General features: G+C 41.4%; 1 protein-coding gene and 1 long non-coding RNA gene across 5 annotated transcripts; one reads left to right on the top strand and one right to left on the bottom strand.

Moving 5' to 3' along the window:
* Positions 1 to 21472: 21472 nt before the first annotated feature.
* On the top strand, positions 21473 to 45075 carry IL20RA (interleukin 20 receptor subunit alpha). 4 transcript variants are annotated; one of them, XM_048935005.1, is made up of 7 exons: positions 21473 to 21736; positions 34040 to 34169; positions 35897 to 36075; positions 36673 to 36845; positions 37958 to 38102; positions 38633 to 38772; positions 40902 to 45074. In XM_048935005.1, exons 1-7 carry the CDS (start codon positions 21649 to 21651, stop codon positions 41829 to 41831), a joined length of 1785 nt encoding a protein of 594 aa, XP_048790962.1. In that variant the 5' UTR covers positions 21473 to 21648; the 3' UTR covers positions 41832 to 45074. The 4 variants fall into 4 exon arrangements, with proteins under 4 accessions (XP_048790962.1, XP_048790965.1, XP_048790964.1 ...); XM_048935008.1 differs by having other exon boundaries at positions 21613 to 21736; positions 34071 to 34169; positions 40902 to 45075; XM_048935007.1 differs by lacking the exon at positions 21473 to 21736 and adding an exon at positions 22230 to 22319.
* LOC125688700 (uncharacterized) lies at positions 31878 to 56196 on the bottom strand. The gene is made up of 3 exons (XR_007374844.1): positions 56090 to 56196; positions 55482 to 55590; positions 31878 to 31987 (listed from the first exon to the last, which is right to left on the bottom strand). It is a non-coding gene; the product is annotated as an uncharacterized LOC125688700 (long non-coding RNA).
* Between the last annotated feature and the right edge of the window lie 4591 nt (positions 56197 to 60787).

Below are 60787 nucleotides of genomic sequence, written 5' to 3'. Positions count from 1 at the left end.
CTGGAGTGCAGAATACAATCATGAATGCAGGAAGAAAAAAAGAGGACACTGAACTGCACTGACTACTGTCCCAAGAGGGACACTCACATTGGAAGCTGAGATTGTTCTGATCATCCTCTGCTTTTTATTAGCGACATTCCTGTGATTTCAGTGACACAGACTGATACGCCACCTCAAGTCATGGCACCTCTCTGTTGCAGGAATTCCATTCCTTTCTTGCAAGTTCCACAAATACACCCTGAAATACCCCATTTCCCAAATTCCTGCTACACTGTCTAGAAAAGAATCACAGAATCACAGAATTGTAGGGGTTGGAAGGCACCTCCAGAGATCATCGAGTCCAACCCCCCTGCCAAAGCAGGTTCCCTACAGCAGGTCACACAGGTAGGCATCCAGGCAGGTCTTGAACATCTCCAGAGAAGGAGACTCCACCACCTCCCTGGGCAGCCTGTTCCAGTGCTCCATCACCTCACTGTAAAGAAGTTCCTTCGCATATTTGTGTGGAACTTCCTATGCTGCAGTTTCTGGCCATTTCACCTTGTCCTGTCTCCACACACTGCTGAAAACAGTCTGGCCTCAGCACTCTGCCCCCCACACCTTAGATATTTATAAACCTGGATCAGGTCCCCTCTCAGTCTTCTTTTCTCAAGGCTGAACAGACCCAGTTCACTCAGCCTTTCTTCATAGGAGAGATGCTCCAGGCCCTTCACCATCTTCGTGGCCCTCCGCTGGACTCTTTCCAAGAGATCCCTGTCTTTTTTGTACTGGGGAGCCCAGAACTGGACGCAGTACTCCAGATGAGGCCTCACCAGGGCAGAGTAGAGGGGGAGGATCACCTCCCTCGACCTGCTGGCCATGCTCTTTTTAATGCACCCCAGGATGCCATTGGCCTTTTTGGCCACGAGGGCACACTGCTGGCTCATGGCCAACCTGTCGTCCACCCAGGTCCCTGCAGAGCTCCTCTCCAGCAGCTCATCCCCCAACCTGTACTGGTGCATGGAATTATTCCTCCCCAGATGCAAGACTCTACACTTGCTTTTGTTAAATCTCATCCTGTTTCTTACTGCCCAGCTCTCCAGCCTGTCCAGGTCTTGCTGAATGGCAGCACAGCCTTCAGGCGTGTCAGCCAATCCTCCCAACTTCGTATCATCAGCAAACTTGCTGAGGGTGGCCATTATCCCCTCATCAAGGTCATTGATGAAGATGTTGAACAAGACCGGACCCAGCACAGACCCCTGAGGAACACCGCTAGTTACAGGCCTCCAACCGGACTCTGCACCACCACCAACAACCCTCTGCGCTCTGCCAGTCAGCCAGTTCTCAACCCACCTCACTGTCCACTCATCTATCCCACACTTCCTCAGCTTTGTTATAAGGATGTTGTGGGAGACAGTATCAAATGCCTTGCTGAAATCAAGGTAGACTACATCCACTGCTCTCCCCCACATCCACCCAGCCAGAGACAACATCGTAGAAGGCTACCAGGTTGATCAAGCATGACCTCCCCCTGATGAACCCATGATGACTACTCCTGATAACCTCCTTCTCTTCCAGCTGTCTGGAGATGGCATCCAGCACAAGCTGTTCCATCACCTTTCCAGGGACAGAGGTGAGGCTGACTGGCCTGTAATTACCTGGATCTTCTTTCTTGCCCTTTTTGAAGACCAGAGTGACATTGAAGAAAACAATCAAATCAAAGCCTAAAAATCTTCTGCTGTGTAATCACAGGTGTTTGGACAGCTTACTGAGGCTTATAAGTGGGGAACTAAGGATTAACTCCCCTTTCCATGTTTCATTTTAGCTGGTAAACAATGTAGAACATGATGTTCAGGTAAGGAGTTGGCTGGAGGGCCGGGCTCAGAGAGTGGTGGTGAATGGAGTCAAATCCAGCTGGCAACCGGTCGTGAGTGGTGTTCCGCAGGGGTCGGTGCTGGGGCCTGTCCTCTTCAATATCTTCATTGATGACCTGGATGAGGGCATTGAGTGCATCCTCACTAAGTTTGCAGATGACACCAAGTTGGCTGGAAGTGTGGATCTGCCTGGGGGTAGCGAGGCCATACAGAGGGATCTGGACAGGCTGGAGAGCTGGGCTGGAGCCAATGGGATGAGTTTCAACAAGGCCAAATGCCGGGTCCACTTTGGCAACCCCAGGCGATGCTACAGGCTTGGGGCGGTGTGGCTGGAGGACTGCATAGAGGAAATGGACCTGGGGGTATTGATTGATGCTCGGCTGAACATGAGCTGACAGTGTGCCCAGGTGGCCAAGAAGGCCAATGGCAGCCTGGCTTGCATCAGAAACAGTGCTGCCAGCAGGAGCAGAGAGGTGATTGTTCCCCTGTACTCAGCTCTGGTGAGGCCGCACCTCGAGTACTGTGTCCAGTTTTGGGCCCCTCACTGCAAGAAAGACATTGAGGCCCTGGAGTGGGTTCAAAGGAGGGCAACAAAGCTGGTGAAGGGTCTGGAACACAGGCCATATGAGGAGTGGCTGAAGGAGCTGGGAATGTTCAGCCTGGAGAAGAGGAGGCTCAGGGGAGACCTCATTGCTCTCTATAACTTCCTGAAGGGAGGTTGTAGTGAGCTGGGGGTCGGCCTCTTCTCTCGTGTCATTAGTGATAGGACCAGAGGGAATGGCTTCAAGCTACGGCAGAGGAGATTCAGGCTGGACATGAGGAAGTATTACTTTTCAGAAAGGGTGGTCAGGCACTGGAATGGACTGCCCAGGGAGGTGGTGGAATCACCGAGCCTGGGGGTGTTCAAGGAAAGGCTGGATGTTGTGTTGAGGGACATGGTTTAGTGGGAGCTATTGGGAATAGGTGAACTGTTGGACTGGATGATCTTTTAGGTCTTTTCCAACTTTGGTGATTCTATGATTCTATGATGCATTTCTACAATCACAATTAAAACCGTATGTTTAATGTTTACAATCCAAGTGCCACTGATAGTATTTTTAATGAATTTCATGACTCTAGTAAGCTGAAGGTTGATCAGACAGTGGGACAAAATATATACACATTTATATATCAGTATAAGAAAGGGAGAAAACAATCAGTGCTAAAAATGAGGTAGAAAAAATGTAGAATACCCTTGTGATGTGGAAAACAGAATTTCCCAGAGTTATTTGCACTTTCTTAGGGACCAAGGTAAACAAAAGAGTAAGAGATTCACTTTTTCCTTTTCTCAGTCTTGTGTTGGCTATCATTCGTCAGGGGCTGTTAACTTAAACCCGTGAAGAATTTACCCATGTAGTAAATAGAGCTTCCAGGTAAGGCCTGAGCAGGCACCAGCCAGTGTTACTGCATGTAATGAAGAAGACCATAGAAGACCATAAGTTTGGGCTGGTGTCACAGCTACTGCAGTGCCTGCAGAGTACAAGTAGAGCATTCTTCCTTTGCTTTAGGCTGTACCAAAGTCTGACTGGGTTTTCGCAGTGTGATGGCCAGCTTCATGCCATGAAGCACACCATCTGCATTCAGTTGCTTAGAGAAGCATCTTAGCCATGATCTATATAAAAATACCAGATGCAAATGTTTCATTGCCATAGAGAAATCCAAACTGCTTGGAAAAGAGAATTTCTATTTCTAAAACACAAGGAAAAAAAAAAAACCACACACACACAAAAAAAACAAAGCAAAAACAAACCTTAAATCACAGACATGTATAGTTTCTTTGTACTCTATGAGCTTGCATAGCTTGACATGAACTGTGCACGGAAAAGCACATTTCAGAACTCAGGCTTTAATAAATGTTTACACTTCTTCTTTTATTTGTTTAAAGGAAAACATAAAAAGAGAATGAATCAAATTCATGTAGGTTTTGTGGCTGTTCTTGAAACAAGTCTGTTCTTATATTCTTGGGAGAAGAACACAGCTATTCCTCCACAGACAGACAAACAAAGCTGAAAAGAACAGTGCAATCCTAAATTCCAAGGGAACATTTTCCAAGTAAACCAGGGGACTATAAAGAGGACAGTCTGTCTGAACCATACATGGGATTATACTGACATGCTGTGGCAAGACAGTAGCAATACAGTGCCTGAGTTACTTCCATAACCACAAGCTGCTCTGCTACTTTGATTACAGCTACTGTTCATGCTTCCAACCAAAATAAAAACAGTGGTGAAATATCAGATTTAGAAACTACATCAGCTAAGCAAATTCTGTACACCGTCCAGGTGCGATTTCTTTTTGGTCATGAGCATTGCTGTAAGGCTTCACTTTTGTTTTAGCCTCTCTGATTGAGAGACAGAGAAATCTGAGATCAGGAGCAGAAGAGAAGCCCAAGAAAATATACAAGCAAGAACGTGTGACTGGGTTCTTCCACGTTTCCAATGATGGTACCTGAAACAACTGAGGTATTTCCACATGTTCAGCATAGTGGAAAATATCATCTAGCTCAAAGACAGAGCTGACTTTGAACCTTGACCTGAAAACCCAACACCTCATACAGCTGCAGCTGTGTTCGGAGGCCTCTAAATTGCCAACTTTTAGACAGCAAGAAACCTCTTTGTTTTCAGAAAAAATTTTCCCTGAATGACTCAATTGAATAATTCTTCCCATATCTCTGCTGTTTAAGGGGAAGATGGTTCAGGCACAAGTTCAGTGCCATAAGATGAGGCATTTCCAGAGGACAAGCCAGCAGTGTTCCCAGAACAGGGCAATGACTAAGCTGTCTGAACTTTCTGCCTCTCGCTCACGGTGACAGACAGCACCACCACAGCCAGCAGGACTTCTAGTTTTAACTGTTTCAGCCTTTTCAAAGCAAAATAGTTAGAAAACACATTATAAATGTGAATGTTGTGTGCTTCTCTTTCCCAGAGTAAACTGGTCATCAGGTCCAGCATGGACTTAATCTGTGGAATTCCAAGAAACAGACTTAGTGCCAGAGAGCTTCACTGTTTGTCCTAACCAGAGAGCGAGCAGCTGTGGTAGGGGAGTGAAGGATGATAGAAATAGTGCGTATGTAACACAGACAGCTCTACTGCACCACCAACCTCTAAACTGTCAACAGGAAAACCTCTGCAGAGTTATTTGCTGTTTGAAACCTTTCTGGGCAGTGAGAAACGTGTCAAACATGGAGCCTCTCTGTGTGACCACGAAGATCACATGTCATTCGAACATTATGTTAGCTAACAAGGGTCACATTTCCTAGGTATGAGAAAATGTGCTCCGTGAGGTACACAGTATTCAGAGACCATTTACTTCAATGGAAATTAGGCAGCTGAACAACATCCCTAAGCTTTAGAGTGCCTTAGCACCTTTAGTGTATTTATCTTTGTATTTATCTCCCTGTGAAACAAGGAAGGGCTCTAATTCTGTCTATAAAAATGTGAACATATATGGAGAACTCCAAATACCTTTGAACAAAGTGATTTGCTATGATTGCACAATGAGATTTTGGAGCATAAGGCACTGAGCCTTTTTTTTCCTCTGGTCTGAGGACCTCAGATCCAAGATTGCTGTAACAGTGCTCATTGTTGTTACCTAAAAACACACAGTCTCCATTTAAATCCCCCTAAGTGAGACATGAAGGAGAAATCTGAATACATCTTCCTCTGAAATAAAGATAAATGACACCGTTTATATTACAATCAATGGCCTCAGTGGTTAAAGGTAGCCCAAATCTTAAATGTCATTTTAAGGTAAAACATCCATTCTGGACCTCTGGATCACAAAGGACACAGACCATTACAGAAGGGCTGACTCAGCAACAGAAGCCACAGTCCCTTCTCTGAGTCTCCCCTGAACATTAAAAGCACACACTTTTCTGCTGCAAGAAAGAAAGCACTAAACAAGCAGCAAAGTGTTTTCACTGAGGAAAAAAAGTGTGTTCTCCACTTCAGCAGAAGATGCCCTCCAATGTACTCCTCAGGCCAGTGAAAACACGCATCCCCAATCTACAACTGGGGAATGTTTGAATGCTATTATGTACTGACATTTTAGCCTCTGCTGTAATTAAAACCAGATTCCTATCAATGGCACTGTTGTGTAGGAAGTGAGCTGCACGAAGCAGCAACAGATCTGTTCTCCCTACTGAGGAAAAGTTTCCCAGAAGTGACCACAAATACACACACTCTGCTGAAATGACATTTTTTAACTCTTCCTCCCTTCCTCTATAATAAGCACGTCCAAACTAATGCACTTCTCTTTCTTTAAGCAGAAACACAATGTACTACATTACATGTTCCAGGGCTGCATATCTGAGCTCCTCCAGTTAATCATTTGCCTTCATAGGGCAGCAGGCTGATCTGCAAGTTTTGTCTGCAAAAAAAGTAACTAAAACTCTCATACCACAACATGATTCTTTTTCTATTCCATCCTGCAATTATTTTTAGTTAATATAGTTCAAGCACTAATATAAAAGGAATCGAGAAGTGTAACTTAACGCAAAAGAGCTTTTTCCAATAGATAAACAAATGTCACTGCAATATTTGTATCTACAGTGAAAGGAACAGTTCTTCAGTAGCTGACAGTCACTGCCTAGTGTATAATTCTTTCTGTCCTGACATATCAGTCATTATAAGAAGTATGGATACAAATACCAATTGGCTTGAAGTTTACTCACAAGAAAACTAAAAAGTAAAATAGTCAAAGAACAATTGAAATGGGAGGGTCAATACCTTTAGTACTTTAATATGATTAAAATTTCCTGTGCCAAAGAAAGGTTGAGAAACCAATTCTGCAGCCCAGTGCTTCCTTCTGGCACACCCCCAGAACTCTGCTCCCTGCACCGGTAATAATTTTGCAGAGACTGGAGAAAAGCACCCCATGCACTTACAGCTCTCTGGTTAGCACAGCCAACTTCCCCTCCTGTCACCTAAGAGCTAGCTGTTGCACTTGCTCCCAGAGCAGCACACACTGCAGCACCAGGAGCCCAATTTACGTGACATCTATCTTTACCTCCCAGTTTAATAAGAGAGGCAAAAATCCAGTGTGAGAGTATGGGAACGTGAAGGAGAAGGTAACAGCAGGGACAATCCTCCCCAGCAAGTTGGCTGCTTCTAAGACTGCACTGCACCAGGCATGATGCCTAGAAATTAAATATTACACAGTCACATGCTGCAACGCTGAATGTTGCAATGCACAGATCCCAATTGTCATCCTATCACTCTGAGCCCTGGCAAAAATGCAAGAGATGAGTTTAGATAAAGTCTTGCAAAAGTCCTGTGCTCACTAGCAACCCTATGCAGGGAGTGGGCAAGAGGAGGCAATGTGCACCCAGTGGGGACAGCCCACACCTCCCTCCACCAGCACCCTGAGATTTGCAAAGGCCACAGCACAGGAGCATCTGGTGGTTTGCGAGAGGGATACAGCTAAGTATGAGCTTGAAAACACTTGTGTGTTTGAGAATGAAAACCCTATGAGCATTTCCAATCTGGCTGTTAGTTGCAGTATCAACTACAGGCTTGCAGCAGAGTGGCTGGAAAGATGCACAGAGAAAAAAGAATCTGGAGATGATAGTTTACAGCCGGCCGAATGTGAACTAGCAGCATGCCCAGATAGCCAAGAAGGCCAACAGCATCCCAGCTTGTATCAGAAACAGGGCAGCCAGGAGGAACAGGGATTGTCCCCCTGTACTCAGCTCTGGTGACACCACACCTCAAGTGCTTATTCAGTTTTAGGCCCCTCGCTACAAGGACATCAAGGTCCAGGAGTATATCAAAAGAAGCCGTGAAGGGCCTGGAGCACAACCTTGTGGGAGGTGGCTGAGGGAACATGGATTGTTCAGTCTGAAGGAGACTCAGAGGAGACCTGATCACTCTTCACAACCGCCCACATTGTAGCAAGCAACTTTGAACCTAATGGATGGCTATGGTTGTTTTTTTTTTTCCTTTTTGTGAACACACAATCCTGGCTGCCAAATTGCTAAGACACTTGATCACCTCTGAAGTATGCAGTCTGAGCAACCCAGTCAGTCTCCAGCTTTGGTCCCTCTGTAAATTTGCCTGATGACTTTCTGACTGGAGACAAGTTTATGTCTGTTCCTGGTTCCTTTAAACAGCCTGTCTCTTCTCTCTGTTATGCTACTGCTGCTGTCAGAAATGCATGGTAAGAAAGGAAGAAGCAAACCCATCAAAACAATGAGATTTCTATTGTGAACATGAGACGGAAGTCAGCTCACATTTACACACTCACTAGCTTTACTGTTATTTGAAAAACCATTTCAGCATCAACCGAGCTAGAAACCGTCAGGTATTTTCTCATGTCTTAGAGTGATACAAGGACCCAACAGCATGATTCAATAGCACTGTAATTTATTTTGGTAGGCAGATGGCAAGAAAACATGCAAAGCATTCAAATAATCAGTGTGGGTGTTGCTAAGACATGAATTAAAGTTTACAGGCCATAAAATCTAGGATTTTATAGAGATGAACTGCATTATAGACACATGCTTTCGGTGTGGGCTCATCAAAGTTATGAAAACGAAGATCATGGGAAACTGATGGATGCTTCTGGGGTTGATCTAATTATGTGTCACCAATCCAGCTTTGCCTACGTCTAGCTGCTTCCTGCTGTGGGAAACCCTGTCAAGCTGAGCCCTCTGGAATGTTTTCAAGGACTGAAACCCATTCTATAAGGTACATTAAAAACAAATGAAGTTGTGCCCTTGCACAGATTCTTTCAGATCAAACGTCACATAGGAGACTAGGAGTTTCATTTAGTTCAGACATTTTACTCCAGTTTTACTAGAACTTCACTGAGAACATGTTTGGGGCAGGATGCAGTCACCTAAATCAGTGCTCTAAGTACATTCTAGGTGCTGAAGAATCCTGCCTGGACTCCAGCAGTAACTATAAAAGAGACTTTAGGCCTCCCTGTGAGATGTTGTATCTACCTGTTCTTGCAGATGCCTCGACACCAAAGGTCACATTTAGTACTTACAAATACCTGTACTTAGGCAACTACATCCTTCCTCAGCTGGCTAGCTATTGAAGATGTGCAGGATACAACTTCCATTGGGCCATTAGCTTGCAATGATCTGTGAACATCCACTGCCTGTGGTGGCAGGTCAGACACCTGGTGCTTATGTGGACACTTGCTGTTGTTCTCATACCAGTTCCTATAGAACAATAGGCAGCAGCAGCCAGCACTGGCAGCAAGATGATGTGAGGAACAGAAGTTTCACAGACCACGGGAACAGAATCACAGAAACTGTTCCTTAGTCTGGCTGCTGACAACAGAGAGGTGATACCTGTTAGTAGGATTGCACTGGGAGACTTCTGCTGTCCCTTCAAGGGATAAAGCGAATGTTTTAACATCAGCCCAATAATTACAGAAGGAGGCTATGGGCACCTATCAGCATCTCTGTACTGACCACCACTAGCAGGCTATAGATGTAGGGCTATGTAGGGTCTGTAGATAGCCACCTTTGGGAGCGCTACCATTAATGCCTCACCTGTTTCCTAGCTGAGCAGCATTATTACCAAAACACATGCTACCTATCAGCGAATGGCTTCTAGAGGCTGGCAAAGAGCACATGTGTTGTACAGCACAATGTCAGACAGTGGTGACAAGAGGAATGGAGTAGGTCTTACATATGACATGCACAGATGTCTGAAATCATTTCTCCTCTGAAGAATTTACAATATGGATGGAAGCATAAATAGAGCCATGGTTCAATACAAAATCAAAGTGTCTCTATTCTTCCCAGATCCTAAATGAATATGTTACAGAAAAAAAAGACTACTTAAGAGTTCAGCAGCAACAGCTTATGCCTACTGCAAAAGATTTAAAGACTAACATTTTGCGGTAATAAGAAATACCAACCATTGTGGTATTAAAGAGTTTAGTTTTCAAAATGATAGCGGTATCCCAGATTCCTTGAACATAGGTCCAGATGCTGCTGTGAGATGGCATAGCCTTGGACACAGTATGTGCATAGCTCTTGCCACACAACATGCAGTAATGTTCTGCAGAAAAGGCTTGTCTTGTGCACCTGGCTATGTTCCTGAGATCTGTGTACTTAATTTTGCTGTCACACTTTGGCTGCATTGCCACTCAGATTCACAGACAACCAACTCTCGTGACTTTGGTTCAGGAAATCCTTTCTCTTCTCTGCACGAACCATCACAGTTACACGTGGAGATGTTTGCTTACTTGAATCATCCATGGTAGGGCAGTGCTAAACCTAGGATACCAGACTTAAAAGGTTAATGATCTATCCATTATGCTAAATCCTCTGCAGCAGCACTAATTCCTCCTATTCAGTCACACTTTTCCCAAGAGCCTGCGACAATACCATAGACATGGAAGGGTAGCTGATGTATTGCTTACATGCAAAAGGTCAGATGAAGGAAGGCCAGACACTAGAGGCTGTTGCCCTATAAACTTAGTTTCTGACTGGTCTGTTTGCCTTAAAAGTATTCTTTGACACTGAGAAATTACTACAAAAATAACACAGAGCCTTTCAGTACTCCAATTATCTGTACTCCAATCAAATGTGAAAATAGGTTTTGTTATAATCTAGCATCACATACTCACTCTGCAATGAAAGATAAGACTTTCAGATTTACCATGCTAGCTACGCGTTCATGTTGGGGAAAATGATTAAAGTTATAACGGAAGATAACGCATAGTAAGGCTGTAGTTAAGAGTTGTGTTATTAATCTAGAATGATCAGTGTCAACAGAAACAAGGAGTAAACATTTTTCCTTTGAAATAAACAGGTATATGACACTTTTCAGCTCAGAACTGCAACTTATGTCTATGAACAAAGCATATATCATTATACATGCATGAGTACAGAAATGTGCTCGGATGTAGCATTTTTGTTTATGTATATACAAATATACACATAATATAAATGTATTAATTATATATAAGCATACATATTCTCTGTAAACAGAGGGGACACAAAAGACCTGAAGCCATCACTTCTGAGCTTCTCTCTGTAGGAGAGTTAATTTCTGACAGCAAGATAAATGAAGGGGCAGCTGTGTTCATTCTCCAGCGCTCATGTTTATTTAGTATCCTGATTAACGATGAGTGCTATACTTAGTCTAATTTATCTCTTACAAGCCTTTATACGCTGTTCAGAAGCCAATGTAAAGTTTATGTGCAGATGCACCCACACAATAAAACGATTCCATATTGAAAATGACCACAGTTTAATTTCCAAGTGAGTCCCCAAGGAACTTAATGCTAGGGAGGCAGTATCTCCGCCTGCCTTGTCTTAAAGCTCACATTGCAGATTCATTGGCAGCCCACAGGAGAGTTATAACATGCCATTAAAAAAAAGATGCAGTGGAAATTGTGAGAAAACTGTGACACCCAGTCACTTCTAAGATTAATTTTATAGATTATTTCGACTCTATAGAAAGAGATGGAAAGAAGGGAGGATACCGATCGAGAAAAAGCTTTATATACTAAAAGCCCAGCCTCAGAAGACATATCTGATTAAGCCAAGAGACTCCAACCTGTATCCAAGGACTCCCCCTTGCTTTGTGAAGTCATTCCATCCCAGAAAAATGTACACGGGATGAGTCTTCAATAGAAAAAGCAAATTAAGGAGATCTGTCGTGCCCTTATAAAAGCTTTTTAATGACATTTCCTTTTTCAACTGAAGAAATATTTTAAAGGATGAAAGTAATTGACAGAATGGCATAAGTGGGGATTTCAACTCCACTTCATGGACCAGTTTATCGGAAACCTTTGCAATGACAAAGAACTCTGTGAGCAAACTCTGCATGGTCTGAGCACCAAGAGCTTGAAGAAGCTTGGAAATGTCCTTTGGTGGGAAAGTGGGTAACAGGAAGAAGCCATTTCATAATAAGGCCAAATGCAGAAGATTAGCCAAACGCTAACTCAACAATATTACCCAGTTTTTAGAAAGTCCAACAGAAATTGGGAACGACTCCCAAACTGATATGTAAGCTCTTAAAAGCAGAATTAGTAGTCAAAAAACAAAGGACATCCTAAGTAAAAAAATTAGAAGTGAAAGAAAGTTCTTCACAGTAAAGAAAGAAAGAAAACAGCAAAGAAAAAAAGCCAATAGAGTACATATGTGTTCTTTACATTTAGGCAATTCTTGCTTTCTGATGGGATGAATGACACCATCTGTTTGGCAGGATACAACTGAGACCTGCTAAAGGCTTGACTTCTCTATTGATTGACCCACTGGACACTGAGCTTGAGTCTAATCTTAGAGCTGCATTTTCAACTTTGTGTATTTCCTCTTTGTTTAGTATTTCACTTTAAGTTTAAACTGACGCCTTTTGAGTGCAATTTCCCTAAATAACACTACTCTAGGATGATAGAATCATAAAAATCACAGAATAGCTTGGGTTGGAAGGGACCTCAAGGATCATCAAGTTCCAATCCCTCTGCCATAAGCAGGGTTGCCAGCCACTAGATCAAGTACTAGTTCAGATTGCCCAAGGCCCCATCTAACCAGGCATTAAACACCTCCAAGGACAGGGCATCCACAACCTCCCTTGGCAACTTGTTCCAGGACCTCACCACTTTCTCAGCAGATAATGGATATGGATATTCTTCTATTCAGATTTTAATAACAGTTGCTAAAATATGTAAACAAATCAAATTCATCTTTAAACTGTGAGATTTTGTGATAAATATAGCATTTATTCTAGTCAAGCAAATCTTCTCTGACATGTCTTGTAGGACATGGACACTGATAAATGTAATGCAGAAGCTGCAGTTTCCATGAGAGTAAATTGTTGACATTTTTAAAATCAGATTCAATTGAACTTACAATGACTCAAATATTCATCCTATCAAGCATTTGTGTGGCCATATTAATTTTTTTTTTAACATTGTAGGGAATTAGAATAACAATAATGCATATTCCCTCCAGATGTGTTTCATTTATAGCTAATGCTTTCAAAATTTTACCATTATGGCTTCTTCATAGGCTATTCTTTTATTATGTTTTTCCAGTTTTCTACTGCAACAAAATACTTGTAAAAACTTGATTGACAGATAGTCTACATGTGGGATACAGCACCTGCAGCAAATCCTTCAGCCCACCTCCCAGAGCCCCCTCTGGCTACTGTGAGCCTCAGCTTGGGCACTCACCAAGCTGCTTCTCAGAGAGGATGGAAGCATCCAGGAAAAAGAAAACAAATCTGAACTGCTTCCTGTGGTACCGCAGCTCTGAATGCTACAGTGTCAAAGATCTCCTGCTTCTTCTGAGTCTCAGAAACTCTGAAGTTTTTACCAAAAACCCACAACCCCCGCTGACGCTGACTCAAAGATGCTGTGCCAAGGCCATCATGGCACCTTGTAACAGAAATGCTGAGTCACGGCATGAAACAGTGACTGAGCACCTGGTGGGAAAGCAGGGCCAACCCAGGAGAGCTCAGATATATGCAATGCACCTGAGTAATCAGAAGGGGTGGAGCATCCACCTCTTCACAGACCTCATTTAAGTCTTGGCAGTGGAGGATATCTTGCTGGAGATCCCTGCATACTTGAGGCCTTTCAAGAGTGAGCAGTTTCTCCCTCCCCGCCTTTGTTTCTGTCTGCAGATGCTGCATTTGGGCATATCCTCATTTGCTGCAGCCTAGGATTTAGCTACCCCACCATCATTGCTGTGCTTTCCATTGCATTACAGTATTCCACATTTCCTCTACCAAAGAGCCTCAAGCTCTGTTTTAATGCCATCAGCTGCATTTTAGTTGGAAGCAGCAACTCAAAACAGCTGGTGGGAAGTATCATATCAGCTACGTGTATTCCTGCTCCTCCTGGACCATGTTTTCCCACCTTTATGACAAAACCCTGCCTTCAGGCACCTCTCCAGTGTTCTTCCATAATGAAACACTGCTACAGTAATACTGAACCTGTGAAATACATACCACCTCTTTCAGAAGTTCAATACAGGAGAATCAATTATTTATCCGGTTCTAAGCTTTCTCCATTTGATGTCTGTTTCAACAGCCTCTTATGATTTATTAAGTATTTGCAATGTTTTGCTTTGCTACACTATTATAGCACATCAGTATCACATTGAAAGGGATGGTTTCCACTGTTTCCAAGGGGATGCAACAGATCAAAATAATGTGTGATTACATTACGGTAATCCCCAGAGCAATACACTTTAAATACAATTCTTGCTGTTGGTCAGTGAGACAGATTCATTTAGGTGATTTAATGAATCATGATTTACTAACCCCTTTCCAAGAGACAGTGAAATAATATGCATTTAATGCTCCATTTGTTCAGGCTGATTTGCACCAAAAGACTACATGGGTACAACCTTCTGATATTGTCAGAGTTCTTTTCTGAGGACAGGATGAATTAGATCTCTTCAGGAGGAACTTCAGTTGCTTTCTTCTTGCAGGAGGCATTAACTGCTTCCCACCAGCAGTCCTACCTGAAGAGGCACATTTCACATTGCATTGTTGGGCCCAAATATTTCTCAGAGTTATTTGTGCCTCAGTGATGTGCAGTGCTACTATAATTAATATTTTTCCATCCAGGTTAGAATTTTCTGTTTCAGTGAACTCACCTTGGATTTGGTTTCACAAAACATGAGAAGTTCTCTGGGCTGTGGTCAGTACTTGGGCCTACTGTTTGAACTATGCAAATCAGGATTTGTAAATACACCCTTCAAAATAGCTCTGCAGCTGTGACTTTGGAGGATGGAAGAATGATTTTCACTTCCTTTACTGCAATAGTTTAACTTTATGGGTTTCGGTAGTATCGGCAGATGGAATGAAATTAAGACTGAACGCCATATCCTCCTACACATAATACCTGATGTAATCTGATGGTGAGTCATAATCTTCTCAGTTGAATTAGAGCCAAGGAAAGACTTTGGTAAAGGTGCTAACAAGTGTGGTCACTGGAAGGCTTGCTGTGCTTTCCTGCGCTATTTGTTCTTAGCTTATCTTCATAAGGATTACTGACAACCTTCAGTAGTCTCAAGTACCCTTCCAGGAAAAGATCATTTACCTTGTGATTTCCTCATTCACAGAATCACAGAATGGCCAGGGTTGGAAAGAACGCCAAGGATCACGAATCTCCAACCCCTCTGCCCCAGGCAGGGCCACCAACCTCCCCATTTAATACTAGACCAGGATGCCCAGGGCCCCATCCAATCTGGCCTTGAACATCTCTAGGGATGGGGCACCCACAACCTCTCTTCCAGCACCTCACCGCTCTCATAGTAAAGAACTTGATGAAATGCAGAGCAGCACGTGTGCACTGACTTCAGCCAGTCAGGAGAGCCTCTTGAGAGGGACTCACTTTAATTCAGCCACAATATGGAGGAGAGGAGGGTCAACCACACACAGGGCCATGGCATCGCATACCAGCAGGAATACCACTATAGCTGCTGTGCAAGGGAGCACAAATACACATCCTATTCACTTGAGGCTGTGCTTTATGGAGTGCTGTGTAAAGGGGCATTTCTAATTATAGCTATGTATAGCAATAACTTTAATTGATGATTTGTTTTACTTTAAGAATACTTTTGTTATGCCAATTAATGTACAAAGAGCAAAGGAAGTATTTCAGCTCACAATAGCCGGCCTTTCTGCAATTCTTCTTAAGTTCTCTTTTAAATATCTGTTAATCTCCTACTCAACTTCTTAGTGAAATGTAAACATCAGATCCTCTTCCTCAGCCCAAAAATAAATGCACCATATTTTTTATACCTTCAAAATAAGGAGATTAATATTTTATAGTAAATAACAAAAATTTCTTATGAAACAAAAATGAAGAACCTCCTTTGCAGGTGATATTTTATGGAGGAAGATGAGCAACCATTTTTAAATTGAAACTAATAGCATGTGAGGAATAACCTATAGGGTCTGTCTGGAAGAACCTGAGTCATCAAAACTCTTTACTAACATTCACAACAAATTTATTTTGCCCTCTTCAGCTTTCTATTTGTGGGATCAGTCAGATTCACACATTAGGAAATTAAAAGATGCTGTTTACCCTAAAATTGCATTTTACTGTCAAAATGTGACTGAATCTTATAATCAGAAAGGAATAATCACAAATGAATGACTGAGCTTGTACTGAGCACAACAGCAAGACTGTCACCTTGACATTGCACCAACAGAACCAAATAGCCTTCACCTCAGAACTGGCAGAATAAAAGTTCAACACAGAATTAGTGTATATGCAAAGCAGGCTGTAAACACAAAAGCCATAAAACTGCACATCACCACAACAAATTTGGTTCTAAATCAAATGGTTAAATAAAAAAAAAAAAAAAAAAGAAATAAAAGTGGTCCAGCAGACATTAAACTAGTGTGATGCCCTGGTTCTGAATCTGTTCAGGGACAGGAAAAAAGGACAACTTGTAAATTTGTTATCAGAAAGTGCCTACAGTGAGGGGAATACAAAAGATGTTATCACTGCTTACAGATGGCAGCCGCTGTTTCTCAGGACTGCAAGGAGACTGATGTTCAGGATATGCTGAGCACACAGGTGTGTTCCTAGAGTGAGCATGAGACACAGACACGACCTTTCTCAGTTCTGCATGGGGATTTCAAAAGATAAAACTGATAGCATCTTTTAACATTTTCAAGCACATTTTCTTCAAGTTCCCCTGAAGAATACTAAGCAATTACTATTGAATAAATGCAAAGAATTCCTGAAATGTTTTTTTGAGTAAGAGTGTAAGCTCTTCAATGTATAATTTTAAAAGTAGCCAGGGCAGCATCACCACCATGTTTAATTACAGCCACCTAAATACTTCCATAGAAAGACCAATTATGCCATATCTGACCTTTCAGGTTCTTCTCTTATTCTCAGGTTGTTCTTTATTATATTTAGTAATGCCTGATATTAGCTGCATTGAAATAAGCCTTTTATTTATGCTCCTAGGTTAAACTATTTTACAGACTAAAACATGGTCTCTCATTCTCTGAGTCGATCTCTCTTTTTTTGGGGTGGGAAGAAAAGTATCTGAAAAGTCATTGCCTTCACTCTTTAGCACAAAGAGATTCCGTAGGGAAGTCAGAGCTCTGAAATAAGACCCAATTCTGTTTTGTCCAAACAGTTTTTCTATTACTTTCAGAATGTAAGCACCCTCTGTAGTAATATCTGTGCAGTCCATCTACTTCATTGTTCATTCATTAACACATCCAATAATAGTCACCACCCAAGCATAGTCAATATATCAGCAGCATCTGGCACAAACACATGCCAGATACTGCATGCCCCATTCAGGCAAACTTCCAATAGAAATCAACAAACAACTTACATGGAGAAAGGAATGTAGGATTAAAGATAGCCTTAAAGCCAAGAGTTGCATGTATATATGCATATATATGTTATTCTATACAACAAATGTATTTCTTAGAAATACAAACAGTACTTAGAATGAGATAGAAAATGTTGGTGGTTCAACTACGACTTGATTTCAGCCAAATCTCACTTAATCAAGAAAAGATTAAAAAAAAGAACCACTGCCTTCCTAGTCAGACTGATGCACTGAAGTTGGTTAAAACCCTCAACCCTGTCATGTTCACCATCTCCTCCCTCCTGCTGGGCTGCTCAGCTGAGGAGGTCAGGAGAAGAAGCAAAGAAGCATCCTGAACCTGACAGCAGGTTCTTTGGGGAAGCAGGCTGCTCTATAATAACCACCACATGACATGACATTGGGAAAGATCGTGATCTCTTTCTCACACCTGTTTGACAAAGGCAGGAACTAATCCTTAGTTACCACACAGCCTGGTAACCAAGGAGTAAAAATCAATATGTCTGCAACTGGAGATGTTTTGCATAGGTACATAATCCTAAGTAGATTTCTGGCCTTTTCCACTGCATAAATAATTTCACTTCTTTAACTACTGTTCTACAATAAGGAACAAATTACTCAATCAGCTCAGTCTTTCACCCACTACAGACAGAAGTTAAATTCTGCTCTTAAGCACTCCCTCATACAATGAATCTAGAGTAAATCTGCAGAAGTTAAGGGCTAACGTCAACTTGCAGTGATGTAAATGCGGGAAACTGTCCCACTAGATTAGTTAAGATCTTCTACTATTAATTTGTTACATATACCCTCTGTTTTAGAAAAAAAAAAAAAAAAAAAAAGAGTTGAAGAGGAAGAAAATTAAAATAGAAACAAATCTTACTAGGGTTTTGGAACCTGAGTACTGTCAAAATCTTGAACAATCAGAGCAGCATTTTATTTGCAGGAAAGTAAAATAAAAATAAAAAATTAAATCTGTAAAAAAGGGGAGTAGAAATGTAAACAAAAATTCAAAAGTGGAGACGGCTAGATCTTTCATTTTTTTTCTGCTCCTTGAAAGATACAGAGGAAAAACAAAAGAACAGAATCACATAATCACAGAATCCTTTGATTTGGAAGGGACATTTAAAGATCACGTAGCCCAGCTCCCCTGCAATGAACAGGAACATCCACAGCTAGATCAGGTAGCTGAGGGCCTGATTCAGCCTTGCCTTGAAAGTCTCAAAGCCACCAATGTACTTGTTATAGACTATTGGGCATCTTTTCAGTAACTTCAGCGCAACTCACAGAATAAGAAATTCTTTCACATTGCCCTGGTATCCTACAACACTACCAACCAGCTGTTCAAGTCCCAGAGCACTGCTAAGCTGAGTACAGTCCAGACAGCCTCAGGAGCTATGCTGTATCCTGTGCCTGTTTGGTGGGCTTGGGTATCATCAGTTAGTCATATATCTGTGCTCTGTCTACATCAGGCCAGGTAAAATCAGGTAACATCAGGTCAGTGAAATAGGTTCAAGCTGTTACCTCTCATTGAGCTTAGACTCACAACTCACAATTACATCTCCACTCTCTAAACTGATTCCTGTCCTGGGATCCACTGTGGCCTCTAAATCTCCAGGTTAGGTTACTGCTGGCTGGACTACAAAAACAAAGAAACTGCATACAAGTTTCATACAATGCATACAAGTTTATGTCCTACTCTTGCCATCCTTACAATGAAAAGCATCTCTTCCAGTTACCAGCACAGCTCAGCAGCTAAGGGAGGAGGAGTTACTCAGTGTTGTGCTCTGCATGCATAACCATGTGGAATTAACTCATTTAATCTCCCTCTCTGCAGGACTGTTCCTGCAGACAACATCCCAAGGGAAGCTACAGTATCCTCGAGTTCCTTACTATTCTGAATACATGTCTTTATGAAATACCAGCTTGCAAACAACTGGAAAATATCTGTGTAGCAACTGGACAGATCAATACAATGGAAAGGGTGCTACAATAGAGGAGTGATGACAGGAGGACTGGTACAATAAAAAGTTGCTATAAAGGAAGGGATGAAGATTGCTCACCCATATCAGAAGATTCTAAGTTCACAAGAGAAAGCCTCACCAAGGAGGGATCTCCAGAAAGAGATCCTTCCTCAGTGGGGGGTCAGCCCTGAAATGAGGTCTAAGAAAGGTGCAGCCAGGCTCCACCCCTTCTGGTCACATAGCTGAATTACCTTCACCTGTGCTCCCAGGGCTGACTGGGTCTTTTCCCCAGATGATCGATCAGTGGTTCAGGCCATGATCAACAGTTCCTATACGGTCTAGGAGAATACTTCCCCAACTAACGTGTACACATTTCCCTTTCCAAGATGTTGATGGCATCCAGGTTGGGATACGTCCAAGCTAAATTACGTGCAAGTCCTATTTAATAGAAAAGGATTCAAGCAGGAAGCTGCCCTGCTTAATGCTTCCTTGATTATGCTGTGCTAAACTCTTAGAAGCCAAGGGCAAAAACACTCATGGCAGCTTCTGCTGTTAAGGACCGCATCATCCTTCTGTTCCATCATGCAACCCAAAGTCCCTGCCTTCATATTTCAAAACCCTCTATTGGACCGGTTCAGCTATCAGAGAATTCCCTCATCGGCCCACAGTCTGACCTAACAGCTGTGTTTCACAAGACCATACAGCAGGGATGGCCTGCGTGTACTGGAGACTGGGCTGATGCCTACTGGCTGCCAGCTGCAGGCCTCTGCCCCTCAGCAGGGCAGGCTGAGGGCAACAGCCTGATTTTCACAGCTGCAAGCACTTCCTGTCTCTTTGGCCTGCTTTTCTATCAGCACCTCTTCCCACTGACAACTCAATAATGCACTAATAGCATGGAAAAAAACCACAAGTATTGCTCTCAACTTCCTTGTTGCTTTGTGCAACTGCACCTCATATCCTTGCTTTACCACCGCCTTTCTCCATACCAAGCTGTGCTCTCTTTGGACTCTGTCTCCCTTTTAAGCATTTCTGTACCACTTTTATCCTTACACCTCCTCCCTTGTGCCTCTGGTGTTGCTCAACTTGTAGCTGTTACATCAATTTATTATCTAACTCTTCCATTTTCATGCAACTGAAAGCAATGCACCACAGCCATGTGTGCTAGAGGCAGCCTGAGGTGATGGCAGGGCTATGGGCAGTGCCACGCTCTATCTGGAAGGAAAGATAAAGAACATGTATTTGTGTAAAGTAAAAGAGAAGTGGAGACGGTGAATCTAAAGGGCTAGTTTCAGTCTGTATCATATTGACAGACTTTAGCCATCCTCAGGCTTAAGCCAAGTCATCTGGGACATTTCCAGGAATCAGGGCAGAGGAATAAGACCTCTTCTTCCCACTTCTGTTTTAAATGCCAACAACTTCTATCTGTAAAAATTCAAGGAATTTCAGTGGAATGTGGCAAAATTTCCAGTTAGAAAACAGAGTGTGATCTTTTATCAAAGTATATCTTTCTTTCAAAAAAAAAAAAAAAATCTGGCCAAAAATTCATTGACAGGAGAGACATTGAGCTTCAACTATCTGAACTTGCTACAGGTCTTATCACTACTGCACGTGTGCTTCAGTCTGAGAGCAAGCAGGATGACTAGCTGTGTGACCAAGGCTTTAGTCTATGGAACCAGCACTCAGACTTCTCTTTCTAACGTCACGCTCACATAGCGGGCCTATCTGCACAAGGGCACCAATGCCCATTTCTGAAGCAGATGGCAAACCCACAAGAGATGCTGGGACAAGATGTAGAACTGCAGAGACAGCCGATTGGACCTGGGAACCACTGCACACCACGTGGGAACAGCGTGAGTCCATAGAAGCTCTACTGCAGTAACAATCACTACAAGTTTACCACATGCACTTCATTTCTAATATTCTTCTACCAACTATTCACAGCTTCTGCTGTGATCACTGCCCAGACACCTGCACCCCAGATATTGCTGCATGCTGGAGCCCTGAAATGTTCAAAACTCATGAATCTGTTTACTGTCTGACTTGCACAAACTAAAGTCCATTCCCACACAGGTGAGACATCCACTTCTAGACGCTGTCTCTCCTTCTATGCAACACTACCCATGCTTGCCCCTACCCCAAGTCTTGGTAAGCAGCAGCCAGGCACTGCAGCGACACAAAGGTGCTGGCTCTACATCGGCTTACAAGTCTCGCAGACCTTACTTGCAAGATCTTTCTTTTAAGCAGAAAAGCCTGAGAGGAAGTGGCAGGGAGATAGAAGGCTAGAGTGAAAGACTCAGACACAGTGGCGTAGCAAAGCATAGCTGGGGCAAGCAGCCGGGCGCGAAAGGCGTCAGCTAATGAGCTGGAAGGATTCCTCGGAACCAGACCTCCCAGAGAAGCAACACGGCTCCCTTCAGCCCCGCCCCGGCCCTCGGCGCCCCGCCCGGCTCCTGCCCCAGCTCCTGCGCGGTGGCGGTGCGGGAGCTTTGTGCGCCCTGGCCGGGAGATGTGACCCATGGGCACCCGCCAGCCGCGGCGGGGGGCGGCTTGGCTGCCGCTGTTGCTGCCGCTGCTCCTGCTGCCCCCCCCCGCGGCGCACACAGGTGAGTTGGGGTGAGATGCGATGCAATGGATTCGGCGAATTTTGTTTTGTTTGTGGCTTTTTTGTTTGTTTGTTTGTTTTTTAAATCACTTTGCATCGGTTCAATTTCCATATTTCTGTCCTCTAATATTTAGGTGGGAGAAGAGTGCCGTGTGTTTCTTTAAGGCTCCTTCATCTTCTCTATGACTGTGCTGGAATTAGGTTTTACAACTCTGTGTGTTTTCTGAATGCTAATTTACTTTCAGTTATAATTTGACAGCATGCTCTTGGAGTATTTCTTGCTCTATACTTTGCATTAATTCCCTTAATACTTCTAGTATCTTCCTTTGTGCTTGACAGCCACCAGCCCTCAGGGTCCCACCTGAGCAGTAAGAGACAGGTTACAGCATGGGGCGTGCTGAGTTTTGGCTAAGTTCTGCTCTGCGAGCCAGTCCCGGCTGTGCCTCCCAACAGAGCAGAGCAGTGCCCCCATAGCAGCCTAGGTCAGGGCAGCACAGGGGGGAGCAGGAGAGGAGTGGTGGCTGGAACGAGTGAGCGAGCAGTCTGGTTAGCAAGGACTTCAGCAGAAGCAGAGATGTGACCAGGTGAGAATAAGCTCATACACCTAAGCTGCTGAATGTATGCCTGTGGTGGGGCACTGCTGCTGCCAGAAGCATCTCATGGGATTTCTTTGTTATATCCCTCCAGTATATACAGTGCAAGGCATTAAGGAGATTAGCAGAGCTTCTAAGGCTGTGGTCTTTGTGCTCTGGCTGTCTTCTGCAAATATTACTGCCCAAGCTAAGTATGTGAGGATGATCTTCCCATCTAAATTCACAGCAAAGCTTCCAGATCTGATGAGAGCTGGGCTGTATTAAGGGCATTCTTCGTCCCAGCTCTTGAGCATTGCTGAGAAAAGTTTCAATTAGCTTATTTGACAGACTATTCTGTTATGCATCAGTTGTCTCTCAGGGAGAGCCATGCGTTCCTCCCATAGGGCCAGTTTCCTTCCAGGCAGCCGACCATGCTGTGCTTATCTTGTCGGTGTCTGCTGAGCACTGGGTCAAGTATTTGGAAAATTTCTATAACTTCCAGAGAAGGTTTAGAAAAATGTCAAGGGGGATGAGTTGGCTTTGGGTAGTAGCTTTACAAGGCAGGAGGGAAATATCTTGCACAGTCCTGAGTTTTAGCTAGACCTCTTCTCTTGGTGTGCAAGACAGTAAAAGTTGTATTAACTCATTCTGTCAGGATTTTGCTAGTAACGGAGAAAAAAAACCAACACATGAGGTGCTGATCCATCGTAGCAGCTCTCCCACTCTCTTTCACCAGTGAGGTTATAGGTACATCAATCTCCTTTGAGTCTTTTCCTCCAATAGAACAAACCTGGGTTGCCAGTCACCAGCAGAGGCAATCCTGCAAATGCCACAGCTGTCCAAAGGCTGGGTCTGGTGCTGTTCCAGGAGCAGATCACGCAGGGGCCAGGTGCTGTGGCAAGCAGTCTGACAGCAGCACTTCACAGACCTGGGTTCCTGCATCTGGCAGGGTCTGTACTGTGCATGTTCTTTGGGAGTCTGCTATTTAGTTAATCTCCAAACAAGTTAACAAGCATAAAGCCTTTTATGGTGTGTTATTGGATACAGTCCTAGCCTTACTTGTGTATGTTAACTGTTCTCTGGGTCTCTGAAAGTTAGGTACTGCTGTCTGGGGCTGTGTGCCTACCTCACAGGTAACTTTGCAGTGCACACTTACTACTGTACTTCATTGGGTTTTTACAAATTAGTGCTTCATCCACTGCTAAAAATCTGTGCTGTAGTACTAATGCATAAGCATGGAAAATGGAAAATGAAGTTAAAAACAAAGGAAAATCCATTGTTTAATTAACAGGATCAGGAGATGCAGCAGTTTCTCTTTACACATCAGTTTAGCAATTTTTTTTCCAGCAGCTCACAAGGTTAGGGAAGGAAGGCTGGGATTCTTGAAAGCAATAGAATGTCAAGAATTTACCAAACTCTATCTTAAGTCCTTCCATATACTTCGAGATGAGGTTTCCTTAACCATGTTTTTCTGTAGTTAGAGAAACCATTATATCTATCTTAGTAGATATAAACTTATTCTGTACTGTAAAAACAAATATTGTGCTGAACTTCAGGCATGTTTGCTATTTCCATTCAGATGAGGCACGTGATTCTCTGGAAGCAGATCTCTCATTCCTTGCACTTACTCTACTTTTCTCCATGTTGGGAAGTGTTCTTAGCATTGGGTTTCTCTTGGATGAAGCCGACCTGGAAGGAGTGTTCCATGAGTCCATCTAATGCGAGTACAGCTAGTACAATCTTAAAAGGAAAAAATAATGGAATAAGTCTAGAAAAGATTCTTTTTTTTCAATATTGGTATTTCCATGTAAGAAATCTACTTGTACTGGCTTGTTTTATTCACCAATGTAGACATAGCTGTAGATGCAATTGAGTTGGTAGGTGGCTGTACCAATTATCTTATGGTAGGATATTGAAAGCTTCCCCCTTTTAATGTTCTCTAATCGTTGCATAAATTACTTGGTCTGCACTGAGACATCTAGTTTAATTTGCTTCTTTCTTCTTCCACTTTATCATGGCATGTATTTTATTTTTACTAAAAAATATGTCTGCATTTTGAGAAGCAGTCAGCCCTTTAAGCAGATTTGTTTTCTTTCACAGTCACTAGAATGCTGAAACATACAAAACATCTCTTTTTATAAAGGAATTATTCTGGGAAATACAAAATAAAAGGATTGGATCACAGTACGGGCCCTGCAGTTAAGCTATGGAGCTTGAGATTCGGAATCTTGCTTCTGTCCAAGCATTGTATTTTATCCTGTGAAAGCCATCCAAAAGGCGGGCAATGTTCAACACTAATAATCTGCTTCTTTTTCTCCTCACCTACACACAGTAAATCGCTGAGAAGGCGTGCACCAAATCTGAATTTTTGAAGGAAGGGCAGAAAAGAAAAGCCGATCTCAAAGTTCAACAGTGCAGAGATGTTTATGCACTGACACAGGTGATCTAAGGTGTATTTTGGATCTGAGAAAAGGCTGATCTGTTATGCATACACAGCCAGTAAGTATTAGCTGAGGTATTAAATAGCAGACTGAAGTGTCTGATATTTCATATTGAAGGCGTGCAGTATGTGTGTTATGCACAGGCTGATTGTCCTGTGGATGTGCTCTGTGATGTCTTTGTGCTGTGAAGCTTCACTACTAATAGTGGAATTGTATGGAAAGGCTGAGCTTTGTGTTCTGCAGAAAGAATTTTGGTGTCCTGTATTTTTGTGTTCTGTTAATTTCTGTCTCTCTGCAGCGTGAAGGAGAGAAGAACAAATACAACATAGCGATAATTAAAAGGATATGTTGGCTGAAAGCAGACTACAATATATGAAGGAGTATTGTGACCATACATTTGAAAAACTCACCCTTATTTTCTCACCTGTGACCTGCTGTCTCTGGTCAGGCTGTTTCAGATAATGCCAGTCTGTGCCCTATGTGTTGGCTCTGCTTACAATTTCCACAATTTCAAATTCTTATTGCCTGTTAATTAAGGGTGTAAATAGTGAGAGTAGGTAATTCATCCCATAGAGAAATTTGAATGCTGTTGGGAAACTGGGATTAAAGCCCAAAACTTATATATGTTTTGCAGTTCCCAGTGTTACCAGTGAGGTTCACCTCACTAGCTTATAATCTTATCCTTCCTTCACAGTTGTTCTCTAGCAGCTTTTGTATTTTTAATTCCAAGACGAGCAAGTGGTTAGTATTACTCAAGTCATTTGTATTTGTGTGGTGTGGTTTCTGTTTGTTTTTGTAGTTGTGGCTTGTACAAATTGATTTTTACTGATTGATTTCTCTCCAAGATTTGGTGTTGATTGTCTACAACTAGAAGATTAGTAGCTGAGGTCATCCTTTATAACCCAAACAAGATCTTTGTTTAAGAAGTTGAGATTTGTAGAAGCCTGAATTTTGGAAATCAAGTCTATCTGTAGATAAAAATGACTTTTCATTAGAAAGCTGTGTTTAAACAGCACATCTGTTTGTGCTTTGTTCTTTGTGTACTAGTAATTTACGGAGTTTTTATCCACTGCTCATCATATTTTGAAGTGTGCAATTAAATTAGATGGAGCAGAAAGACGTAGCAGTGGGATGTGGAACTGGAGATATAGGGCAGTTTACATATGAATAGATTAAATAAGCTCTGCCTCTTTCTCATGGAAAATAGATGACTGAAGGGCACTATGTTCATCTGTTTTTTTCCTGGCTAGCTGGCTAACTTAAAGAGTATTTTAAGGTACAGGAAGGGACAGGAGAAATACCATAGTTTCCCCTACTTCATTGCCCAGCATTTTGAGTTACATCTCAGATGGCAGCTGAGCTGTTATTCAGCCTCCCATTTTTCACTTCCTTTTCTGTGATGGAAATCCAAACATGTCCAAAAAAGAGTTATGAAAAGAATGTTGCTTTAGGAGAGGGAAAGAGGTTACCCAGGTTTATGTATTTGAGCTTAATCACACTCCATGCTCAGAAGCTCTGTGGTGAAAGGAGGTACTTTATGTCATAGTAGACTTGTAAGGGCTGGAGAGAGCAGTAAGGCTAATACTTATTATTTCATGTGGTTTGGTTTTTGGCTCTCCTTGTACTTTCTGGGGATATATCAATATCCTGCTGTTAGGGTGTACTGAATCAGAATAGTAATGTGCAGGATGTGGCTCAGAAACACTAAAACAGTGCCTATAGAGGGCTGAGACACATACAATTGCTGGCAGCTTTTTCACATTGTGAGAAGGTAGTGGACAGACAGAAGTAGAGCTGTGTGACTCCTCAGGTGTGAATCAACCTGTAGCAGTCAAACATGATCGACAGCAAACTTCTCCATCAGCACAGTCCATGGGCAGGAAAAACATACATGTGTATGCTCTTCCACTGAACTTCAGAAATGAAACACTGTCCCTTGGATTCAGGTGTGTGTTGCCACCTTGAATAGTATTTCTGAGGCTTTCCTAAGTTGTAAAAGAAGTAGATGATTACACTAAATGACTTCCTCTGTACAGCGAAGTCACTTTGGACCTGTAGACGGGGTAAATAAGGCAGAAAATCATGTCTGGTGTTTTTAACAGAAAATACTTGCGAAGTCCAGGAAAGACACTAAAAATAATCCCATACCTCTTATTAAATGACACTGTCTTGTTCACATCTGAACTTACCGTGGGAGCACTCTGAACAGTCATACAGTGCCTCGAAACACACCAGTGTGTACCTCAGAGATTAGCAGAAATGGGCAGATACCCCAGAAAACCTTCCGTTCTTGCGAGTTCCATACAAGCACTAGCTTCTAGGCACAAGAGATGAGGTAGTGCCAGCATGCTGGGTGCGTTAGCCCTGCCTCGCAGCTCTCTGATGCAGAAGGAAGTGCTTAGCCTTTTAGAGCTAGCTTTCCCTCAGAAGTGAGGGCTTTTCTTCCACTGACATTACGTTCAATCTCTTGTCTAGGAGAAAACGTAGATTCAGAAAATAACATTTCACTAATTCAGATTTCAAGAAAAACAAAACCCCTTGTCTAGACAAGCTGTTAGTAGGTTGGAGAGCAAGGAACAACAGCCTTTAGGAATAAATAAAATCTTAACCATTCTAAATGAACAGCCGCTATCTGATAGATATAAGCACTAAATAGTGGCTCAGTTTATGTAAATATATACTTTATGAAAGGGTACGTTAGGATTGCAACACGTTGTGTCAGAATTCAGCTGATAACTCTGACACAGCAGCAGTTTTACAACATTCCTTTTCAAAAAGAAATTTACTTAACCCTTACATTTTGAAAAGTGTAAGAAGTCGGAAATATTTGAATTAAGCACTCATTTCTTGGCTGCTGGGTTGTAGTTGGTCTAATAAGCAGAAGTTTTTCATGCTAAATGTGTTCTCAGGAGAAAAGAAAATCCTCAAACATTAGGCAGTTTGGCTATTTTTAATATATAATTTCAAAACATCTCTGTTGAAAAGCAAATGAGCTTTTAAAATTAACAGTTATTTTTGACAGAAAAGTACTTCTGCATTTCAAACTTAATAAAATATCGTTCAAGTATTTTTCATTTTTGTAAAAAAAAGAAAAAAACCCACACACCTCTGATGAGTGATGATTCTCAAAGTCATAACGGGGTTATGAGTAATCTTAGACTTTCTATCAACTTGTTTCATTCCAATATTGATCACTTAAAATTAATAGAAAACATGCAGTAACTTTCTCCTATTTGACTGCATCAGGGGCATATTTTTGCAGTAAGACATTGTTGGGTAATATGAGCTCTACCCTTGCACTTGCAAACTTTCAAAGTGGTGGGGGAGAAGCACTTGGGTCTCTGGAACATGGCAAGGCAGGCCACACCTTGTATTGGCACCCTCTCTTCATCCTACCCTCACTCCTTTTCCAGGTGATCTCCTCAGTTTCACCTGATTCCAATGGCAGCCTGCCTATTTTCTTCTCAAACAAATCCACATACCTGGGTCTTGTCGCTCACATTTTCCCACCTCTTCTGCCATTATTTCTGCTTTTCTGTCTGCTCCACCATCTCAATTTCATTTAGTCCAATGACACTGTTTCTGTCCCCATCTTTCTCTCCCTTTTCCACATACCCGTTATGAAAAGGTTTTTACTGGTGGGTTTGATTCCTCTTCTGGGAGGGCAGGAGTTTGCTCTGCGGTTACCTCTCGAGCACTGTTATGGTTACAACAGGAAATCACCTCCACAGTCCTCCTCCAATTCCCACCACCACTGAAGTAAAAGGGCTTCACTAGCCCAACTTCATGTGCAGAAGTCCCAGAGCTCCAGCACCCACCAAGAGAAAGGTAGGGATGCTTCAGTGACTCCTGCCTGCCTCTTCCTCCTCACTATACAATCTGTTGAATTCCAGAAGAGAGCTTATAAGAATCAGCACAAAGGAAATCTTTCAGGCTGACTTTGTTAAACAAACAAACAAAAAAGTTCACTCATCTCTTTTAATTGTTGTAAAGATGACTAATATCAGGCAGTGACATTTGCTAACGTGTATTCCTGGCTCTGTGGGGTTTCCCTTCCTCTCTGTAACTTTTGAGCTCCCGTTTTGGCTCAGTTCCCCTGTTTACTATCTCATGCACTCCCTCGCATTCCTGCATGGCCAGTGCCAGCTTGCTTCAGACTGTAGATATGCCACAAAAGACAGTCATAGCGCTCTGCTAGCAAATACTACTAAACATTATGTCAGCGGACACTTGTTCTGAGTACAGCCATTTTTATAATATACTTAAATGTGTTTGAGGCAGTATTTTTCATTTCAAACAATGTATTCATCTAAGCAGATGAGCTGGAGGAAGAAAAAAAGAGTATGAATTCAGCAGCAGAGAAGGAGCAAGCAAGATTGCACAAGAATTTGGTGGAAGTCACCCATAGCTGAACAGAAAGACAGGGCAGTGTGTTACAGCACAGCCAGGAGTGAACATCCGGTGTGCTCCATTGCTCCTACTTTACTTGGTATTTCACTGGTGGTTCTGATGCCAGTGAAAAGGTGAATCAGGAACTTGGCATCTCTGAATGTCTGCTCCCTTGTGGACATGTGCAAGTTGGATTAGATCAACGGCTCTGAAGTGGCAGCTGCAAATCACAAGGCATGGGGAGTGAATGTCCATTGTGATGCCCTTAATCTCAGCGCCTGAGGCAAAGGAGCCGCTACCATCAGAGGTTGTCCCAAGGGCCACTTCTGCATAGGAAAATGCAAAAGCAATTGAAGCCAAAGTCTTCTCTGTCACTGTCAGAAGAGGAGTTCTTCATTTGTAGAGAGGAGATTGATAAGGGAGGAGTACCTGCTTTTTACTGCTGTAGGTATTGGAAAAAGCTGTGTTGAAGTAAGATTTAAGACTCTCCTTTCTGTTTTAATTCTTTCCACATCTCTCACTGACTTAAATTACATCAAATAGTTGTCTAGAGAAATGCTCCAGCTTTCTAAGTCATTTTATTTTGTTGGAAAATTTGGTGGGACAGCAATCCTCGTGGCCATGACACAATAAAATACAACAGGTGATCATTTGTATTGAGAGCAGCACAGTCAAACACCAGTACTGAAACAATACACGTTTCTGTGGCAACAGCTCAGTTTTCAGTGGTTATTTGTCTTCTCCCCATCCTATAACTTTAAAAAAACCAATCTATATGTTTGTGTATTTATGTATTTTTATACTTTGCAGCTGCTAGGTTGTCTAAATCAAGAGACACGTTAACAAATGTGTTCACAGTGAGAGAGCTGAGGCAGCTGTATTTGTCCTGCAACACTGACATTAAACACAGCCATTTATCACTGAATTAGGCAACACTGCCTCCGTACAGACAGAAAGCAGACACACTGAGCAGATAATAGTTACAACTGGAAATTACATGTGCTTCTATTTGTGTAGGTGTGCACACACATATTCAGGTGTGTATAGATAGACGTGGCTGTACCCGAAACCAAGATTTGAGCACTAACAACTTGAGCAAGGCACGTACATGGTGCTGAGCTGCATGCACTGAAAACCGACCGCATTTCTCAACCCAGCAGGCACTTTCACAGAGAGAGGATGAGGCACCTGCTGTGAAGTCCTTTACTCATGTGAATAGTCTCACTGACGTCAGTGGGCTTTTTCGCTCACATGTGAAGGTGTTTTCAGGCTAAGTCATATCTGTTTTGAAGAGCCTCGCAGTAGTGTATTCTAAGATCAGGACTTGGCTATTCAGTGCGGTGGTGAAATTTACAAGCCTATATTACTACATTCTTTCCAGCCCAGGTGTGCAAAGAATTATAAAGATATGAAGAACACCATTGCTCAAGGTTTGATTTACAGTATTTCCAAACACAGTAATAAGAGCTCCAGGTTTTTTTTTGCATCCAATAAATAAATAAAGGAAATTATTTCATTATACTGGAAAGTGATGACAGACATTGCAGACTATCTATGAGGCAGGCTGAACCTAGAAAAGCACATTGCGTGACTGATTTGTGCTCTCATGTAGGCCACTGTAAACTGAAAACACGTGACATCCATGCTATTAATCCATTAATGGAAAGAAAATTGGAGTATGGTGGGTTATATTTTGTTTAGAGATGAGATACTGAAATAAGCAGCTGATAACTTTGGGAGATGCAAGCTATGTCTACACTCTATTTTATGCACATGCCTCCTGATATTACAGAGCATCATGGAGACATGAAGGAGTTCTTTCTTAGCTCTTCTCATAGAAATAGTGGAGTATGGCAGTTTTATTCCTGTTTTACAGATGCAGAATTGAGGAATAAAAAACATGCGTTGTTTATCCACAGGGCAAGCAGATGCACCTACAAAAAACACATATAGAAAGTAAATCTCTTCCATAGCAGCTGATGGAAAGTTAACGGTCTCTGTCCCTCTGCTCCCAAATCACATTGAACTTGGGGTAAATTGGAGTGTGTTTGCAGTGTGATAGTGCTTTAGATCTTGTAAAGATAGAGCCTGTGGGTTCTGTTGGCTGAGATTGGCTCATCTACTGCAGTCAGTGTTTCTGTTTTGAAACTTCATTTACCACATCAGAAGCCACGTTAGGCAGAGATAAAATTGAAAAAAAAAAAAATAAAAAACACATGTCACTAGTTTAAAAATGTTTGAGTGTAACACATAAGTTCATGACTCCTGCTACTTTAAAATGTGCTTAAGGAATATAAATGTTTTTATTCAAGGTTGGGCAAATGTCAAAAGGTGCAGGTACACAAAACCATTTAGAAAACCAGAGGAAGAAATGTGCTTTGTTTGTGATGAGCTGGCTGGTTCCATTCACTGACCATGCATTAGCCCCATATTTTATAAAACTTTAAAAGAAAAAAAGTGTGAAATGTGAGCTGACAAGGAAGGCTTCAGCTGTCTTCTACTCAACTCAGATATAACACTGGCTAATTTTTTATGAGGCTTATCAAAACAGGCCTGGCAGTGACCTTAAGATCCCACCTGTCCCACTACCCTTAGGCAGAACCAGCTGTGTTGTCTGGCAGATAGCACCCTGATCTGCCCTTCGGAACATCCAGAACCCTCCAGATAGTCAGCCTCGTGTGTTCTCTTCTGCCCATCAGGCATTTCTGCTGGGACTTCTTTCTATCTGAAACTGAACTTCCTTTCTTCTTTTCCTTGTTCATGGATGACATGGAGGATAAACTGTCCCTTCATGTAAAGACTTGCAGCGTTGCCCCAGCTCCCTGACAAGGTCTATCTCTGGTAAGTTCACTGTCAAAGAAGCAGAGATGGGGGCTGATCAGCATGGCTGCCATCTCCAGGGCAGGGAGGGAGAGACATCTGCATTGGTCCATCCTAACCAGAGAGAGGAACCAGTGTGGGGGGGGACAGTGCTCACTGGCTCTTTTGCTTGTAATTAATGCAAAGCAGATGCCTCCCTCAGAGAGTCTGAGTTACCAGAGACATATCTCTTCTGCTGCTAGTTTGGATTTTTTAATCTTGGCTGTGGGGGTTTTCAGACCCTTCAGTATGTACTTTATTTTATTCTTAATTCTCTCCTTGTTGGTCTTTCAGGTATTACCTCAGTGCTTTTTAATGAGAAGCTTTTTATACCTTTGGTTCCCCTCAACCTAAGAAATAAATCCATTTTCTATATCCTCCTGTTTGGGAATTGCAACAGAAAGTTTATTTGTGCTTCAGTACTTCCCCTGCTCTCCACACAGATTTCCCAGTTGCCTTCTCCAGGATTTGGTCAGGGCTGTGTCACTTCTGTTTTTTTCCCTTCTTGTTCCTACAATTGATGTCTTCCCTGTAGTCTTATCAACAGTACTGCAGGGATTTGGTACAAATGATGAAATTTGATGCACGGATGATTTCTTGCAATCTATGTAATACTGATTTTGATTTGTTCTTCTTAGTAGTTTGCACATTAATTAATTAATTAATTGTTTGTTTCTCCACTGAACAAATGTTGCCAACTTTAGGATGTTTATTGGGCAGCTTCATGCTGACATTTGGAATAGTTTCACCTAGAGCAGGGAGGTTGTGGAGGACATTTATTTTGGTGGAAAGTAAAACTTTAATTTCTAGGTTATCTCCCGCTTGGAAGAAAATGTTAGAGTAAAGCAAATGCCAAAACCTTCTTGGAAGCCTCTTTCTGCTGCTTTTACATCCTCTGGCATCTCAAACATTTTCATTAATTGAACCTGTAATTTGAGCCCTTGTGAGATTACAGTCATTGGGCATTTCTGTGTCCAGGACTTTGTACATACCATTTGGTAAATAAGTAAGCTTGCCCTAAGGATTGTGCTTGACAAGATTCATTCTCCAGAAATAAAAGAAGAAAAAAAAAGAAATTGAAAGTCACTGAATACCGACAAAGATCTGGGGAATAAAAGAGAGCAACATTAGAAACATGCTCCATAAACAGGTTTATGGAAAGCTGAAGATAGAGATGCAGGCATATACTGAAGTTTCTTTTGAACATTAATATGCAAACAGAGGCTTGGAAAACCCAGGATTTCTACCATGACAATTTTAAATATTTGGCCTTTACAGAACAGCTTTTTCTGACTGTTTCAAGGACAACTACAAAAGAGTCCGTTAATCAGGAAAATGGTGGTGATTTTTACTTATAAAAGCAGCTATGTGTTACACATGGTATGTTATACGCAATTCATACAAGAGAATGAACACTTTAGTAATAGTGAAATATATCACCAAGAAAATAATAAGGTCTGCTTAAGGTCAGAGTCTGTTCATTCAGATAGGTTCCCACTGTTCATGTTAATGTGTTGTATTTCCTCCTTTCTTTGTCACTTTTTGTTATCTTAAAAACTCAAATTGCATCTCTGGAGGAAGAAGGTTCTGAAAAGTCCTGAAAGACCACAGATTCACTTTTTCTCTTCCTTATTATGATCTCGTGGCCACTTGCACAAGAAGCTGCTCCCCAGCAGCTGCAGCTTCAGGATTGCTCTCAGGGCTGCTCGAAGTTGCTGGGAATTGGCTTGCAGCTTGAAGCTTGGGATTCTGTCCCAGCCCCAAATTCCTCTGCTTTGCAAGTAATTTAGCAATGTGAACATAGGAAACTGGGCTCTGAAGAGTCCTCAGACTTGCTTGCTTTGCTCATTTATGGTTCAGAGAACCGTAATTTAGATGAGTGACACACCAGTAAGTGTTTGCTTTTTGACTTAATCGAGAATAAAGGCAGTATGTAGCAGTTTATGGCTTATTTAAAAAATAAGCTCCTGTTTGGTTAACTTTGAAGTATATGAACCTGCACATTCTTAGTGTATATTGTTCCTTTCTTATTTTCTTTCTCAGGAGAGTTGTATTGTTCTTTGCCCAACCCTAGGAATGTTCATTTTGAATCTACAAACATGAAGAATGTCCTTCACTGGTTAGCACCAGAAGGTACAGGAGATGGAGTACTCTACAATGTGAAATATTCAGTGTAAGTTGGCTTCTTTATTGTATCCTTCACTGTTGTTTTTTTTTTTTTAGCATTTTAAATTAAAAAAAAAATCTTCATGCAAGATAGGGCTGCTAAAAAGTAAAGAAAGTAGAACTAAAGCATAGCTTAGATTTAAGCAATGTAGTTTTTAACATTTACTTCTGGTACTGCTTACTTCAGATCCAGTTAAAAAAAATTTATAAGGAAACTCTTCCTATGAAAGGAGTGTGGGATGTAACCTGAAGCTTTCAGGGCATTCGGCTAAGGAAGCTAAGGAATAAGCAGGGACAGTGCTGTGAATTGGCATCATAGTTGCCTTCTATATATGCTTGAATGGATCTAAGGATGTAGTATTTAAAGGAATATTGTAAGCAGACACAGTTTCATCAGTCTTTTCTAACAGACTCAACACCCACAGGTTTATTTCAATCCCCAAAGCTTCTCCAGTTTGGGTGTCAATCTGATGAAGTTTTCAAGTATTATAAACAACCAAGTAACATGATCAGAAACAGAGCTTGACTCTTTGTAGGATATCAAGGAATGTGAGTGAAGACCAGAATCCATTTCCTTCATTGCCACCAAGAGAACGCTTGGTCATCGTAAGAACAGTATTGGAAGTTTAACTTATAAATAGGTGTAGTTCTGTGGACATGGATGTTATCGTGCTCCTATCCCAGTCTTATCCCAGTCTGGTAGCTTTTTCATGACACTAAAACAAATTTAGATCTCCAAAAGTTTCCTGCAACTTGTACTGATTTAGCAGTTAGAGTGTGCAACCTTGTTTCCCAGATCTTGCCATCTGTGCTAGCAGAGGAGTAACACAGTCTACATCCCTCGGAAAGGCAAGATAGGCAAGATTTCTTGACTGCAAAGAAATGAACAATAATCATATAGAAATGATAGAAATGAACAATAATCATATAGAAGATAAAAAAACTCAGAGAGTGTTAGCTGTGCTGACTACAGGTCAGCAGTAGAGTAGTCATAGTTATGGGCCATCTTTCACACGGAATACGAAAATACTCATCTGTATCTCCAGTTAGCTAGAAAAGCAAGACTTTGAAAATGCAGTTGTGTAGATGCTGCCACATCCCCTTATTAATTAGCAGCTAAATTGGGATTCTTCTTAGCATAATGTGAATTTGAGGAGTGGGAGCTCCTGAGAAAATCCAGGCATAAATTTTCCAAGGAAACTTGGATTTCTTCTGCTTGTGCTTAAGATCAGTACTGAAGCGTTACTGTAGCGTGTTAATGCTGCTGCTTCAACAAGAAGGATTTTGAAATGCATCATATTACAGATGGAGTCTTTATATTAAACAAGAACAAAAAGTGACCAACAGCTTAGCACACATCTTTACGCAGCAGAAAGAGCCACTGGCCATTCTACAGAACATTTTGTCATTACATAGTTACCTTGACTCAGTTCTCATAAGTTTAAGCCAAAGCTGTGGAGACTGAAGTTGAGAGTTCCATGTAAGCGAATGTGGTATTGCTAACATCCCAGTTACCTATTGCCATTTTTGAAAAGGACCTACACTGGTTTATTTTTCATTGAAAATTCATGTTTTTATCTCAGCTGAAGTTGGGAGTTCCTTGAAATAGCACATTTCTGCAAAACAGGCAGACTGTTCTATCAGCTTGATCATCATTTCTTTGTATATAATCAGGTGAATGATACGATGTCAAGAACATTTGTACAGCTCCCTTCTCTTTCCCTTTCAACACAGATATGGTGTTGGCAAATGGATAAGGAAGCCAGAATGCAGGAATATCAGTACAACATGGTGTGACCTCTCCAGTGAGACTGCTGACCATGAAGAGCAATACTATGCGAGTGTGAAAGCCTTCCTAAAAGGGAAGTGCTCTAACTGGATAGAGACAACACGATTTAACCCTCTTACAGACAGTAAGGAAAGCTAATCACAAAGCCAGGTGTTCATGGCCTTAGTTTATACTGTGTGCTCAGCCTGCATCCTCATAGTATGCGATACTTTAATGTATGCTTAGATTTTTTTGCTGCTGTTTGAGATTTATGCTGCTAGCAGCAGTAATTGAAGTCATTGTAATTTGTAATTTTTGTAATAAATCTTTACTCAAAGGGAAAAAAGGGCATGGCACATATACTTTATGAAGAACTCTGATTTTGAAAAGGCCCTATTAAACCAAACAGTAATTGTACTCTAAAGCATCATATCTCTTATCTGTACCAGATAATCTGACAATATACTGGTAATTCAGCTTGTTTTAGCAAATTGAGTTTCGATGTTGCACATTCTGCAAAGTCACAGAACTTCCTAGGCAAAATTCCAAGTCAGTGTTCAGCTTCTTACTGCGAAGTTTCAGTTACTTATGTGGAAGATATTTTTATATCAGTATAAATAAATTGTTCAAGGTTCTATTTAGACTACCCAAAATATTACAAAAATATGATTGCCTTTAAGAAGTTGCACAGTCAAACCTTCAGATTCATGTAACTATTTCTTATAAGTTTTTATTTTTCCAGCTAAAATTGGCCCACCTATGGTAAATGTGTCTTCTACCGAGAAATCTATTTCAATCACACTGACTGTTCCTGAGAAGTGGAGAAGTCCTGATGGAGAATCTATATCTCTGCTTCAAGTATATCCTGGCCTGCAATACAACGTGTCTGTCCTCAAGAAAAAGACAAAGAAACGAGTAAGCTCTGATAATGCTACAGAACTTTACCTATTAAGTCTGTGCACTGTGCACTGTAACACCAAGAACTGAAATAAGGCTCATAACATGACAGGAACCGTAGGATCATTGTCCATCTTTCTGTGTCAGGCAGACCAAAACTGGATGTACTACTCTAGATGTGGTCTGATGAGCACTGAGTGGAAGGGCATAATCCCTTCCCAGCACCTACAGAATCTTCTTTTGACACAGCCCAGGATGCTATTGACCTCCTTTGCTGCAAGGGCGCATTGCTTGCTCACGTTCAGCTTTCTGCCTATCCCAGCCCTCTTCAGCAGAGTCTCTCCCCAGCCAGTCAGGCTCACCACACATCATAACAAAGTGCATCCATCCTTTGCCACCACATCTGAAAGTCTTCATTCATCTCTCTCTCCAGATTTAAATTCCATAAGGGAGTAATTTTCACCAAAAACAGAGTAGATAAGGAGGCAGTTAGTGATTATTCACAAGAATATCCATTCTTCTCCTCCTGTCCTCCAGACACAACACCTATCTAGCAAATGTCTGAATTTCCAGAAAAGAGGAGAAAGGGTCTTACACCAAAACAGTCCCCTTCTGTCAAAGGTATATTAAAATGCTGAGATTAGCATTAGCTTGACAAAGAGCAGTTACTTTGAATTCCAAGACCTACATAAAAACTTATTTTATGGCTCCTAACTTTACCAGAACATCCAAATTTGAAAGATTTTCAGAACCTGTATCACGTGCCTTTCATTTGCCTACACGTCAGGAAGGGGCTAGTGTGGTATTTTATCTCTACTGCAACATCAGCATGAGAACGTGGGCTGGTGATGATACGTGATCCTACTTCACATAAACTATGATGTTGTGCAGTAGTAGTAGAAGGGTGATTGAATGGGAGATAAAATATTCAGAGATTATGTGACATAGTGAAGACGTTGAGTTTTGATTGCATTAGGAAAAGAAAAAGGATACAGCTGGCAGTTATTGGAGCATTATTATTTACTTCGGGAAATGTGTTCTCGTGACAAATTTTATCTGTAACATTTTTACCTTTCTGTATGTGAGGAGTTAAAGAGGAAAGACAGACTTTTTTTGTATGTATCTTCTAGTGGTTCTTCTCCATCAGCAACAGCACCTTGGTTGTGCCCTGGTTAGAACCTGGAACAGCTTACTGTGTCAGTGCGCAGATCCATGTCACTACACCTCTTCTACACAGTGGGTTTTCCAAAGAACACTGCATTTCTACTTTGAAAGGTACGTGTAAGCTGGCAAATTACAGAGTTAGAGAAAATGGTGAATGAGTTTGTAATTTTTTCTGTCTATTCTCTCTCTGTAGATTCACACTATTGAACTTATTTTTGACTTTAAAACATAGTTGGGTCCTGCTGACTGAAAGATAAGACAGTACCTTTGAAAAAAAGGCTCTGCATTGCTTGAGTCTCAATGAATGAGATCTTTTTTTTCCTCCTTGAATGATGCTTGGGAGTGACAGAGCTGGGACAATCTGAGGGGGTAGAAACTAGCAACAGGAGAGCAAGAGGGAGGGATTGTTACTTATTTTTACAGGTTTTTTTTTACTTTTTTTATAGTTTAATTTATTATTTAGACTGAAATAATAAAAGATTGTTCTGTAGCTCTTTTTTCCCCCGATTTCCTGTAAATTCCTGTTTTATTTAAAATATTTGCATCCCATGTCCCAAAGAGCAATATGTAAATGTGAGTGTTACTGTCTGAATACATTATGAAGTTAAGCAGTACAACAAAAACTTTTGCTTTGTTAACAGATAAAACAACAGATGAGACTATAACAGTTGTATTTGGATACATTCTGCCTATCGTGCTAGCTGTCCTTTTCACTTCAGTGGCATGCTGCTGTGTGCACAGGTACATTCATGTCAGCAAACAGAAGCATCCAACAAGCCTGGTATGTATTCTTTGTTGCCGGATGATGCTGCCAGCTTTGGATCTCATGGCAGAGTTGTGCGTTTTCCAGGAGGAAACCAAGGCTAATTGCAAATGAAATCTCTAGTTGCCACTCTGGTCAATTATAAAACAGAGGAATAACTCCAGTTAGCAACTGTGACTAGATATGAGAAGATGACCAAGGGTAACAAAGATTGGAATAGATCTGTTTGCTTGGGAAGGTTCAGTGCCACAGGCAAGGTCTGAGATGAACTGAGGCAGATTCTGTAGGAAGTCAGCACTCCTGAAATGCATTCAGAAAGAAGCACAGAAGAGAGTTAGTGAACAAAAAGTTGAAATCAGAAACTAGAAGAGGAAGTAATTCAGCAGTGCAGAATCGCCTTGATATTTTCTTGGATCATTACTAGGTGCTGCCACATTTTCCCATGTATTTGGGAAGGTTTTAGCACAGAAAGGTTATTTAATCTGAATTTCAGGAGTTCGTTCATATACTGGATTCTGTTTTTTTGCATCCAGTACATTACCAACAAGCAAATTCTGTTATTTTTACTCCCCAGAGACACTTTCTATGTAAGAGTGTTTGCAGATTTCTTAAAACCACTCTTTAAAGTTGGTTAAATTTTGGAAGGAACACATGAAGTTTACGAAACGTTATCTGTTTCCATCCAATAAGCCCAATGAAATTTTCTTACAGCTATCTATCTGTAAACAAGTTGCTCAATCACAAAAGTGCAGTTGATGAGCTCTGATGTTAATCCAGTCTGCACGACACGGTGTGGTGGGAGGTATAAGGGAGGTAGTTTCAACACTTAGATCTTTCTAAAGAAATCCAGAGCAGCAGAGATGATAGAAGTGTTTTCAGAGGGACTGACTGCTTCTTGAAGGGGTCAGAAGGAAGTAGCAGAGCAGCTGCTGCTGCAGTGTAGTCAGGCATGTGCCAAAACACCTGCAACTGACAAGGTGCCAGCTTTGTCCTGGGGTACAGGACATGGTAGCAGTTTGCCACAGTTTGGAAAGCTAGAAGGACAAAGGTCCACAGCCAGAGGACTACTTAAAGAGGAATTCCCACTCAAAAGTAGACTAAACTCCAACTCCAGGAGTCTTTTCTCTTATAGCATTGTGTTGTTTTTGTGGGTCTTTGGGAAGTTTTGTTGGGATTTTTTTGCATCCAGTGAACTTTATGTTCAGTTTGAAAGCTTCAGTTTTACTTCTGCACCTCTTAATTCAGCTCACGTAAAGATAATGAATGAATATGGAACTGCTGTTTTAGCGATGGGTTTTGCTTCTCCCAGTCTACAGACCATTCCACACAGCCATCCCTTGTGGTCACAGGGAGGCAGAATAAGCAATTTGGTTTGGTCTGGCACTTCTGACCCGAGGAATCTTTCAGACTACGTAGATTAGTGGTTTTAGTCCTCCATTCAGGTTTGAAATGTTGAAGTGCAGCTTTTCGTGGCTGTTATTCTATTGCATTTTCTTTTAATGTCTGCTGTACAGTGCTTCGATCTGCTATCTATGCTAGAAATACTAGTCATTTCAAAAAGATTGTATGCTGTTGTTTATTTAACTAGATCATTTATTGCAGTCATAAATCCAGCCTGTGAGCAAATGCAGAGTGCAGGTTCTGTACACTGCTGTATTTTCCCTCTCTGAGAGGAAACTTGGTATTATTTAATCCTCTGCAAGTCGCACCTTAGCATGGTAACCAACTGTGTGGGATGTGGTTTTGACTGCACTTCCTCTTTGCTGGTTAAAGAGAGTGGAATAGATTTCTGTAGTCTGTGACCCACGTGCAGTTCTGATGTTTTCTCAGTCACTTGATTTTGTGCTGGTGGAAACAAAACCAGAATTTTGACAGAATTGTTCTAACCATTATTTTGGCATGGAGAAGATGAGAAAAAGGAAATTAGAGCTGATCATAATATACTTTTACTTCTGACAGAACAACAAAAGCAGAGCATTTTAACAATCTTACAGGTATACATGATGAACTTCCTTTTTCCCTAAACTGAATTATTCACTCCTAATATGGTCTAAGAAAGCCTCATCTTTTAAAAACAGACAGTAGTGTAAGAGGAAGCAATATGGTATTTTTATTATACTTAAATCAAAATACTTTTTGCTTTCCAGGTATGGCACTATACTGATAAATGCAAGGAAAAGGTTTTTATACCTTGTGAAAAAATAGTGGTCAACCTTATCACAGTTAATGTGGATGAGCACAGACCGTCTCAGGAATCCATTCATCCATCAGAAATGAAAAGCCCCCGTTATTATACTGTTTACAGTGGCACTGAAGGGAGAGATTTGTCTCCAAAAGAAGTGCTGGAAATAAAATACTTGCTGGATATTTCTCATGAAGAGATTTCACAAGAAGAGGACATTTTAGCTGAGGGGGACAAAACTGGAACAAAGAATGACCAGCCTGGAACAAAGAATACTTTGAGACAAAAAAATGGAGGGACTGTAGAGTATGAACTCAGCGTAAGGGCTGAAGACTTCGGTCCTGGCCAAAACCTAGAAGAACTCAGTCTGAAAGAGAAGACTTCTGCACCCGGGGAACTAGGTGAGCCACAGACTGCTTTGGAAAACTTAGTTAATTTTAATACAGGAAACGCATATTGCCCCCAACTGGAGGTGAAGGCAGCAGACCCTTCTTTGGGACAGGAATTAGAGGAACTTAAACTGAAGATGGCTGATGCAGTGGATGAATTGCTAGGTAAGACCTGCATCAACTTGGTGGACTCAGATGATGAAAAATCTGGGCAGACATCTTATCATTGGCTGGGAAAAATAGCGCATGGTGTCACAGAGAATGAGAGTGAACAGACCATACTGGTAGACTGGGACCCACACACTGGCAGATTGTATATTCCTACTTGGTTCACTGTTGAAAATGAGGTGTGTAAAGGAGTATTTAAGTGTGATGTTCCTAACAAAGAGGGACTTTTGTCCAGACTGTATGAGAAACAGGTATCTGAAGAACCGTCTGAGGACCAAGAAATGTATCTGCTGCAATTTCAGGAACAATGGGGACTGCATGTAGAAATGGAAGACTGAACAAAGATTTTCTAGAATACTGTAAACCACAAAACCCTGTTTACTTTGCCAGAGAGAATGGTGGACTCAGCAGAGGAAACATATCTTAATGTATTGGAAGTTTTTAGAACCATCACAGTTGAACAACTTATTCATGATATTTATAACAACTTCCAGGCATGATATTGGTGATTTCAACTCCCATTATATACCTCTCTGGTAAAATATAATGGTTGTGAGATTATCTTCTTTTTAAAAAATAAAAATCTCTGTAAAAAGGGTGCATATTGTAATTGCTACTAAAGCAAAATATTTTGGTTTGAAAGCTGTTATTTTTAGCAATAAAAAGCAACAGTATGATATTTTGCTGGGATGTGCCAAGTACCTTGACACAACATAGCCTTTTTTATGTCTCATTCCTGCTAGTTTTAATGGGTACAGTTGATTTTTTGTGGAAGTAAAGGGCACCTCCAATATATGGTTTCTTTGTTTTATCTACATTCTATTTAGTGAGGACATTCTAATCTTTTTTTTCATGAAAGACTCAACTGGAATGCACGGTCACTTCCCTACTGCTGCTCAGATACACATCCAACAAAATTTCTTCTAGCAGGTACAGATGCAGGTTCAGAAAACGTGGTGGAGAAGGTGGCAAGCACTAGTCATATTTTACTCTGAGGGAAAATGTGGTGTGGGGGAATTTAGTAATACACCTGCAGTCTTACTGGATGGCCTGTGCCTCACCCAGCCTTAGCCACTAGCAGTATAGAAGCTGTTTCATGATGAAATGACTCACGTCCTGCAAGTGACTGTTCCTCCCTAGTGACTTTAATGGCAGGCTAGCATGACTAGCTCAAATGGAGAAGTCTGCTCTAGGCTCACCAGTGCTTTTCCAAGTACACCCCACTTAACACAGCAGACCCAGAAAGCGTCCTGGTGAGCTTTCTTTTCCTATCTGATGTCCAAAACAGGACTTTCAATACAAGTTCACTTTTTATCCACATTCTGTAATATTTAGTTAGGATAGTAAAATTACCAGACATTCTAGAAATTACCTACTGAGGCAGGTGACACTTCCTTTCAAAGCCTGTTGGACCCTCTTTTCCTTAACATACTTTTTTTTTTCTTTAGAACACCAGAGTAAATCACAATAATGATATATTTAGTTTTCAAGGAGAAACAACAAAAGAGAAAACTTTTCTGTTGTGTTTAATACTCGTAACCTCCAATACATGGTGTAATTTTGAAGGAAGAAATTTAGCAATATCTTTTTTTATTCCAGTAATTTATTTGTTGCAGGGCTTTGGCTTTTTCTTTGAGTATTCATCCTCCAGAATATCTTAGTTGCAGTCATAGATTTTAAAACAAGAAATGACAGTCAAACATTTCACACTGATGACTACTGATGTAACAAAAAAAAACCAAAACCAAAAAAAAAAACAACCTCTCAACTGTCTTTATAATAAGGATATATATTTTGCAGCAATGTTACATCTAAATGCTTATATCATGTATTTATCTTTTGAGAGATTCACAGAGGAAGGTCACAGCTCAGGGTGAAATAAGAAAATAGTTGGAGAGTGTCATCTGAAAAGCTGTGAAAAGGACAGAATTTCTACTGTTACACACCAGCTTCATTAAGCCATCCAAAATAGTCCCACTATTTCCTAAAGATTTCTTAACTAACCTCTGGGATCACAGTCTTCCAGTTGACTTCTGTGATATGGGCACTTGTTTTTTTCTTCCCAGTGAATAACTTCCTTTTCTTTTTCTATAGCCCACTGAATTTTATTCACTTATTCCTGTCCTAAGATCAATTAATTGTTCATCTTGTATGTCTTTCATACAGAAGAGCGAAGATGCTCCAACTCCCCTACTAGTTTGTTTCTGCTGCCAACCAACATTCCTTGAAAAGGAAGGCATCTTTATTTTTGGTTTGCATTTTCTCTGGTTTTATTTGCCAGCTGTTGGTGTGTGCAACGAAGTTTGCCCCAATAGTTGTGCAAAGACACATACCACGATCATGTCACTGCTGATTAAATTTGAGAACTTGACAAATAAATCATACAACTTCATTTCGTCCAGTTCTTTGGTCATTTAATCCTCTTCCTGCACATATAATTGTATTTTTTAACCTTCCACTTATAGTTCAGTTGTGTAGCAATTAATTTCTCTCTTGCACTTGAAAAAAGGCATCACCTTCGTAGCTAATGTTAATTGTGATCATAATATATGGTATTGAGATTTTTGTAATCAAGCTGCATTTTCAGGATAAAATTTCATGATAAATAAGTTTGCAGATGACACAAATTTGAGTGGCAATATCAAGCTGCCTGTCAGGCTAGAGGAAAAGGATGCCATGCAGAGGAACCTGGATGGTATTGAGAGGTAGGCCCATGCCAATCTAATGGAGTTCAACAAGGCCACGTCAAGGTTCTGCATCTGGGACGGGACGATCCCAAGAGCAAGTACAGACTGGACAGAGAATTGCTCAAGAGCAGCCCTGATCTGGGGGTGTTGACTGATGAAAGACTCAACATGAGCCAACAGTGCATGCTTTCAGCCCAGAAGGCCAACCATATCCTGGGCTGCATCAAAAGAAGTGTGACTAGCAGGTCAAGGGAAGTGATTCTGCCTTTCTACTCTGCTCTCATCAGACCCTACCTGGAGTGTTGTGTCCAGTTCTGGGGCCCTCAACACAAGAAGGTCATCGAGCTGTTGGAATGGGTCCACAGGAGAGCCATAAAGAAAAAGAGAGGACTTGACCACCTTCCCCATGGGGAGGGGCTGAGAGAGTTGTGGCTCTTCAACCTGGGGAAGAGAGCGCTGCAGAAGGACCTTATAGCGGCTTTCCAGTACCTGAAGGGGCCCTACGGGAAAGCTGGGAAAGGACTTTTTTTTGAATGCCAGGACAAGGGGAAATGGCTTTAAACTGGAAGAGGATAGGTTTAGATCATATATTAGAAAGAAAATGGGAGGGTGATGAGACATTGGAACAGGTTGCCTGGAGAGGTTGTGGATGTCCCTTCCTTGAAGGCTTTCAAGGCCAGGCTGGATGGGGCTTTATCAAGCTGGTCTAGAGGGAGGTGTCCCTTCCTATAGCAGAGGGATTGGAACTAGATGTTCTTAAAGGTCCCTTCCAACCCATTCTATGATTCAGTGGTGAATTTATGTTTCAAAATAGTAGCTAATTTCTGGGCAAATATATTTGCAATGCATTTTTTGCTTCCTTTTAATCTTAATTTGTTTTGTTTTGTTTTTTATGCAAGCAGTTCTTGTTTGTTTTCACAAGATATACTTCCAAAGTTTTCTCAGGATAATCACAACTGGAAAAAAAAAAGAAGGGGAAAAGTGCTAATAACTTTCTTTTATATGCAAATAATTTATCTTGTTACTTAGCCAAGTTCTGGAATTGATTAGAAAGGAAAACATGCATTAATTTCGAGCAATACTATAGCAGTAGACTGTTGAGAGCATTTTTATTACCCTCAAGGACATTCATGTTTTACCTTAAAACTTTCTAATTATATGCAGCTGGTCAGGTATGGTAGCTTCAGCAAGTCAAACAGTCAGCAAGTAACAAAATACTTCCACATCAAACTGTTACTCTACCTACAGATTTCAAACAACAGGGTTGATTTCAAACAACTATTAATCACATAGAAGATCCGAGCAGTAAGAGAACTGATGCTTTCTCACTCTTTAATACTTCATTAAACTTTGGTTAGCCACATTTAATGGACTCAATGCAGTCAAAAGCAAGGTTATATATATAGACTATACTAAAACACAAGCCTACCTATAGCCTTGAAGTCTGTGATTTTGGAAACAGTGTGGGAGGTTATTAGAACTAAGTAATAGTGCATTGAGTACAAAAGAACATACACTTCTTAAGCACAACAGCAACAAAAACAGCACTTTACCTCTGTTTGTACAGTTGATGTGGCCACTACTAGAAAAATAGCATCCAGTGTACAAACTAAGCAAAGTCATGAAGATAGAAGGTAAATGCTGCAATGGAGGTCTAGCAGTGCTCTTTTGAACTTGAAAAACAGTAAGTCTAGCTATCAAAAATGAGTTCTAATGGTGATGAAACTGATAGCTAGGTGTGGGCACACACCATTTTGGAAAAGGAACTGTAATTGTAAATGTGGCTTGCTGCCTACAATTCAGAGGGAGTGACAGGGTTCTCAAAGGAGTGACTGAAACAGGCATCTGAGCACAGGATACACCTGTGGTCTGACTTACAGCAGCTCTGGAAAAATTACTGCACAAAGAGAACATGCTGATGGAAAAATACAAACATGGCTTGCAAAAATACAGCTTGAACTGTGCACATAGTACAACACTGACTGCAGACTGAGAACCCGTACAGTGTGGGAAGTTAGCCAGATGAGGAAAACATGATAACTGCCTAATACAAGATGCAGGATAACACGGAGAGAAGTGATCTAATTCTTATAAGGGTAGCCAAATTTCACATCTGTTGTATGCAAGCAATCTGGACTTCACAGAGCACTCCAATCACCTAACAGAGAACTGCTGCATTCTTGCTCTGCTGGATGGATAAAGGAGCATGTGTGGCTGGACAAAGCTGAGATGAGCACGTTCTCTGCGAAAGTGAGATCAGAAAGAGTTCTGATAGGGGCAGTGGACAAGAAGTTACACTTTGGAGAAGTCAGCAATGCATTAGCATCAGTGATGATCCAGTTATTTGCAACACACAAACAGTGCGTTGATTAGGAAAGATGAGGCTCTGGAATAAGCTGCTTGCACTGCTAAACAGATAGCGCAGCTCTTCCTACGGAATCCAGCAAGGGCTGTAAAAAACATTCTCAGGGCCTAGGAAATTCACAATACAAAAACATATTTGTCCCAAACAAAGAAATTCTTCAAGTTACATTATTAATTGATAGTACTCAACTTCCACTGATTTCAAGTTAAAATGTAAGTGAAGCTTATTTTTAAGCGCTTCACTGAAGAAAGATGACTTTCTGAATTTGATACTGACAAATTCTATCAATTTTTATCAAAAGAGAGTTAACTCAGAGTTCTCTATGGCCTGACCTGCAGCTACAGGCTTAAGCAGACCAAGTGATAGAAAAGTGAAGCAAAAGAAATTTAAATAGAACTGTGCCACGGCTTGAATACAAATCACATACAACTGTTTACTAAGTGCTGTGGAAACTCTCAAGTGACTGTATAGAACTTTCAAACAAGCCTGTCTTTCTTCAACAATAATACTAAAAGTTAGATGATACTTCGTGACCTAGAATATGCTAGATGGTAGAACAATGCTCATGTTCTATGAAGTTTGAAAACTAATCCTTTTTTTCCTTTCAAATAAGAAACGTGGTTCATCCATACAGCAGAATATTAACCGTTTTTCCAAGCGTCATATTTTTTAATTAGCTGCAGGTTTTTGTTTGATGTGATTCATTTTTACAAAGTCTAAGATTTAAAACCATTTCACTATCTCCCATTGTCCATGTGAAATACCAATGTTGTCCTTAAGGGGAAGACAAGGCAATAAGCTAAGATTTTGCTGTTTTGGTTTTGCATATAGGTTTCAAGCTTCATCAGCCCAGGATCAAATAGCAGTAAGCGTAGGAAGTCATTTTCATGTTTAGTGTTATCTACAAACCATAAATAATTTGGGTAATTTGTATATGTAGTATACAATGATAATAGTGAACTGTTCTTAATTTCTCACTCTCTTTTCCTTTTTCTGGTTCAAAGAAAAGGGAAGAAAAAGTACAGACTTCTGTTTTTGAAAACCTCTAGAATCAGTTTAGCTGATACAGATTTTCCTAGTCTAAGCTAGGTTTTAAGAAAAGGACTTACTCCTTAGCACCATATAGCTGTGAGAACCTCAGGTAAGGAATAGGGATCAAAAGCTTCGCAAGATTCCCCCAACTCTTCCTCAGCTCCACCTTTTGTACCCATTCTGCTGGAGGAGCAGTATCCTACATAACAGTAATGTTTTTCCATCACACTTTTCTTGCAGTGAATGCTGGGTGCTTGCCACTGCTTGTGACATTATTGTAAGCTCTGTGCAGGCTGAGAAACCAGCAGAAAGTGAACAGTTCTAATTCCACAGCACATACCAGCTTGCCTGCTAGGTCTCACTCCAAGGTCCAAGGCCTCACTCATTGCCTTGTCAAAGTTACAGTTATTTATCCAAGCAGAGAGCTAGCACTGCTCCTGACAGAAGTTCTATACTAGCATCTGGAATTGCCACAGCAATGCCCATCGTGCCAGGAACTGTCCTTATTTCACAGCAACTCACATAGGCACTGGTGAGCCCAGCCTGTGCCATAAACATGCATCATCAGCTCTGCCTCCCAAAAACTGGCTTCCAGAAATATCTTCCAGCTGTCCAAAGTCAGTTGGCATGCTGACATAGCATGCCCCATGCTGATAGCCTGCAGTGCTGCTCTCTTCCAAGTATAAGTAGAACAGTGCAGTAGGGAGGCTGAGAAAAGCAGACACTCAACATGCTAGGGAGCAGAGTCCTGTTTTAGGTCTGTGAATGTTTCCAGACAGTGCTACAGTACACTGCAAGCTGCTTCAGTTTAAACAGAGGCAAACCCCATTAGGCTGTGTGGCTATCAGCAGAACTGCTTCTGCATCTTCCCTTTGTTCTTGGCCACAGATGAGGCATGGGATGAGGGAAGTGGTACTTCTCTGTAAACCCCTTGTTTGGGCAAGATGGGCCCCCTCCACCTGTGCTGCAGTGTCTCAGTCCTGCCCCTCACTGCCTGTGCCTGCTTCCAGACTTCTGCTCTTTCTTAGCATCCTTAGCCCAGAGATCTCCCTGCATAAGTGCTGATCTACAGCTCTGAAGAGAGAGTTTTTTCACCAATATTCTGTTTGAAAATGTTATCTGGGTTTTTTTTTTTTTTTAATGCACTTTTTAATGCATTTTGATGTTGGTTTAATTATTCTCGAACACTTTATATCTATTTGTACATTTATTTCTTACCCCACATCTGTAAGAAGAAAATGAAAAGAAAAAAAAAAAATTCCTTGGACAACCCCTTGCTTCCTGTAATGTAAGCAACTGTAGCTCTACTAAAGATCACAAGGATTCAGATTTTGCAACATTATTTACTGTTACCCCATTGGACTTAAACCCATGGTGTGCTCTATCTTTCTCTGCTCATCTGACTTAAAAACAGCCCAAAATATTTGTCCGTCTAAACTGAGTATGTTTACATTTTCCTGTATGATCCTGGACACATTTTACAATTTAAGCAGTTACCAAAGAAAACAATTCTGTTTTTATCATAGAATCATAGAATGGCCTGGGTTGAAAAGGACCCCAAAGATCATGTAGTTTCAACCCTCGCTGTGTGCAGGGTTGCCAACCATCAGACCAGGCTGCCCAGAGCCACATCCAGCCTGGCCTTGAATGCCTCCAGGGATGGGGCACCCACAGCCTCCTTGGGCAACCTGTTCCGGTGCGTCACCACCCTCAGGATGAAAAACTTCCTCCTAATATCTAATCTAAACCTCCCCAGTCTTGGTTTAAAACCATTCCCCCTTGTCCTATCACTATCCGCCCCCATAAACAGCTGTTCCCCCACCTGTGTATATGCTCCCTTCAAGTACTGAAAGACCACAATGGAGCCTTCTCTAAGCTAAACAAGCCCGCCCAGCTCCCTCAACCTCTCTTCATAGGAGAGGTGTCCAACCTATTTATGATTAAATAGGTTTCAAAAACAAAGCATAACAACTGTTGGGGTGAACTTTTCCCTTGTACGAACATTTACTATTTACCTGGCTTCATAAACAAACAGCACAAATGTCAGTAAATAGATCTTCCATGGTCAATCCTACTTTTTAGCTGTGGGAAAACACAGATAACAATCTGTTCTACTGCTCTTTTCTTTCCAAGCCCTTTGTGCAAGGACTCACTTTTTAAGCAGTAGCCAAAAAGCAACCAGCCAGCTAGGAATACCCAGCAGTTGTTCAGGGGTAACAAGCCAAATTAATTTTTAGCAGTGCTGTTGGTGTGTGTGGCAAAACAGCAAAGGAAAATAGTAAAAGCTGTTTAAGGGAAGCTTTCTGCTCTACAGAATCAGGCAATTAATTATGACTGAGATGAGTAGAGAGGCCTTGCATCTTCCCCAGGTTAACAGCAGGAGCCTTCTACCCTCTTCTTGGAACTGGTTGCCACCCAAAAATCAAGGTGCCTGCCTCCCAGCACTGACCTACTGGGGTTCTAAATGTGCAGAAATAAAAGCTTTTGACAAGGGGCTACAAATAAATTACAGGGACAAGTTTAGCCTCTACCTTTAGTTGTCACTTGAAGTGTTACTAAGGATTACAAGCAGAGATACTTCTAGAGGAAAATAGGAGTAGCGACAGGAAATTTGACTCTTGCTCCTTTCTCTTGCTCTCTGAGGACCTCATTGTAGCTGCTGACAAATGGCCTGCAGCAATGTCACCTGCTCTGTAGAGCCTCTGCACACCAGCAAGGAGCTCTGTATGCTCCTCTTCTGTTACAGAAGCAGAGATTATCATTAAGCCAGCTCATGGCTTTTCAAAATGAATTTTAAAAAATATTGTTTTTAAAAATCACATCTTTGAACACAACCCTTACACTCCAAACTGCCTACTGTACTAATGGATTGATGGCTAATCCACAATACGTTTGGGGTGCCTTATACCAATACGCAAACATTAATTCCATTTGTGTCCCTCCTGTATTTATAACATCCTTAACTTCTCATTGCCAGCATAAATATTTCACCATGATCTTTTGGGATAGCTTTAATTCTACCAAAAACACAGGTGTCAGAACTATATACGCTCCCAGCCCTGCCAAAGCATTCCCAGAGCTCTATGAACACATTTCAGTCTGACATGGAGGTGCTGCAAGACTGTTGTTACCTTTTACTCATATAGTAAACATTTCATTTGTGTCACAAAAAGCTCTTACTTCCACGACATCAACCAGTAAGTTTCTTATATGCAGAGGCCTCACACAGGATCAGTTCAACCCTACTTACACCAATATTTTTAACAGAAACCTTTCTACAATCAACACAAGTTCAACCTAAGCCCACTTCTGAAGAGAAGCAGAAACCCTTTGTTTTACAAAGCACACAATATGCTCTTGAACAAAAAAAGCACTCCTGGTTTTCAGGGCTTTATCTATACTGTTGATAAAAAGAAGCTAAGGAGCAATACCTGACCCAAGATTGAGACAGAGCAGCCAACCCACAATCTCTCTAGAGCAGAATGACTGTGCAGTGTTATACTGCATTTGACCTTAGGCCTTCTGAATACTGTATGATCTATTTTTTGTCATTCTCAAGTACACCCTTATAACAGCAGATGTTTTACCCTATTACTGCTGCCATGCAATGTTTTCTCATGTCTGTTGAGGATTTTCTTTTTCTAGCGAACCTCAATGGAAATCTCTTCAAAAATCTTGGCACTTCAGTGCTGCTGTCAGACCCACCATGCAGTAATTGCTGAATGACCAGGTTCCTTCTCAATACCATGTTAAAAAGGAGAGAAATCTACAGCTTCTGCCAGGGTTGTAACGATGGAGCCTGAAGAACAGTGTGGTCAGGGCCTGAGATCCTCAGTGACTGCACTGAACACTGGACACAGAAATGAACTCAGTCCTAAGCTTGATGGAAAATGCAACTAATCATAAAAAAGGGAACACCAAATAATTTCTTGTGGGCACTCAGCAATGCAGAATCTCCTACCATTTAGTATCTTCCTCATACCTATGGCTGTTTTTAAGCAAAACCATCTCAATTACCATTTGCATTTTATGCATTGATGATGCCACATTACTACTGTCTGCCTTAAAAAAACAGCAGCCTAAGTAAGTGTCCAAAACAGATGAGGCATGCATGTTCAAGGATCCTGACTGATCCAAAGCCAAATATTCCAGTAAATGGCTATAATGAAAATCCATTAAGAGGATGAATCAGTTGCAGCTTGTTTTCCCTTGCTTTTTACTGTTGTGTTTTTCATCATTAAGAAAACAGCTCTGTTCCTCATAACTTTGTTAGCATTTATCAGAAAGCTATCTGTTATAGCAGATTAAGAGTTCCTGGGAAAAAAGAAAAAACAACAAATACACATAAGACCAAAACAAGCAACTAGATTTGTAAATTTCCTTATCTAACTCCTGGTCACCATAGCACACGGCAGATGGCCAGATTTGTTCCAGTCTTATTTGATTACTACTCATGTTTGTCTTTTCTGCAAAAGAGCACAAGATGCTATGCTGAGTTAGCTGGGAAGGACCTTCTAAAAGTTAACTGATCTTTTTACTCAGCTACACAGTGCCCTATCCATTGCTGTAAGTAATAAAGAAATCAGGTCTTGTACTGAGTTGAAAGTCAGTTCAACTAAGTACCTGAACTAGGCAGTCTGAATGTTATCCATTAAAAATGGAAATCTCATAGCAGCAAGCGTGGTAAAAATATCAACAAGGAAAGTAACTCGAGTCAGGGATGGAAAGTTGTTTGCAGTTAACTACCAAGACAGGAATTTCCCATTTAATCCACATGCTTGCAAAAAATTTTATTAGAATGTCAGGCAAAACAATTTATTTCTTCCTGTTTTCTATTTGTTTCTATTACTGTAAGCTTATTATTTATACAACTTCACAAATCTCTCCCTGATTTTCTGCCTAATGGAATACATGCAGAGCCCCAGTTTGATGCCTCAGGTAGCTTTTGCCAATGTCAGAGCAGGAGTAGACCTAAAGGAAACACAGAAGTGTTTCAGCTGCCAAGACGCATTGCAGCTAATTATAACAATCACCAGGAGCTTCAGGGGAAATCCTTTGATTCATCCTCTAAACCACAAAAGCTGCTTGGCAGAGATGTGTCACACTACTGAGCGGGAAAGCCAAGGCAGCACCTAAGATTCTGCTGGCCAGCAAACGCTCTGAGACAAGGAGGCACTCCCACCTTTCCACTTATTAAAGCAATAAGGAATTCTCGAGTTTTCCCATACAACAGCTGCTAAGCAGTGCTAGCCTACACAGGAAGGGTACCCACTGACTGAAAACATCTTCACAAGCAGACCACAAAGTACTTTCAGATTATCTGTATCCACTGTAGTTTTTTGATTATTTAAAGCTGTTGCAAGCACAACAAGACACAGACAACAAGTCACCCACCAATTACAGCTTCAAGGAAAGCAAATGACTGAGAATCTGTTCAAAGTCATACCAAACTCCCCATTCACTCCCATTTTTTTCCTCAACTACTTCATTTCTGAATTATATGCACAGGTCATAAGAGCATCAGAGCACAGGTCATACATACCTAGTTTTTTCTGCACTTTTTCAGTAACAGAAAAAGCACAAAATTAGTCAGCTTAGATTATCCAGTAGTGGCAGACTCAATATGAATTTTTCTGCTATGTAATGAATGCCAAGCCAGAAACAAGCAGCAGGTGAAATCCACATGCTACTTCCATACCTAGGAATGTAAATCAACTGGAGTCACTCACTATGATTTATAAACATATAGTAAACCTAAACTTGGCAGGCTGCCTGGAAGGAGCACAAGTGTGATAGGTAACTGAGGTTAGTACACAAGTCTGAAGCGTTCTTAACTCTGCAAGTAAATGTAAGTTAGCACATACACTGTTCAGGCTCACATTCATCAGTTCATTTAAATTCATTTTCAAATTAAACCCCTGCAGCACTTTATGTAGGCCATCTCATGATTTTGCATTTGATCTCAAGGGCTGCTTATTCTCTCATCTGATTCCCATTAATCAAAATGACAGTCTCTAGCTAAATAATTTTACATGGGTCATCTAGCTGGTCAGTTTTATCTGTGAGGTGTTCAGCATTGCCATGAATTTTCCTCTACAGGCAGAACTTAACCAACACAACTGAGGCAAACTTCAGGCAAGTTCATCCAGTTGTTCATCAAAACATGGAGCAGCAGAAACCTGAGACTGAATGTACACTTTTGCATTAAGGGAGCAGAAGCAACATTTGGCAGGTTGAAGTGAAGGCAAATGTAAGAGCATCTGCCAATCAGATGCAGTATTGAGCCCAGGGTCTCAGCTCACACTCTCACTTGCAGAATAAAGGCAGTCATTAAGAACTTGAGATACTGGGAGAGCTGAAGGTAACGAAAAGATTTCTCATCTGCCCTTTCTCAGAATTTCACTAGCAAAAAGCAAAGCAGCCAAAACACATTGTGCAATTTCCCTAAATACATTTCTGTTTCTATGTGTTTATTCCTTTGTTTTTTTCCCCCTTCTTTGTGTAACCCAAGTGGAGTTTTTGTGTTTGTGAGACCTTGACGTGGGTTGATCCTGGTGTGCAGCCAAAGCCTGCCCAGCCAAATGAGGGACTGAGTTGGAAGGGCCAAAAAGAGAAATTGTGGGTTGAGACAATTTTACCTTTAATAGTTAAAGCAGCAGTTGCACACACAAGAAAAAAAAAAGAAAAAAAAGTGAGTAATTCACTCACTAATTACCATATTCAGGCAGATATATTTGTCTATTTCCAGAAAAGCAAAGCTACATCACACGTAACAGTTGCTTGGGATGACAAACAGCAGCCACAAAAATCTGTTCCTCTTTCTCCTATTTTCCCCAGCTTTTAATACTGAGTGCAGCACAGGGAATGTCCTTCCTGTCAGTTGGGGCAGCCATCCTCGCTGTAGCCCAGCCCAGTGTCCTGTGTACCCCCGAGCACACTAACTAGCATGAGAAACAGAGCCAGTAGCACTGCTCACCAGTAGCTGAAATATCCCTCCGTTATGAATACTGTTTTGGTCACAGGTCTAAAATGTAGCACCGCACAAGATACTTAGAAGAAAATGAATTCCACTGCAGCCAAAACCAGCACAGGTCTGCCAGAGATTTTTCAGAGATAAACACTATACAACACAGCTCTAAACAAAGTTGCAGACCCAGGACAGACAAATCACATGCCCTGCTTGCAACCTTTTTGCAAGATTAGTTAGCCCAGCCTCTTGTCACAACGCTTTTAATGGTCCTAGTCACCAAATCATTTTGTTGTAGGCACTAGTATCCCTGAAAAATATTTTGCTTTGTAGGTATAAATTTAGAGCTAGTGGAACTACTTCTATACTTGTAAAATAGGTAACAAAAAAGTACATTCTGTGACTGAAAAAAGGGCCATGCATATAAGTTTCTATACTTTGCTCTGGTAGTCAGTCTAATAAAGATGCAATCTTAACCTCAAAATTCACTCATGGCATAAAGGCAAATCATATCATCCAGAACATCTCAAAGAGGCATTTCTATAAGTAAGTCTGCTAAGCTTGGCACACCATGTGGAAAGATGCAAATCAAGGATTCTGGAGCATTTCAGGGCTAAGTTACTGCCATTTAACAGTTCTATAGGAAAGATGCAGAAATGCACACATCTAATACACCTCTCTAATATTCATAGACCTGGCACATTTGGAAACCCTTCTTTATCTTTTCTATAGCCTATAGATGAGAAGCTGCCTTATCAATACCTTGCCCTCCACACGGAAAGGAAGCTTTAAAGCAGTACAGCTAGCAACTGGGCTTTCCAGGTGAAATTATTTACCACAAGCAAATAAACTGTCCTTAGGGGCCACACCTAAATGAATGGACATGAATCTGCAAGCAAGTTTTTAGGTGGGGCAAGAGATTTTTCCGTTTCAGTACCTTGTTTGTGCCAGTTATTTTGGTGTGGGTTAGCATACCATCAGGCTCTTGGAAGTTGTTTTCCCTTCTGCACCTCAGTTGTGGCTCTCAGAAATCTGCTAGGTAGCTCCTGCAGGTGGATGAGAAATGATCAGGAGTTGCCTTTGCATATATATATATACATTTAATAAGACTATGGCGTTTTCAATCTATTTTCTGCTTGCTTTAAGTATGTGGTATACGCATGTAAAATGTTACCCTTGATCAAATGTTGAGAAGGAACCCTTACCAGGGCCCCTGTACCCCTGAAGGCCAGTATGTGGGTATTCAGCACAGCACTACCCTCAGACACGGCAGCATGCAGCCACAGCCCCTGCTCCGGGCACCCACACACACACACACACGCACGGGCTCTGCCCGCGGCAGGCACTGTATCTTCTTCAAGCCCTGTGTGCCTGGTTCTAGCCATGATTGCTCTTATCTGGCTCTCGCCTGAGGGGTTCACTGCAGATAAGACTGCAGTTCAGGTCCAGCACCGGTTATTTCTCCATTTCTATTAATTAAAACATGCGAGGCAGGGAGGAGGAGTAATAGATACAAAAAAAAAAAAAAAAAAAAAAAAAACCTACCCAGCGCCGGCAATCTCTCTGACCCGCGGCTCCGAGACGGGCGGTCCCCAGGCAGCCCCAGAGCGCACCTCCAGGCCTCGAGCGACGGTACGAGGAGGGGCTCCCAGCCATGACCCGCACGGCCTGGCCGGCGGCTGCCGCCATCTGCCGGTGGCGCTGAGGGGCGCTGGGCCGGGCCGGGCCGGGCCGTGCGCCCGCGGAAGGGCCGCAGCTCTTGGCCTTTCTCTGCGAATATCCCGGATTGGTTCAGAAAATGCTGGGTCAGAAGAGTGTCAGGTCGGGATGAAACGACAGCCATTTTGTCAGGCACTTTCGAGCAGTTACCTGGCCTGGCCTGGGGCTAATCCTTGGAGATTACCATTCCCTCCATTCTGGAGCTGTCTTTAAAGACTGTCCGACCGTTCTGTGGCAATGACAGCACCAGCCTATGGCAGTGGTTGGATCGCTCACCTTGGAAGCAGTCACAGAATTTAAATTCTTCCTCTGCCCAAGGTCAGGTTCAAATCCATAATGATTTGAACACACAGGATCTTTGAAGGCTCTACAGCAATACAGGAACTTCGGAAGCTATAATGGCAATTCAGGGAGGAAAGCTTTGTGTCTCTCTTGAAGAACACAAATGGAAACAACTGTGAGTCACGTTTCTGCTCTCATTACTGCTTTACTGTTTTATCCAGAAGTGTAAATGCTACTTATAATGGAAAGAATAACAATTCATCTGAATGTTTTCTGGATGGAGAATATGGCAGCTAGCATACAATTTGTGTGGGAGACTGACTTGTCAGTGTGTATAAGACATCCTCTGAAAATGCAAATGGATAAAGCCCATAGGGAGATTAGGCCAAAACCCAATTGATTTCTGGATCCCAGTCAGGCTCTGACATTGTCGAAGCATATCTCATGCCAATACTTAGACATTGCCAAATCTGAACCCATCTATCTTTTGCAGCATTTAAATACCCCAGTTCCCTCCACCCCATAGCTCCAGCACTGAAATAATAATATTTTCAATGAAGTATATTTTGTCTTTAAACAAAGGAAGGGGAGCCGTAGAAGGCAGAGAAGTTCCACAGCAAAAGTTGTCTTAGAGAAGAGCGGGATATATCCCAAACACTTGAGAAAGTCCAATCCAGTTAAAAAGAGCAGAAGGACTTAAGAAAAAAAACAGACATAAACACAGGAATGATCCAAGGATGGTAAAAAAACTTTTCTTCATTTGTTACTATAGTATAGAACATAATATAGAATATGACAAGTAGTAGGACATAGCCAAACTGGCTCAGGGAGATAGATATGCTAAACTGCTAATTGCTATCCATGATTTGGAAACCAAGCATGTAATAGCAGAGAAAAAATAAGACTAGAAATGAGAACAAAGTTTATAACTATTGGAGAATTAAAGCTGTGCCCAAACCTGAACATTTTTAAGAGCTTCATGAATCAGTGAGAGGGATTCTATTTGAGATTGGATATAAGTGACCCTCCGTATTGTTGGCAGTTATAAGGTTATTTTTATTCATGGAGGAGAGACTCAACAAAGTCCTTGAGAGACCCACTCTTCTTCAAAATCAAAAAATACTCTTAGAACAAACTAGAATTTCAGCCAGATTAAATAATAATGCAGACAAGGCCAAGCTTTGCTTCTAGGTCTTCAGATGTTAAAGTATCTATGGGTGAAGTTCCCATTCTTAGCTGTAACTATCTATATCTGTAACAAATTTTGGGCAAATTTTGGACCACATTCTTATTTCCTGTACGTGGTGCTAGAAGTCCCCAAAATGAGAGAGAGCATTTTGTTGACTTCATACTGAAAAACGGGTACGGATAGCAATCCTCCATGTTCTGTTCCTTGTTCAGTGAGGAAAACATAATGCCAGGCCAGGAGCTCTGGTGATGCCAGGGAACTGGCAATGCCTCGACATGCAGTGATGGGAAGGATACCTCTTCTGTAGCAAGTGCTTCCCTCTGCTGGAGTAATGCCATAAAACACATTTTATGCTTGGAAACGCCTCACGTTTCACTAGTGCTTGGGTGTGTAAGTATAGTCCTCTTAGTTTCTTTGTCAGTGCAGCAGAACATAGTGCTTGCATCTTTTTCTCTTGGAATTACTAGAAAATGAAGGCTCTGCTCTTGGAAGGATGAGCTTCAGACAAGTGCCTTTGAAGATAAAGCTGGTATTGACCAGGCTGCTGCAACAATTTTACTGGTAGTACTTTGAATTAGTGCCTCTAGATTCGTGGATTTTTAGAAGTTATGAATGTGATAGGTGGACTGGAAGTGTGAACTTGGTAGCAATCCTGCAGAGATAATGATACCAGGAATTCAGATTTTGCCTTTAGATTACCTTCTTTTTTCTTCTTCTTTTTTATGTTTAAATAAAAGCAATATCTTTTTCTGAGAAATCCAAATAATCAAGAGATCTGTCAAGACTTCACAATTGCTTTTCTCTTTGAAGATAAATAGCATGCTTTTATGTTCATATGCACACTCTTTCACTATGACAGTTTCAGCCTATCAGATGCACTGACAGTCTCTGAAGAACAACCAAAGTGAAGGAGTCCTGCTTTCATTGTTTGTAGTCAATACATTCTGCAGTGTAGAGTGACTGTGGAGAAGAATTGTAGGTAAGAAGACAAAAGTACTGTATTCCATACAATTACCCATCTTCAAAGAAATAAAGGCTTTGCTGATATATAAAGAACAAACTGTGGTGCTGTAGTTATGCCATATTTGCTGCAACCTGTGTGAATTAGTTTCCTACAACTATGAACTATGTTGGTGGTTTTCTAATTTACTTTGTCCCTCTGAGTGCTATTTTGTACTGCCTTTTGAGAAGAACTTGGGGTTTTAGACAAATTGAATATTATTCTCTATTTCATGTAGATCATCCAGCTCCAGTCAATGATTCAGTTTTCTATAACCCTTTTAAAATTTTGTTACATTTTTAAAATACAGATTTTTTTTCAGTTTGTTGGAGCTTATTCTTTTGCAGAAACACATTGCTCTAGAAATCACAAGTGGCTTCCCATAAACACACAGTACCCTTCCAGAAGTATCAGAGACTAGAGGTGCAGTAGAGGCTGTAGAAAAATGTGAGGCTGGAGTATGGTACTGCTATCCAATGACATGTCATGTGTTACAGCAATTATCAGACGAAGTGGAAGAGGTACTTACTCTTCAACTTATTTAAAACCTTTGCCAAGCTTGTGACTTTGGGCAGGGAATGGGGGAACCAGGGAGACTTCTCTTGCTCAACAACATGGCAGTGGCAGCACAATCTGAAGGAAATAATTTGCTGTGCTCAGCTATGACAGAGCAATGTTTCTGTTTTCCCTGCCACAGGGGAGCCATCAATGCCTCTCATGCAATATAAGCCCACAGAAGAGAGCTCCAGCTCCAAATTTCAAACCCCCAGACACTCTGGCTCTAGGGACAGGGAAATTGAAGCCTGAAGCCTGAATCTGCTAAGGTACTTTTTCTGTCTCGTAGCCCTAGACTGAACACCATAGAGGGAGTCTCTGGAGAAGTGGGACTTGTTTCTTCCATTTTTCTGCATCTTTGTGACAGTTACTACCCAACAATTTCCATTTACACATATGCCACTTACATCCATTTCACTTCGGAGGCTATGTTTTTCTGCACAGTAGGTTGGGTCTTTGGGTACAGTCTGTGACAAGGACAGCATGCACACTGTCATAGACATCTGGGTAGGTACTTCTGCAGATTCCTTAACACAGTTTCTACTATGAGGAATGATAGATAGCCAGGTTTAAAGAAAAAGCAAAATGAAACAATGCAGAGGCTCAGATAACCACCTCACCAGGATTTTCAGGGCCAGGCATGTGAGTTCAGGCAGACCAGAACCGGTGCAGCTCCCTTCTCATGGTGCTACACCCATGCAAACCAATCCAAACAATCCCACGATGACACACACAGCAACCTCACGTGTCCACACCTAAGGCAATCTGTGACTGAGATAATCTTCCCAGGAAAAATGAAGACTTATTGTACACTAATCTTGAAAGCAGACCAACCCAGGAGTGTCACAACCTGTTTTACAGAGGAGGCACCTGAACTTCAGTGCCCTGCAGAGGGCTTTGGGAACAGTATTGCCCAGTTTTGAGACTGCCTGGTGGAGTCCTCTGTTACTGAGGAAGAATACAAGCTTGCAGATAGCTCAGAGTGGATGCCAACAAAGGAGAGAGGACCCATGCAACAAACTAGGACCTGCTAACACAGGAAATGCTAAGTAGAGCAGTGAATCTTAAGATGTCTATTGACAAGGTATTCAAGTGTTTGTATTCATTTGCTGGCCATGGTAAATTGTCCATAGCTTGAAATTTACAGTTTTGTCATTTTTTGCTTACCTAATAAGTACTATCCTCTGTATTCTACACACTGTAGCTGCTCTTCCTTTGTTACGTTACCACAGAAAGATCAGGAACATTTGCTATCTGTACTATATATGTTCAGCTCATTGCTATAGAACACCAGACAGTGCAATCCTGTGCAGCAGCTTGGCTGACCATTTCACAACAAACAACCTATCATAGGCTCAGACAATTTTTGTGTAGAGAATAAGAGCAGCTGCCCTATAGCAGAACTCTGCACTCTCTGCACCTTCTTTATCTCACTTCTACACCTGTGAGTTTTCTTCACTATTTCATTTTCTTCTCTTCACATACAAGTCATTATAAA

The sequence above is a fragment of the Lagopus muta genome, chromosome 2 (genome assembly GCF_023343835.1).
Source record: "Lagopus muta isolate bLagMut1 chromosome 2, bLagMut1 primary, whole genome shotgun sequence".
In the NCBI taxonomy this organism is placed as follows: domain Eukaryota; kingdom Metazoa; phylum Chordata; class Aves; order Galliformes; family Phasianidae; genus Lagopus; species Lagopus muta.
The sequence above is the reverse complement of the archived record's forward strand: the minus strand, read 5'-3'. Positions and strand labels throughout refer to the sequence as shown.

Coding starts and splice junctions, on each gene's coding strand:
- IL20RA (XM_048935005.1), top strand. CDS start 21,649: ATGGGCACCCGCCAGCCGCGGCGGGGGGCGGCTTGGCTGCCGCTGTTG. Junction 34,170..35,896: donor TACAATGTGAAATATTCAGT/GTAAGTTGGCTT, acceptor CTTTCAACACAG/ATATGGTGTTGGCAAATGGA. Junction 36,076..36,672: donor ATTTAACCCTCTTACAGACA/GTAAGGAAAGCT, acceptor TTATTTTTCCAG/CTAAAATTGGCCCACCTATG.